This window comes from Pleurodeles waltl, chromosome 3_1, assembly GCF_031143425.1.
Source record: "Pleurodeles waltl isolate 20211129_DDA chromosome 3_1, aPleWal1.hap1.20221129, whole genome shotgun sequence".
Taxonomy (NCBI): domain Eukaryota; kingdom Metazoa; phylum Chordata; class Amphibia; order Caudata; family Salamandridae; genus Pleurodeles; species Pleurodeles waltl.
In genome coordinates this window covers 402271026-402343114 of record NC_090440.1, presented here as the reverse complement: position 1 = coordinate 402343114, position 72089 = coordinate 402271026, and positions in this window count along the sequence as shown.

Sequence of the window (72089 nt, the reverse complement as noted above, 5' to 3'; positions counted from 1 at the left end):
GTAATGGGTGTAATGTATTTCCAACCAGTAATATTTTGTCACATGACTTTGGTCTTACTCATCAAATATGTTGGTCTGGACACAGTGAGTAATGCTCCAACTCATTTGATTCCACAAATAGGTACCCTGGGAGAGGGATGAGGCCATGGAAGAACATGGCGATATTAAGCAGGCCAGTCTGATCCATGTCATGAGTTGGAGCCAGATCTCATGCCTGCAAACACTAATCCAACATGCATATTACCCATTGTGAGACTCATGACAGTATTACACTTCCTGACTACAGGGTCCTTTCAATCAATGGCTATATCTGGTGGTCTGCCACAACCTATGTTCAGTGGTGTTTTAAAACACGTGCTATCAGCAGTGATGAAACACTTTGACAGCGGTATCAGCTTCCCCAGACTTGAGGATTTAGCCAATGTGAAGATTGGCTTCTATGCATTTGGTCACCTCCCACATGTGGTGGAAGCCATTGATGGCACCCATATTGCATTGGTGCCACAGCATGCCAGTGAACAAGTCTATCGAAATGGAAGCACTTCCATTTTATCAACCCGCAAGTTGTCTGCTTGTCAGATCTATACATTTCCAAAATCTATGCCTGGTTCCTAGGTTCAGCCCATGATTCCTTTGTAATGCAGAACAGCACCATACCCCTGATAATGTCACAACTGCAACCAGAAAAGGCCTGGCTTGTTGTAAGTCACACGTCTCCTGATCTTGAGTGTGCAATATCAGGTGCTATAATCAGGAAGTGTGTGACTCATTGTAGCACTTATGTCTCATTCCAAAACAGGAGACTCAGTATATCCCAACTGTCCTTGGTTGTTAACACTGCGGAAGAATCCAACTATGCCAGAAGAAGTCTGCTTCAATGAGGCCCATGGATGAACACATCTGCCAGTGGAGATTCGGGAGACTCAAGTGACGGCGCAGAGGCCTGCGGCAAGATCCGAAGCCGCAGCCTCGCGTAAAGGAGGGCCTGGCCTGGGCGGCGCGCCTCGCAGCGTTGCGCCCGCCGGTAAAGGTGGTTCCCCGGTTCCCCCCCGCTCGCTCCACCTCATTGCTCTCCCCCTCACCCCCCCTTGCTTGAAGGCTTGGGGAGGACCGGGGGGTGACCGGGCGACCCGCGGGAGGCGACGGGAGGGACGAGGACCCCTCCCCCCACCTGGGCAGAAGATCTGGGTCCTCGGTGCCTCCTTTTGAGGACCCAGATGTGGGCTGTTGCCTCCAGGCCAACGGGGGCTTTGCTATAGCCCACACCGGCCCCAACCCGCCACCACAAGCCAGCTGCTGCCATCCCCCTACAAAGAGGGATACAGTGACAAACACGACCGGGGCCTGGAGCATCAGGGAGATCCCACCCGGGAGACCCACCTCACTTTCACCCTGCCAAGGTGGACTACTAAACTGACACCAGGGACAGAGGGGGCTGGAGACTCGCTCTGCCTACTTTCAATTCTCCCCCCCCTCGCTCGGACAGCAGTGTGTTCACGCCCTGGAGGGCACGACGGAGACGCCAAAACGGTCTAGGTGGACCCTCACCCTCTTAACCAACCTGGAGCAGGGACCGAAGGAGCCCCCCCCCCACCTCCCTCCTCTTCTCTTCCCTGTCGGGGAACCAAGGCATGCTACGACCTTCAGGTGGGGGAGGAATGTCGCCGTTGTCAATGATGGGCCCTTCTTGTGCCCCTATGCCAAACGCCAACAGCCACTAGCCAACTGTGCGGACCCTCTCTTTCCCTCTGGAGAACAGGAGGACCGCCTGAGACAACAGCAGCGCCTGGACCCCTGAGCTACCAGAGAGACTGGAGGCCTGTTTCTCGAACCCCTTTTCTGCGTCAGCAAAATACGCACCCGAATTTGGCAACAACCTGTCTCCCCTTCCATCCGCCACCCTCGATAGCCATAATACCTAAACCCGGGAAGGACCCCCTGCTGTGTGGCAGTTACCGATCTATATCCCTTCTAAACGGTGACATCAAAATACTAGCAAGCATCCTAGTAAATAGACTACGCAAAGTTATACCGTCCCTGATCCACAGCACGCAAGTGGGGTTCGTACCGGGCCACACCTACAGCAACCACTTGCGCACCCTCTGCCATACCCTATGGAAATCGAGGGACTTACCGGAGGCGGCGCTAGCCATGTCCTTGGACGCCGACAAGGCGTCCGATCGCATAGAGTGGCCTTACCTGTTTGCGACATTGGAGAGATTTGGTCTGGGAAATGGATTCATATCCATGGTGCGGCTATTGTATGACCAACCGGCAGCGAGAGTTAATTGTGGAGGTTTCCTCTCAGGTCCTTTCCCTATCTGCAGAGGTACGTGACAGGGCTGCCCCCTCTCACCCTTGTTGTTCCTGCTATCCATGGAACCCCTCGCTGCCGCTATCCGATCCTCCCCTTCCATAATAGGCCTCCCACTGCCAGAAGGCACTTCTAAAATCTACTTATATGCCAATGACGTCCTATTAACTCTCACGGATCTAGAACGATCCATCCCAGCGTTGCTGGAGATCATAGATGGGTTTGCAACCCTCTCTGGCTATCGCATCAACTGGGACAAAAGTGAGGCGCTCCCCCTCTCGCGGATGACTACAAAAGCGGCCCTCCTAGGCTTCCCATTCCGATGGACACCGAACCACCTCAAATATCTGGGGGTGCTAGTTAATCCGGGACTGGTGCACATGGTGGCAGAAAACATTGATCCTCTCATCGCACGGATGAAGCTTGACTTCGCAAAATGGAACCAATTAGGCCTTTCGATGTGGGGACGAGTACAGGCGGTCAGGATGGTAACGATTCCCCGCTTCACTTACATTCTGGGACTTCTCCCCCTGCAGGTGCCCCTTCGCACACTACGAAATATAGATACACTCATCAGAGCATTCGTTTGAGGTTCCATGCAGCCACGTCTATCGCCTGCTAAACTCATAGCCCGTCCATCCCACGGGGGTATGGGGCTCCCAACGGTGGAGCGTTATTCACTAGCACTGCACCTGTCCCAGTTGTCTCACGCTCTGTCCAAAGAGCCAGACCTGCCCCAATGGGTTGCCGTGGAAAGGTTGTTGCTAACCACGAACGAGGGGCTCGGAGGACCCTACCGTGATGACATACCATCCGCCAATCCGGTGAACCCTATTCTGAAGGCATTCCGGGCAGCCTGGCGAAGGGCCCACCGCCTGCTTGGGGTCCATCCTCTTCTCCACGCTCAAGCACCCTTATGGGGCAATAGTGGACTCCGGATAGGTGGCGAAGTGCTCAACTGGCCACAGTGGAAGAGGGCTGGCATTCACACTCTCTCCCAGATCCTGGAAAATGATTCACTCAAATCTTTTCATAAACTGCGGGAAGAATACGACCTCCAGCCGAGCCAAGAGTGGAGATACTTGCAGCTCAAACACTGCAATAGGCAGGGGGCCGATGTTGCCCGATGAGGGTCTCAGTCTTCACCCGTGGTAGCCTACCTCCAACAATGGGGGCAACACAGGGGATTTATGGCAGGTCTTTACGACCTACTCACCCGAAAGCTCTACTCTCAGCCTCTCCTAGATAAGCTATGCTTACAGTGGCAAACCCGACTACAACAGACATTTGACCCAGACGACTGGGAGGACATTTTAGAGGCCCTGGACCGAGGCGCCCGGGAGGCGCGCTTAAAGTTTTGCTTTTCAAGGTCCTGCATGATTGGTATTGGTCCCCAGTGAAACTGCATAGAACAGGACTGCTCCCATATGCAACATGCTGGCGGTGCCCAGAGACATGCTGTGACCTAAAGCATATCTTAATTGACTGCCCAACGATCTGACCAATATGGGACGCGATGAGTTCCACTCTAGCCAACTCCATGCTTCTTCCATCACCCCTCCCTCTCTCATACTTTTACAAGACATTACTTCCCTCCCGGATCTCTCTAGACCACGCAAAAGGTTGCTGCACACAGCAATAGCCACTGCAAAAATCTGCATCCTCCGCCATTGGAGGTCGACGACTCCCCCAACTCCGGAAGAATGGATCACAACCATGACCCGCATCGCTATGCATGAAAGAATCATCTATAACTTGCAAGATCAAGCTCAAATATTCAGCCAAGTGTGGGCCCCCTTCCTCACTGAGGTAAGACCGTAGCCTGTAGGACGCCACCTGCCATTCCCTCCCACCCACCCTCCCTCTCCTTTCCCCCTTCCCATCCCTTCCCTGCTCCCCCCCACTCTCTCCTTTCCCCTCCTCCTTCCCTCTCTATCTACTAGACTTTTTTCTCTTTTTTCCTCTCTCTTCCTTCTCTCCTCGCTCTCGTATCAGGACACTGGCCCCGGTCTCGCCTATTTCCTCTAGCATACTCTTCCTCATAGAACCATTTCTCAGAGGAAAGGAGAGGACACTGAGTACTAAGCTTTTCTTATACCAAGCAAGGATAGAAGACCCAGGCTCTAATGTCCCGAAAGACCTGTTACCCTGTTGACTTTTAATCCTGGCATATACCAGTCTTCAGGCGCTATGATGTCCTAATAAACATGCCCGGTCTATAAGTAACGTCCTCCTATGCACATGCGCCACGGCCTGTTCCCAACTGAGATCCCGACATAGCGAGGAGCGAACTCCTTATTTTCACATACATCTTTTCCTGTTTTTTTTTTCAAAATACGATTGGCAGCACCCCTAGGCTTTCTATGTCCCCACTACTCTTTGATCACATTATGTACTATTGTTTGCAAAAATGTGGGGATCGTGTTCCCTCCTTGGTTTATGTATCATTTTGCAGTCCTTACAATAAAAATCTTAAAAAAATTAAATAAAAGTAACATAAACGTAAAGTGAGGAGCCAGTCATGGTGGAATGGGCCCATCAGAAATGGAATGGGGTTCAGGATCAGTCCACAGAGTGAATGTGTGACACACAAAGGAGGGCATTAAGGATGAGGTTTCTTGCTGGCAGTCGTGGGTGTCTTGTCATCTGCACCTCTTGGATTTTTAGATGGATGTCCCTTTTTGTGGGGGCAGGGGGGTTGGTCAGCTGCTGCAGAGGCAGGGGTGTATGAGGGTGGTCGATTCTCTGGCAGGGTCTCCCTCCCTCTGGCTGCCGCAGATGTACTTGGGTTTGATGTAGTTGGTCCACAGGAAGGGGTAGATGGTGGTGGAAAAGCCCTGCTCAGGGTTGTGTGGATGTCCCTCAGCACCACTGATAGGGTGCCCATCTGAGAATTATGGGCCCCCATTTGTTGGTTCATGTCCCTCTGCAGCTGCTTGATTTTCCAGATTTCGGTTAGCACCTGGCCCATCACGTCTTAGGTCTCCTGACAGAACCCCAAGACATGGCTGATGGTATCCTGGTCATGAGTGGCCCCAGTGGCCTCACTCTGCTGGCCCACAGCATCCCTCCAATGGACCCTACCCCACAAACCTCTGCCCTTGGCACAGGGTGCCCTCTCAATTGGGTCCTGGACCCTCAGTGTCAGGATTGTTGATTTCCACCTCAGGATCCAGGACTGGCGGACACAAGATGGTAGCAACTGTGCTAGGTACACAGTTTGGGAGGCACGTTGTTGGCTGTGATGTAGGGGCAACTGGGGTGGGAGGTGTCATTGTGGGGACAGTGATACTAACTGTTGCCATCTGACCAGGCTGCCCAGGTGGGCCAGGACCGTCATCCACGTCCACATGTCCAGGAGTGTTGCTATCACTGAGCGCTTCATGTCTGGCCAGGTGCTGTGCCAGCTCAACCTTTGAGAAATTGAGTACATTGTTATTGGTTGAAGTGTGTAATCTAAGGTTTTGTGTCACTGTAAGTAGAGATCTTGGACAATCGTAAGGGGTAGGTTTGTGGATTGTGCTATGTTACCATGGTATTGAAGTTGCTGATATGAGTGAAGCTTGCAGAAACTAATAGACTCAAGCAGCTCATTAGATGCGCTGATCAGTTGCACTTTAGATGAGAGAACGAACACAACATCTTTCAAACAGTTAAGTCAACACAGTGAAGAGGAAATATGTATTTGACCATTCCAAGGCCTAGTTGTGTGAGATACAGGCAAACACGCAACTTTGTTGTACAAGTAGCTGTAGCTAACCGAGATGAGCAGTGCTGAGTCAATGTGTTCGCTGCCACTACCAATCTGATGAAGCAGCTTAATGCCTTAGGAATATTTGATCACACACACTTGGTAAGGTGTCATTCATGTCCTCAAAAGTTTCATTTTGGGATACCAGGACAAGAGCAAGCTAGGTAGACGTACACATCTCTAAATTGAGCATGATATGTAGATTGCTCACTTCAGTGTGAGGGAACATCATTTGAGAGATGGCACTCAGGTGTATTTGGGCAAGAGCACAAAGGCTTGTTGGTTTGAGTTACAGAAACAGGGCCTCCTGGTAGTTGCACGCATGTCTCTTACTGGCTTCCAACACTACACAAATGCTAAACTCCTAGGTGCATGAACATCAGTTGCAAAATTACAAACAGGTGTATTTGGGCAAGAGCACAAAGGCCTGTTGGTTTGAGTTACAGAAATAGGGCCTCCTGGTAGTTCTAGCATGTTACTTGCTTGCTCCTGACACTATACAAACACTAAACTCCCAGGGGAGGTTACATCATTTGAAAGATGCCACACAGGTGTATTTGGGCTAGTGCAGAATGGACTATTGGTTTGAGTTACAGAAACAGGGCCTTCTGGTGGTTGTAGTCATGTCACTCTCTCTACTTCCCAACATTTGACAAATGTTTAGTCTTACATATCTATTGCCTCACTTAGGCTTTCACCATATATTTCCATGTTGACACATACCATCGTCCCAGGGATGATCTTTTGACATTGAAACACTTACAGACCCCCATTTCAACATATGGAACGTAATGGGGTCTGATACATGTGATGTTATGTACGACAATACAAATTGACAAGCTTACATCCCTGCTACTCTGCGTCTAACATGTTGGGAAAGTAGATGAACAACATAGTGGCTAAAGGTGAGATGTGAGCATTCAGATCATTGAAGATTTGTGTCAGTTTTTGTGTTGTAACTTACCAGACTCCGCTCCTCCAGGTATTCCTGTCAAGCCCTCACGATGCAGGGTGGCCAAGACCTTCTCCTCCCAGGGAAAGAGTTGTAATGGGGCACTGGAAGAACCACCACCAGTCTTATTGGCCTCTGTGTGTTGCCTGGAGGCCAGGGAACACACCTTCCCCTCAGGTCTTTCCACCTCTTCCTAATGTCCTCCTTTGTGCACAGGGTGGTGCCTACAGTATTTACTCTGTCGACTATCCTTTGCCACATTTCCATTTTCCTACTAGGAGGAGTATGCCGGACATGGGCTCCAAACAAATATGGCTCTATTCTTATGATTTCATCCACCATGACTATCAGCTCATATTCAGAAAAACAGGGATTTTTGGGCCCTGACATGGATGTAAATGAAAGTGGGTGACAGGGGCTTACTGAACGATAAAAGTGATATAGGAAGTAAATGGACAAAAGTGTGTGAAAGGTGTTAAAAGGGATGGTGAAAAAAGGGGTGCCTTATCTATCAATATCAATAAAACGGTGGTCTCTGGTCTCTTTCGTGCAGTGCTGCAGTGGAGAGGCAAAGGATTATGGTGTGGGAATGGGTGTGTTTTAAGGTGGGATTTGCAGGTGTGTCCACTGGGCCAATGTATGACAGCTGTGTTGTTTTCAAATCCATCCAATGGGCACTTGTCTGTTGCTTTGCTGAATGCATACCGTGGCAGCCGACCACCATTAGCGTGAGCAGAGTTTATGACTAAATTTTAAGAAAAACAAGTGCAGAATTCCAAAAATGATGGTAATCTATTTATTAGCTTGTATGACACAGAGAGATATAAGTTCTGACAGAGCACAGGTTTTAAAGACGATCTTAAAAATGCAACCTAAATATGTTAAATATGTACTAGTAAATGTGTATTATTATTGAATCAAGATATTGATTGTTATGGATAACATTACATTAACTATACCTATGTGTTTATTGTTAAGATTAATTCATGTGTCAAGAGGAATATTTCTTATAGGATAAATGTATTGATAAGCAAATACATAAATAAATACATAGGCCTTCATTACAAGTCTGGCGGTCCTAGGACCGCCATCTCGCGGTGGCAGTTGGACCGCTGCCAATGCGGCAGTCCAACCTATTATGACCATGGCGAATGCACCATGGTTGGAAAGCCGGCACTGCCACTTTTTCGCCGGCCGACACCCTGGAGGTGCCGGTGGTCTTAATCCGCCAGGGCAGCGCTGCCCTGGGGATTACGAGTCCCCTCTCCACTGGCTTTTATATGGCGGTTGCACTGCCATGTAAATCCCAGCAGAGATGGGGTGCTGGGGGCCCCATGTGGGCCCCTGTACTGCCCATGCACTTGGCATGGGTAGTGCAGGGTCCCCCATGCACAGCCCTGTCGCACTTTTCTCTGTATGCTTAGCAGACAGTGAAAAGTGCGACAGGTGCTGGTGCACCCAACACACTGCAACATTTTCGTCAGCTCATAATAGGGGCTGCGGGATGGCTGCTACATAGGCGGTAACCCAACCGTTGGAGCTTGGCAGACGGGCTTTTCCGCCCGGCAAACTCATAATCGGGGCCATAGTCTAACTATGGGCTCAGGAGGCTCATCACATCAGATTCTTTAAATTAAGTTGCTTTTTAGAACATCGGCTTTTTTTAGATCATCTGATTTTTGCAGCTAATGGATCAGAGTAATTGAACCCACTACTCTCGCCTACCATACTATGTATACAACAATATAATGGATTTTATTTATCGATCTGTACTATACTTGTTTTGCAGTGTGCCTCTTTCAGGCTATCTGTCAAATGTTGTGCTGCTCTTCTGGATCTGGTCTACCCTATATCATGCTACAAATAAAAACATAAATGAATAGATATATAAAAAATACAAAGATCAAAGTAATGTTATAGTTAGGTGTGATGAAAAGGTCTGGTTTTATTTTTAAAAACCTTAGGAATTCACTGAAAAAAACAAATGTAACATTATATTTAGGTGAATTTGTCAGTAACATGGATATTTTGAACTAAAAAAACACAGAAATACATCAGTTACAGTTATCAGTGCTAACTACACTTGTGCCCCGACATGCACTGCTTATGACCTCACATATGACATCACTGATGATATGCTCTATGACATCACTGATGACATTTCAAATGACACCATTGATGACATTACTGATGGCATTACTGATGACATCATACAAGCGTCTTTTGTACATGTTGCGCGATAAATGTGCATTCCATGAGAGATATGAAAGAAAGTGCAAAATAGCTCAAACGAACATGAAGGGTCTTTACTACTATCATACATAAAACCACCATAGGTAAAGAAGCTTGTGTTATTTTCAACATTAACCCTATACCATACACTTTTTGTGTAGCCGAGTTGAATATTAACCACACATGGAAGGGTAACCTATCCTGCACATGGTGTTCAATCTGTAGACAACTGTTCAGGGAAAACCAAGTTTCTCCGGATACTCAGGCCCTGTTACATAACGAATACCCTACTATGAACAGTGTTTACCTGTATCAAACTCCAGGCAGTCACTGAACCTACATTGAGAAATGAAGTTAATATGAGTAGACAAGTGGGTACTGTTAATACTGTTTACTAAATGGTGAGAGTTTACTCTGTACCACACTGTTTGCAGACAGTGAAACTCTCATGAGAAATACACAACAGAGTATTAAAAAGTATCTACTAAGCACAGTGTACACGCTATGCAAAACATGTCAGAGAGTGCCTATTTACCTAAAATAACCAATGTCTGAAGGTAGTAAAGATCATAGTACTTGCACCCTTCATACTATGGTAAAAATGTACAGATAGCCCATCTTCTGAAGCAAAAAAACATATATACATAGGCTAGTACCTGGTGCACACAGACTTCTATGTTAAGTAGAAATTGTCATGCTGAGACAATGCTATCTAATAACTCAAGGCTGCTTGCAATCCTTAGTATGTAGTACATAGAATCTTTGCCCTGCTGCACACCTTTTCTGCAGTACCAAGAAACTTGTGTGGAACATAATGTGAGCCTAACTATAGCGTCCCTGTAACCTTTGTTTTTTTAAGTGGATTTCTATGTTTTTTTTACATTCCATTTCCTAACTATAAACTCCCTGTAACTTTAGTTTTTTTCAGTGAATTTCTCTTTTTTTTAAATGTAAAGTAATTTTCATTACTATACGTTATCCTACTACAATCGTGGCCAGGCCCCATGACAACCCAACCTTGCGCTGTGTGCAGTGTGATGGCCACAGGACCTGGCCAGCAGGCAGTCCCTGTGGCCAACCCCCCTAACCACGCAGCCTTTGAACATTAGCAGCAGGAGTTGGCTGCAAGTCCACGTATCCCCCACCTCTCCCACCAATTTCATCCCGGGACCCCATTCCCCGGGGCCCACTCCAATATCATGGGATGGACCATGCAGCCCCCTTCCTTGGACGATTTCAGCCCCAGGGAGCCCATCCTAAGGGGCCCGGCCTTCTGAAATATTTCCTTTTTCAGGGAGGAGGCCACGCTGCCCCTTCCCTGGATCAATCTTGGCCTAGGGACCCCATCCTGGGCCCATCGTGAGCCCAGCTTAAACACTTTATTTTTTTTCATGGAGGGGGCCCCAGCAGGACCCTCTGCAGACCAATCTCAGCCCCAGGTACCCCATTCCCTGGGGCCCAGCCTAATCATTTAATTTTTTGGGGGGGAAAGGGGTCGCATGGTCCCCCTCTCCAGGCCGAACCCATCCCTCAGGGCCCACCATGTCATCTGGGTGCCCCCCCCCCCAAGGCACCCAGTCAAAATGGTTGGGGATCGCAGGGGGAATAGCATTGCTGTCACAGAGAAGTAGCTACTAAAGAGGCAGCTCCCTCTCTATGAGAGGAATAGTTTCCTCTGCTTCCCTGCCCACATATCTGCAGGCAGGGAAACAGAGGAAACCTCCACTTCCAACAGGCGAGAGCTGTTTGATAGCTCTCACTTGCTGGAACTAGAGTGTTTGCTCTGACTTGGTGGGAGCTGTCAGCGCTCCTGCCAAGTCGGAAAAAACAGCTATGTCTCAGGGGCGGGCACCCCGGGACATAGCAGGAGCCAGTCGTGGGGGTTCATCACCGGCTCCTCGAGCTGGGGTGCGCAGTCCCCCTCCAACTCAAACAGCCCCTGGGAGGTGGTGGTGACCAGGACGGCAGGGGCCACGCTGCCCCCCCTTAATTATTTTTAACGCTCTGGGAGGTGGTGGTTCCCGGGGCTGTGGGTGGGCTATCTAGCCCCCCTTAATTATGATTAAAGCCCCAGGGTGGTGGTGGTCCCCAGGATTATTGGGGGCTGGGAGCCCCCCTGCATTGTATGAAATATTAGCCCCAGGGAGGTGGAGGTCCCTAGGGCAGCAGGGGGGCCAGGAGGCCCCCTGCACTTCATTTATATTTGCCCCAGGGAGGTGGTAGGCTCTGAGGCTGCAGGGGGGCTACCCGCCCCCCCCTGCATTTGATGAGACTTTAGCCTTGGGGAGGTGGCGGTTCTCCAGGCTGCAGTGGGGGCTGGGCAGCCACCCCGCATTTGATGAAACATTACCCCCAGGGAGGTGGCAGTCCCTGGGGCTGCAGGATTCAAAATTTCAATGCCCCCAGGACCAGGTGAACCCGGGGGCTTCAATTAAACTAGCACAGAAGACTGCACTTGTTTTTTTTAATTTTCGCAGTTCTGCCGAGATTCTTTTTTTTTTTTTTAAATGCTTTTTAGCTCTGTGGGGTGGGGGGTCACTCTCAGACCCCAGCACCAGAGCTAAGCGATCAGGGTGTCCCTACGCTGGCCCCTTTTATTTTATTTTTTATTTATTTTTCTGGGACTCGGCTGAAGACGAGCTCCAACACGGCTACCAACACTTCCCTGCTGAAGTATTGGAAGCAAATCAGATCTCAGCACGAGATCAGGAGGGTTCACTGAGACTTCACGTCCCTATATATACAAATTTGGTAGTTATTTAATTACTCAAAAACTACTGAACAGATTTACACTAAATAACAAAAAGGTCACTTTCTGGACGAAGAGCCACTTTTCTGCCAAATATGGTGTAATTCCATCCAGTGGTTCGGGCGCTATTCCTGTTCAAAATCTCTATTGAAAAATGCATGGGACCCCCTTTTTCTCAGCCCCTGCTTGATGGATCACCCCAAAAAATTCCAGACAGATGATAAAGTGAGCGTACTTTTTTTGGAAAAATTTATGACGATTCATCAAACGGAGCCAAAGTTATTAGTAAAACAAAAAACACTTTTTCCATAGAAACTAGGAAACTAGGTCCTTACTATAAATAACTAGCGGCAACCACCACCAGGTTATATATATATATATATATATATATATATATATACACACACAAACATATATATATATATATATATATATATATATATATATATATATATATATATATATATATATATATATATATATATATATATATGTGTATATAGATATATATAGATATATATATATATAGAACAGAAAATTTTAGATATTGTGTCTACTTTTATAAACTTTTAAGAACCTTGAGTTCTCAAGTGCCGGCCTTAGAATCCTGATTCAAAAAGTATTGGCAAAGCCAGTAGGTCTCGCCTATGCAAGATCTATTGGCTTTGTCAATGTTTTTTTTATCCTTGTTGTACAACAGCACAGCTCTTATGCAGCATGGCAGAAAGTGAAAAAATATTATATGATGTGGTCAATTCTGAGTGCAACAAAGTACTTTTTTTTTACATTCAAGCATGTTGCACAGCAGCCACATGGCCGTACAACATGGCTAGTAAACACCCTTGGCAAAGCCAAGTAGCTCTCACACATTTGGCTTTGTCAATGGGCTTTTCTGTGATGTGACAGGGGAAAAGCAATTGGGGTGAGTTGGGAAGGTATGAGGGGGCAAGCAACAGTGCAACTTAGTGCCGCAGGTTAATAAAATATACAAAATGAAGTTAGGGTGGGGGCGTGTCAACACAGAAAGCAGGAGGGAGGGAGGGAGAGAGGGGATAATCAACAAGAGGAACAGCAGGAGGAGAGCGAGAGGACGCAAACAACACTTTTGACAGTGGAAGGAGGGGTTTGAGGGATGGGTAAAGCAACACAGCGTGGAAGAGGGATGAGAGGGACCAGGCAAAAGCAACAATGTAGTAAGAGGCAGGGCAAGCTGCAACAATGGGGTAAGCAAGGGCAACACGCCAAGCAACAATGAGGGCAAGCAACCAAAAGAAACAAAAAAGTAGAAGGACACACATTTGAACAATGAAGTAGTACTTAGGTCACACTCCAGGGTATGGACAAAAATACAAAGAGGAAGTGAAGCTGGCACTTCTGACCAAAGATAAGCAAGGAAATGAAAGTGAAAATGAAGCCAACCTTTTGGTAAGCTACAGGAGGGTTCTAAGCACTCTGTAACCTAACAAAATGTCTTGCAAGCGATAGCACATGCACTGCCACAGGGAGATGAAAACATTAGTCAATTTATAACCAGACCTCACATGCTGTAGATTTGCCCATTTTATTAATTCACATAGGTTTCCTATCCATTTTCACGTGCACAATTGTGCTTGCTGCATAACGGTACTTGAAGAAATGTGATCCCATGTTTGCAATGAATATTTAATTAAAACAATTCCCTCTGGAGGACCCCATAAAGATTTTTTGTCCCAGCAGATAAACCCCTACCACCAAAATCCTCCAGTGAAATTAGGGGCGTTCCCTTGCCCTTCCAACCTTTCCCAGGCTGGGAATAGGTTTCTGGAAGGTTTGGGAATAGCCACTGTAAGGAAACAGTCTGTTTGCAGGTTCACCCCCACATTGTGGCTCCATTTTGACTATTAAATACTGGTGAAATGACTCTAAAATGTCCTAAGCCCTGCTAATCAGTACTCAGTGCATGTTCTCTGACCTTTAAAATGGTGTGAGTTAAATTGGCTTATACACAATTGGCATACACTACCTTGCTTGTAAGTCTCTAGTATATGGTACTAGGAGAACACAGAGACTGTAAGTTAAAGTTTTCCATTCAGGAACTGCAGCACTTGCTATGCCACCCTGAGTTGGACAAGGGCAAACATGGCTCCCAGTCTGCCAATGCAGACTGGAAGGACAGTGTTTAACTGCTAATCAACTTTTCCATTCAAGGTAACGACTAAGCTCAGGCCTCCCTTTTAAATATATGTATGTCACCCCTAGGGTAGGCCCGTCAAGCCCTAAGGCAGGGTGCTTTATATTAAAAGGTGGAACATGCACTTTTACAAGTACCAGCAAGAAAAAATACTAACTTGTAATTTTTACTGTGGAAAGGCTTGTAGCCCCATTGGCAGGAACAGAATTACAGGCTGATATCTCAGCCCTAGTAACTTCTGAAAGTAAATTCCAAGGTTGGTACTTCAAGGTGTCAAACAAACAGTTACATTAAACCTGTCTTGATGCCCAAGTCGAAATTAATGTGACTTGTTGCTACATGAATCTTTTAAGAAGTTACTACGCTGTTGCCCAATCTTTCAGCCGCAATTTGCTGAGTCTGGCCACAAGACAGAGGCCTGCCACTGGAGGAGCTGTTACTTCCTCTATGCAGGAGGCCACACGAGTGTTAGTTCATAAGATAGGCTTCAAAGGAGAAGCCACGTTGGAAGGGCAAATGGGAAACACTTGGGAGAAGGGCTGCTCTATTGTTTAGGCATACAGGCTGGCACTGGAGTAGAGAGGTGAAACCACTTGTCAAACCAGTTTTTAGGGCCATGTAGCCCCCTTGGTAGACACATGTCTGGGCTGGGCTAGGGAGCTTTGTACTCCAAGAGAGGGGTTCTGCTATGTTGGAAGTGGGCACCTAGATGGCACACTTCACAGGAAATGGTCATCAGGAAGTAGGGGACATGGTAGCCTACCAATCACATCATACCCTGAGGGTATTTGAGGAGCAGAAAAAGTGCACCCCTCCCTAGCATCCAGAACTCACATCATGGCTTGACTGGAAGGATGATTGCCCTGCTGTATCAACAACCCGGCGAAGAGAGGCTGCACTGATGTGAACTGCCCCTGCTGAACCTGGTGGCTTGTAAAGTATAAGGGGCTGTGCCTGCTTTGTCCTGCTCATGGAGATGTTGTCTCCAGAGCTCAGCCAAAGCAAGAGACTCCAGGGGTCAGTTGGCTGACCTCCTGTTCACAGCACAGGGCCATAACAGCTGAAGAAGCCAACAGGGCCAAGTTGGAAGCCCAGATCTTTGCATAGCCATCAACTCCTATTATGCAGCACCAGAAACCAGAACCTGGTGCTCAACGTTGCATCCATGTTTTAGGGAACCAGGAGAGCCATTAGAGTGCAGCTTGGTCACTCAGAAGATGAGTAATCGCCCAGGGAAGGATTTGGCTGTAAACACGAAACTGGGTGAATAGTAGCCCAGTGGTGACTGGTCTTCTACCGGGACTGAGAGGACTGAGAGTAGTATCTGCAGAAAGACCCCTGTCACCACATTGCATCCACAGCATCCTTGAGTATCTTCAGCATCCTGAATCCCTTGTATCAGGATCACTTCCATAGGACCCAACAGCAAAGGAATAAACATGCCTGGAACTGACTGAAGGCTGTGTTTACCATTGAGGTACATTGAGGTCCTTGCTGGTCCCCTTGACCGGCTCTGTGCCGGAATTGGTCACCAAAAGTGACTAGAAGTAACCACCTCAATACTAATAAGTTTTCCTTGAAAAAGTTACTCAGTGTCAAATTTGTTGAATTTGACAATGCTTTGTTTGTTCTTAAGTGAAAAAGTTGGTCATAAATCTGACTCCGGCACTGCTCATTATCAAGCCCTCTATCTGCATAATAATGATAATTATATAAATAAATACAACCTTCCCTTAACTTTAAAAGGAAAATGTGATCGTGTGTTCATTTAAAAATAAACTCAAGGCGGTAGGCTATGATCAACTTATTGGAAACACCTGCCCTAGACACTCTAAATGCTATAGAATGCACTGGGAATAATATTCCTAATGACATAATATGTTACATACCAATACTGGTAAACACCACACATCCTGTTTCCCTCATTATGAACGTTGAGCTTTGCAACAAAAATACATACAATAATTAACCTATCAACATTTGAGTATGTCACTTTGGCCCTCATTCCAACATTGGTGGTATTGAGCGCCTACCACCACGGCGACGGGCGCCAACATACCGCCGCCGGCTGTGGCTACCAGCCATCTACCCGTATCATGACCGCCAATGGTATTCCGCCAGAATGCTGGCAGAACATCGCCGACGGTCATGGCGGCGGATGGCGGTAAGGCGGCGCTGATGACAGCAGCACCGCCACGCCAGCAAAACACCACCGACCGTATCAGGAGCAATGATACGGCCTGGCAGTGTTTCGCTGGCAGACGCTGCTGCTGACAGCAGCGCCACGGACCATCTCCAGCCGGAGGACCCCCTGCAAGCAGGTAAGTCGGGTTCTCCGACCAGAGAGGGGAGTGAGGGGGTGTTGTGTGTATGTGGGGGGTATGTGCATGTATTGGTATGCGTGCATGTGGGTGTGAGTCGTGTAGGATACATGCGTGAATGAGTGATTGTGAGTGTTGTGTGTTGTGAATGCATGTGTGTGACAAGGTATGTTGGTGTGTGTTGCTGTGTGTGGGTATATATGTGTGCATGCATGGGTTGTGGTGGGTATGCGTGTGTGCATGTGTGTATATGGGTGCACGTGTGGGTGTGTATATGTGTGGGGGCGGGAAGGGGAGGGTGAAGGTGAGCTCTGGGGAGGGGGCCAGGGGAGTCCCCTCGGGAAGGGGAGGGTGGGGGAGAACACTGGGGAGGGGGAGGGAGCCGGGAAGACCCCTATCAGTGCCAGGGAAGGGATTCCCTGGCACTGATACTGCCTACCGCCATGGTTTTCGTGGCGGTAAGTTTGACACGAAAACCATGGCGGTAGGCCGAGTCGTAATACCGTATAAATTTTCATAACATTACATCACATAACCTTTCATGAACCTCTCAAACATGCACGATTACCCCTGATGTTTTTGCCTTTTCTCTAAACCCTATATTTACTGTCTATGGAACTCTGAGTACTTTACCCCTGCTAATTAGAGATAAAGTACTTAAGCTCCTACTTTCACAAAGGTAAACTTGGTATATGGTACAAAGTACCCAGAGCCTGCAATTAAGTGCTATCAGCAGACTCCATCACTCATTGTGTCATCCACTACAGTGGTACTGTAAATTCTGTATCCATATCTGACATTGTAGCCTGGCTATGCCATTGTAAAACTGCAAATTCAACATGTCAAACGAACCCCTTTAAACATGCCTAAACCTGAATTTTAAATATTAATGTCACCCCTAAAGAAGCCTTATTGTCCATTAGATAAGGTGCATGTTGTTTAAAAGTAGTACATGAGAAAGCTTAATGTCCTTACTTCCTAGGTACAGACACGAGGAAAGCATCGAAAGGGGTTGTAATTTTAACAGGTGATCAGCAACAAGTTATATTTATGAATTGTGATTTGTCGGAAAACGATCTTCAAAGCAATTATGTATATATAATTACTTGTAAGAGATTAGTTTTTTAGAAGTGTAAATATGTACCTATCCACATCACAACAAAAGGCCCAAAAAGCTATCTTCACTATAGAAGGATTGGCTGTTCCCTAGGAAAGCATTGAGATAAAATATTAATTTGATCACATCTTATCTTTTGGTGTGAGAATCCCTTTTAGGTCGAGCGTACCAGACAGCAAAAGCTGTCTGGTTTTGAATAACACAACACACTAACAGGAGCTTGCAGACCGCCCCTGTTTACCACTGTTTGATTTTAGTGTCACTCTCATATACCTGCTTCTTAATTGATGGTTTGCCTTGTCCAAAGCTGTTGTCAGAACTAACATTCTTAACAGACATATACGTCTCTTGGGATGGAATCATTAAAGTAAAGAATGCATATCACCCCAGAAGAGAGAACGAGACTGAGAGAGACAAATTATGATTCTTAACAAGGCACATCACAGAACAGTGAATTAACCTTCCACTGACAAATGACCTTGATATAGCTCATCCAGGTGAGGGAATTCCAATCCCAGAATCCAACTTAGCTAGAAAAATAGTGCTGTTACCAAACTTTTTCAAGTTTGATGTGGTATCACTTTATAGAAAAGGAGGAGGGGAATTATCAGTAGTGGCTGCTGCAAATCTCAAGAGGGGGAGTGGGATGGGTGGGGTGGGAGAGTCAAAAATAATTTTAGAAAATGTATCGCTTCCCGTCACCGCCATCTGCCACCTCGATCCTCTTCTGGTGTCCCAGCATTCACTGGGACACCAGCACAGGCTCCCCAGCAATCCTGGGGCTGCTTACATGCTAAACCTAGCATGAAAGCAGCGTCAGGATTGGTCTGAGTAGCTTGGACTGGCGTCTGTGCAGTTTCTCCAGCCTGGCTGTTCAACACAGTCGGGCTGGAGAAACCTAAGTGCGCATGTGTGTTTGGCCGGCCTGAGATGGCCGGCCAAACACACATGCACACATAGGTGCAACTCTCTCCTCCTCCCTCCTACAACCTCCCGTGGCAAAGCCCGTCCCTCCCTTCACATGCTGTTGGCTGAGCCAGCAGCTGAAAGATAAAATGATAAAGAAATATCACTCCTGGCATAGCCGGGGGGGGGGTGCTCCTTCACCATTGAGAAAGAGCCGCCCCTAGGACTTATTAAATGGCACTGGAAGTGTATCGACTTCAGTACAAATCAGTGAGTAAGGCCAAAGTTTGCTATTCATTTTCAAGATTTGTCGCTCCATAATCATGACATTTTGGAGCTAAATTGTCTTCCCGTTGCAACAAACTGTAAGCTTGTTCACCGTACAGCTGTGTAGCCAGACTGGAAAAGACAGTATCCATCTTGCCCTTTCGATATTTTGCTTAATTTTTCTATTTCCAACTTTCAACTGATTTCCAGCTGTCCTGCATATTTTCTGTGCCCCGCACCTTTGAGGCATTCTACTCCTGAACCAAGGGACACTTCAAGGATGTTTTCTCACCTGTCTCCATGTGTTAACCTAGGACTGTGGGTGCTGCAGAACCTCCGCAAAACATTTCAAGTCTTTCGCAACTTTACTGCTTCTGCCCCGCAGAATGGCGGTGATAGAAATTTGGGTCATGTGGAGGGCATTTTGTTAATTTCCGTATTGCAGTAACAGCATTTATAGATGCACATGGAGCACTAAGCCACAGAGGACTCTTTCTGACTCATATTTCTGATCCCACACATCAGATCACTAACCACAAAACTATACTTCCTCGTCAAAAGCGGAAAATGTTCTCCTGGAGTACATGACATTTAATGTGATAGCCTTGAAATGATGCAGGGCTACAGAAAGGCTGCTTTCATGACTGCAGCAACAAAAGATTTTAACTCTTCTTACAAACAAACCCGGTGGTAGAAAAGCCTGCATCCGGTCTTGCTGCACAGAAGCTAAGCACCAAGATAGAAAACACAGTGCATAATTTGAGCATGTGGTTTCCGGTGCTCAGCACTGTCACACCGGCACTTATGACAGCTGCTACATGGTAGCACTGTTTGTGTGATTTAGAGATGAGCAGAATAACTGTTGCTTATTATTTCAATATAAATTAATAATAACTAATATCTGCCACCCACACCATTTACATAACTTTGGAGGCCTCAACCAGTCTGAACTGTCACCCTTGTAGCATGTGATGATTAATTGTTGTGTAGGTGCTGCCAAAGGCAATGGTCGGTGCAAGCTGCAGTGGCTTCCTGACAAGAGCCCTGGTACTCATGTTTTTTGCAAATTAAGAATTGGGACAGGAGCAGCTCCTCTCTTTCAGCAATCGCTCCTCGTGGCCCTGCATGGACGCATTCAGCCTCTAGATTTATCATCCATAGCACAGCAGAGACTAAAGAAGAGGAGAACTAAAGAGGGGTGACTCAGAAGGAACTAACATCAAGCATTTGCAATGCAGTAGGTCTCGCATTTTCTTGAGTTAGAGCTATTGTTCTTGTAAATGCATAACTGGAGTTTTCTTGCAATAGAAATTGGTCAACCCTGTCACATAATTTGGCCCTCTCTTAAAATGTGCAAACTTTCGAACACTTGCAATTTTTTTTAGATATTTGCATTTAATTTGCGGGTATTTTTCAAAGTTTACGCACACCCTTGCCAAGAGCAAATGCTTTCCCACAGTGGGAGCGGGGAGGAAACAAACCCATATCCACTTAAGTTTAAAGAAGGCTTTAGAGGCAACCATGTAGAATCCTAGTGTGTAGGGACAGAGCAGGCCAGAAGCCAGGCCAGTCTCACAGGCCCGATAACGTGTGTAGACATGCATAGCTTGAGGAACAGATATCAAGACCTGTTACACCGAAGATACTGAAGGCAGGATATACGATTTAAACACCATTTCAGTTTTATTTTGTTTCACGCAGATTAGACGGACATGCAGCAATCAAACGAAAAGAATTTTCAAAGCAGACCCAAGGCACTTGGTCTCTACCACATAGCAAAGCAGGTGTATACCTAGAAGCAAAGAACCAAGCAAGCCAACAGGCAGAAGGGAAGACCAGGGCCCACCCACACAGTTTGTTCAGTGCATCAATGTATTATATTTTATAGCAACTTTTATGATGCTGTTTTGTGTTCTGTTAGGCGGTCAAAGACCGCGGCGCTAAGCCACATTGGTTAACATTGAACCCTATGGGTTTCAGGAGCCAATGACGATGTGCGCCAGCGGTCGCGGTACGCACCGCCGCGGTACGCACCGCCGCGGGCGTGACCGCCATTTTCTATCTGCTTAATCACTAGATACCTGATCTTCGACAGGAGACGACCTACACTGCAAGTGCTGCTGTGACCTCGGTCTGGAAGAGACAATGGCTCATGCGACTGGGGAAAGGGCCCCTGCCTTCACTGCGGAGGAGTTGGAGAAACTTGTGGATGGGGTCCTCCCCCAGTATGCGCTACTCTACGGTCCTCCAGACCATCAGGTAAGTACACTGGGACCATGCTTAGTGGGCAATGCCTGGGTTGAGTGGGGTGGATGAAAGATGGTGGGGAGGGGAGCGATTGAGGCATGCATCAAACGACAGATGAGAGCATGTGACACATGGCAAGGGTGGGGATGGGAGGCCAATCACATCGAGCATGCAGAAGGTGATGACAATTTTTCTCTCCCTGTACATGTCACATAGGTCAGCGCCCACCAGAAAGTCGCGATTTGGCGTGCCATCGCCAAGGACGTCCGGACCCTGGGGGTCCACAACAGACCCACTGCCAGAAGAGGTGGGAGGACATCCGACGCTGGAGCAGGAAGACGGCGGAGGCTCAGCTGGGGATGGCCTCCCAACGTAGGAGGGGTGCCAGTCGTCATTTGACCCCCCTGATGTCCCGAATCCTGGCGGTGGCCTACCCCGATTTGGATGGGCGTGTGAGGACATCACAGCAGACACAAGGGGGTGATTACAAATACATTCTGCTGACTTTGCGCTCAGTGGAGGTGTCTGGGTGGGGGAGGAGGGCTGTGGGTTTCCCTAGGCCAGGGCGATTTCTGTAGGCTAGGCCCCTCCGTAAGGCATGGCCCTGTGCCCCCGCGCCCCACCTCTGTAGGGTGCCAAGTACAGGTATCCATGGCCCTGTGTCATCTATGTGTGCAGTTGTCATCCATAGGCTTGTAGGCCATGTCCCACGGATTGCGTAGTGGACCCCAAGTGCGCGGCGTAGTGCAGGGGGCTTCTGTGTCTGTCTTGTCCGCCAACGGTAGCGGTAATCCATGCACTCAACATGTCTTTATTTCTCCTCCCCCCCTTTTTTGTGGTCTTCCTGTTCATGTGTGCATTAGCATCATCAGGCGGAGGAGAAGTGGCATCGGAGCATGAGGGAGCTGCATCTCACATGGCCATGGCGGGCCAACCAACTGACTCGGATTTCACCAGTGAGACGGAGGGCGAGGGGAGCTCCACAGCGGGGACTCGTGCTGATGTCAGTGACAGCGACTCGTCCTCTGAAGGGAGCTCCCTTGTGGTGGCGGCAACATCCGTGCCCCCCGCAACAACAGGTACAGCCGCCACCCAGCGCACCAGCACCACCCTCCCAGCAGCCCCTCAGCGTTTGCCCCGTGCCCGCTCACCCAGGAAGGTGGGCATCTCCTTCGCCCCAGGCACCTCAGGCCCTGCCCCTGTCACCCTTGCTGCCCTCAGTGAGGAGGTCATTGACCTCCTAAGGACCATCATTGTTGGGCAGTCTACCCTTTTGAATGCCATCCAGGGTGTACAAAGAGAGGTGCACCAGAGTAATGCATACCTGGAGGGCATTCATTCGGGTCAGGCTGCCCATCAGCGATCGTTCAACGCTCTGGCCTCAGCACTGACGGCAGCAATTGTCCCTGTCTCTAGCCTCCCCCCTCCAACTTCCTCCACCCAGACCCAATCCCCTGTACCTCTGCCTATCCCAGACACACCTACAGACCAGCCTGCACACACCTCAACACCCAAGGGAAGCTCATCCAGACATAAGCACCACACATCACACAAGCATTCACACAAGCAACATCCACATGCAGACATACCAACAGCTACTGCCTCCACTGTGTCCCCCTCCTCCTCGTCTCCCTCCTCCCTCCCTGTGACGTCTCCACTCACACTTGCATGCACAACATCTTCAGCCACTACGTCCATCACCAGCACACCCACCAGAACACTCCGCACACGTGCAGTCACCACCCCCACTACCATTTACACGTCCCCTGTGTCCTCTCCAAGTGTGTCTGTCACCCCCTCCTCCAAACTACACAAACGCAGGCAGCCACCCACCCAACAGCCATCCACCTCACGACAGCCTCCAGCCCAAGCACCTGCACCCAAAGATACCAGACTTCACACTCCTACAACCACATCCTCTTCCTCCACTCCCATACCCACTACACCTACCCGTCCCTCTCTTTCCAAATTGCTTTTCTTTTCCAAACTTGACCTCTTTCCTACAACTCCCCCACCCCGTCCATCTCATAAGACTCCAATCAGCACCTCAGCCACCACAAAACCGGGACCTGTGAAGACTGTTGTCCATGGACTGTGGAGTCCCCCACCCTCAAGGGCATCCAGTTCAGCTAGGAGCCAAGGCACGGCCAGCCCACCACCGGAAAAGCATCCTAAGATTGCCAGTGCCCGGCGCGAGCGACCAAAGACCCCAGGGACAAAAATCCCTACATTGGCTCCAGCAGGAAGTCGGGTGCCACCTGGCACACCGCCAAAGGTGGGAAAGGGCCACAAGCGTGCAGGGAAGGGTGGGAAGGGCAGCACGCCCAACAAGTCCGGCAGCAGGCCAGCTGGCCAGGAGGGCCCCATCCCAGGTGTGCAGGAGGACACACACAGGCCCGGTACTGCAGCACAGGAGGGCCCCGCAAGCCACGTCCCAGGTGGGCAGGAGGACACCCACAGGCCGAGAACTGCAGCCCAGGAGGGCCCCGCAAGCCACCAGACAGATGGGCAGGAAGGCCCCGCCAGCCAAATGTCAGGTGGCGAGTGACATCCATGCCTGGGCCGGATCCGCTGACCAGGACACTCATCTCAAGCACTGCTCCGCTGGGCACCGCCGTCTCAAGCACCGCTGAACAGGGCCCTTCATCTCAAGCACCGCTCCGCTGGGCACCGCCGTCTCAAGAACCGCTGAACTGGGCCCTTCATCTCAAGCACCGCTGAACTGGGCCCTTCATCTCAAGCACCGCTGAACAGGGCACCGACCGTCTCAGGAACCGCTGAACTGGGACCTTCATCTCAAGCCCCGCTGAACAGGGCACCGCCGTCTCAAGCACCGCTGAACTGGGCCCTTCATCTCAAGCACAGCTGAACCGGGCACCGCCGTCTCAAGCACCGCTGAACAGGGCCCTTCATCTCAAGCACCGCTGAACAGGGCACCGCCGTCTCAAGCACCGCTGAACTGGGCCCTTCATCTCAAGCACCGCTGAACAGGGCCCTTCATCTCAAGCACCGCTCCGCTGGGCACCGCCGCCTCAGGAACCGCTGAACTGGGCCCTTCATCTCAAGCACCGCTGAACAGGGCACTGCCGTCTCAAGCACCGCTGAACTGGGCCCTTCATCTCAAGCACCGCTAAACAGGGCACCGCCGTCTCAAGCACCGCTGAACAGGGCCCTTCATCTCAAGCACTGCTGAACAGGGCACCGCCGTCTCAAGCACCGCTGAACTGGGCCCTTCATCTCAAGCACCGCTGAACAGGGCACCGCCATCTCAAGCACCGCTGAACAGGGCCCTTCATCTCAAGCACCGCTCCGCTGGGCCCTTCATCTCAAGCACCGCTCCGCTGGGCACCGCCGTCTCAGGAACCGCTGAACTGGGCCCTTCATCTCATGCACCGCTGAACTGGGCACCGCCGTCTCAAGCACCGCTGAACAGGGCCCTTCATCTCAAGCACCGCTCCGCTGGGCCCTTCATCTCAAGCACCGCTGAACTGGGCACCGCCGTCTCAAGCACCGCTGAACAAGGCACCGCCGTCTCAAGCACCGCTGAACAGGGCACCGCCGTCTCAAGCACCGCTGAACAGGGCCCTTCATCTCAAGCACCGCTGAACAGGGCACCGCCGTCTCAAGCACCGCTGAACTGGGCCCTTCATCTCAAGCACCGCTGAACAGGGCACCGCCGTCTCAAGCACCGCTGAACTGGGCCCTTCATCTCAAGCACCGCTGAACAGGGCACCGCCGTCTCAAGCACCGCTGAACAGGGCCCTTCATCTCAAGCACCGCTCCGCTGGGCCCTTCATCTCAAGCACCGCTCCGCTGGGCACCGCCGTCTCAGGAACCGCTGAACTGGGCCCTTCATCTCAAGCACTGCTGAACTGGGCACCGCCGTCTCAAGCACCGCTGAACAGGGCACCGCCGTCTCAAGCACCGCTGAACTGGGCCCTTCATCTCAAGCACCGCTGAACTCGGCCCTTCATCTCAAGCACCGCTGAACAGGGCACCGCCATCTCAAGCACCGCTGAACAGGGCCCTTCATCTCAAGCACCGCTCCGCTGGGCCCTTCATCTCAAGCACAGCTCCGCTGGGCACCGCCGTCTCAGGAACCGCTGAACTGGGCCCTTCATCTCAAGCACCGCTGAACTGGGCACCGCTGTCTCAAGCACCGCTGAACAGGGCCCTTCATCTCAAGCACCGCTCCGCTGGGCCCTTCATCTCAAGCACCGCTGAACTGGGCACCGCCGTCTCAAGCACCGCTGAACAGGGCACCGCCGTCTCAAGCACCGCTGAACAGGGCACCGCCGTCTCAAGCACCGCTGAACAGGGCCCTTCATCTCAAGCACCGCTCCGCTGGGCCGTTCATCTCAAGCACCGCTGAACTGGGCACCGCCGTCTCAAGCACCGCTGAACAGCGCACCGCCGTCTCAAGCACCGCTGAACAGGGCACCGCCGTCTCAAGCACCGCTGAACAGGGCACCGCCGTCTCAAGCACCGCTGAACAGGGCCCTTCATCTCAAGCACCGCTGAACAGGGCACCGCCGTCTCAAGCACCGCTGAACTGGGCCCTTCATCTCAAGCACCGCTGAACAGGGCACCGCCGTCTCAAGCACCGCTGAACTGGGCCCTTCATCTCAAGCACCGCTGAACAGGGCACCGCCGTCTCAAGCACCGCTGAACAGGGCCCTTCATCTCAAGCACCGCTGAACAGGGCACCGCCGTCTCAAGCACCGCTGAACTGGGCCCTTCATCTCAAGCACCGCTGAACAGGGCACTGCCATCTCAAGCACCGCTGAACAGGGCCCTTCATCTCAAGCACCGCTCCGCTGGGCACCGCCGTCTCAGGAACCACTGAACTGGGCCTTTCATCTCAAGCACCGCTGAACTGGGCACCGCCGTCTCAAGCACCTCTGAACAGGGCACCGCCGTCTCAAGCACCGCTGAACTGGGCCCTTCATCTCAAGCACCGCTGAACTGGGCCCTTCATCTCAAGCACTGCTCCGCTGGGCACCGCCGTCTCAAGCACCGCTGAACTGGGCCCTTCATCTCAAGCACCGCTGAACAGGGCACCGCCGTCTCAAGCACCGCTGAACAGGGCCCTTCATCTCAAGCACCGCTCCGCTGGGCCCTTCATCTCAAGCACTGCTCCGCTGGGCACCGCCGTCTCAAGCACCGCTGGCCCATTGACAGAAGGGGCAGGCCCGCATCTGTGTCGGGCAGGGCTGCACGAAGCACTCTGGGCACTAGTCCCCCTCCAGTACCAGTGGAGACTGTTATCCACTTGAGAGACTGTGGCTTTGCACTCCCCAGGATGGCACAGTGGGCAACCCACCCACTGTAGAGACTTGAGAGACTGTGGCTTTGCACTCCCTAGGATATGGCAGTGGGCAAGCCACCCACTGTAGAGACTTGAGAGACTGTGGCTTTGCACACCCCAGGATGGCACAGTGGGCACCCCTACCACTGTAGAGACTTGAGAGACTGTGGCTTTGCACTCCCCAAGATGGCACAGTGGGCAACCCACCCACTGTAGAGACTTGTGAGACGGTGGCTTTGCACTCCCCAGGATGGCACAGTGGCCATGGAGGCCCCTTGTGGATCTGGTGTTGTGGACTCATCTGGCTGAGGTGCCCCCCCTTCCCTTCCCCCTGAGGTGCCTGTAGTTTTCCTATCTGATGCCCCTGCAGTGTTCTCTCCGTTGGAGGCAGGTATCCTGTGTGGGCTTTGCCCATGTGTTTTGGCCCAGTGGCCCACGAACAATGGCTGATAGATATATCGGACTGGACAATTTATGTATATAAAGTTATAGATGTGTGATATATTTTATACTCAGTCTTACAATATAATTCTATATTTATAATCATTTCCTTTTGCCTTTGCATTCTTCCGGGGGGTTTGGGGGTGTAACTGTGATGTGTTGCTATGCATTGATGTGTGTGTTGTAGTGGTTGAGGGTGAGGGTGGGTGTGTCGCATATGTGTGTCCCCGTAATTTTTTGCCTCCCCCTCCCCTGTGTCGTAGGTGCAGTACTCACCGTTGTCTTCTGCGCCGGCGTTCATGCTCCTGGTAGAGGAGCAGGAAGACAATGGCTGGTAGGATGTGTAGTTCGGGTTCCATGCTGTCCAGATTCCTCGTGGGGTGTATGGAGGTGAGCGTTTTCCGTTTGAAATGGCTGTTTCCGCCGTGTTTTTATCGGCGGGGCTACCGCCCCGGAAAAGGTGGCGGATTGGTGGATTGTGATAGGGTGGGCGGTACACTGTCTCCCGCCTGTCTGTTGGCGGTGACCGCCGCGCTGTTTGTTTGTCCCGCCGTGGCGGGCGGTGTGTTAAAGTGGTGGTCTCTGTTGGCGGTTTCCGCCAGGGTCGGAATTGCATTTTTTTTACCGCCAGCCTGTTGGCGGTTTGGCCCCCGCTTTAACACCGACCGCCAGGGTTGGAATGACTCCCAAGGTGTTTATAGCAAATAAAATTCACCATAGTCGTATATATGTTAGAAGGGGTGCACGTCCAAGGGAAATCTGCCAGAGTGAAATGTGCCAAATAGATAGGTTGAAAAGTGAAGCAAGATTAATTAATCTTCTCAGAATGCTTTTTGGATTTCAGCTGTTTCATTTCTAGTTTATCATCATGTTTCATCCTCTGGGGGAGCTTAACCCCACACCAAAGGGTGCCCCTCTGGCTTCAACCACGTTTAGAGGCGTATGGGACCAATAATTTGCTAATCTGTCTGAAATGGATCCATGTAACTTCCTCATCGACATTCACACTACTAATATTTCATCGTCCTTTACTCCACTTCCCTAGTTGTGCCGCTGTTTCGGGGTTATAGGTAACCGCATATTGCAATTCAGCAACGGTTAGGTAGATGGAGTATTTCAAAACAAAATTCTGTTTATGGCTTTCTCTTGAACCACTCAGTGTTACAATCTTAGAAAGATAAAATGACAATTTATTTGTTTCTTCTGGAAATTAATTTACGTGGAGGATATTTAGCATTTTTTAATGGATTTATATTTTTTCTTTTTTGTTGAAGACCATGGCAGCTGAAGTTGAGCCAGAAAAATAAATGCACCAGGGAAATAAAGGAAAATTGAGAGGAATAAAGAGTAAACACAATTGAAATCATGGACACAGAAAATAAATAGATGGAAAAGTGAAAAACAAAGATAGAGAAAAGAAGAAAGAACCAAAAGAAAAGGTAAAGTGTGCGAAGTAGGCAGATTAGAGGGAGACCACCGATGATGGTGTGACAGGATAGAAGGGAAAATGAGAAGGGAAAGAAATCTATAAAAGGTGTAGAAGACAATGTGATCTAAGCTGAGTTCAATTAGATACCTGCACTGGCAGCAGCTTAGCTGTACCAGTGAGAAACTCAGCAAGGTGCTTGTAGGAATCTCTGCAATATGCTTATAGATATCTCAGAATTGAGCTTGTAGATGTAGATGCAGGAGCTTTGTCTTGTGCCTGCAGGAGCTCAGGTAGATTCCTGCAGAATCTGCGATTGGCACCTGCATGATTATGTATGGGTTCATTTCTGAGTGGAGCACCTACAGCAGTTCACTGGGCTGCTATGGAGGTCAGCGGGGTCCCAGCAGCATATTAATGTTGTGCAGGTAGAGACCTACCAGATAAATGTCTATCGAAGCTATGAGGATGCCTACAGGAGCACACTTCTCTGCCTGCAGAGCTCCATGAAATGTCTCGACATGTTCAATCAATGCTTGCAAGAGCTCAAGGGGGATACGCAGGAACGGGGTGACTGCAGGAGTTGATCAGGGTACATGAAAGAGCTCATAGGCCTCCAGGATCTCAGTGTGTGTTCACAGGCAGTCAGCTGGGTGATGGCAGCAGTTTGGCTGGGTGCCTATACTACTTCATTTTTGTGTCTGTATGAGCTTAGTATTTGCTTCTGTGAGCTCAGAGAAGCACTACCGAGGGTTCCACTGAGCCCCCAGGGACATCTTAAGGACTGTGGGGGCCTTGGGCCAACCACATTTTGGAGGTCTCTGTTCGGAATTATGGTTCAATTTCACCTCTTTCATTCCCTCTTTGGTGAGGTCACTGACAGTGTACAGGCAGCTTGATGCAAATTCTAAATGTGTTTACATCCGTGCGTTTTTAATACTGTAACGCAGCAGCAGCTCACTAGTATAATTGCAAATTATATATGTGACCCCTCCCATTTCTCCAATATGAGGTGCTGTTTTGCTGTAAAATATTTTTTTATGTATATTTTATGAAACATCAACCCAATATTTTTCTGCTAAGTGTCTGTAATAGATTCCCACAGATCACCCACATTGAAAATAATTTCAAGGAAAACGGTATTCAAAAATATTGTTGAAGAGTTATAGAATTGTTCAAGGGCATCCAAGATCTGCAGAACAGAGCTGTCTCTATAAGGCAAAAGCCCCCTACGCGCTTCCCCCCACCCCCCTCTTTCCGTACCAAAGCCCCCGGTACCCCCACCCCCCACACCGGAAGAGTTGGGGCCTTGTGCCAGGCCCACTTTGCTCATGGATTAAAACGTCTCTGGTTGCAGGTCATTGCTGCCTGTGACACATTTCTTTGGCTCTGAACCTCCCAAGCAGCTTTTATAAACCGCTTTCCTCGGCTTCCTGGTAATCTTTCAGTTACAGATAAAACACCCACGGCTTTTCCTCCTGGGCGTGTCACGTCGGTGCGTGTAGGTGATTCTCTTCACGTAGCTGCTGACCTTTGGTACAGGCTGCGTGGCAGGAGCTCAACGTCGCCAGCTGGCCTTGTTACTCAGGCGACAGAAGGTGCAGTTTACACCCGTCAGCAGAGACAGCGGAGCAAGGCCACGGATGTACCGGGAAGCTGGCGCTGTCACGGAGAATGATTGCTTCACCAGAGATGAGTTTAGAAAAGCCCAGCCAAGGACTGAGAGCCTGTAACCCTGGATGCCACTGAAGGATGTCAGACTGTACACTCCAGACATGTTTTATACTCACATCACATATTTGGTACTCATTGTTTGGAAGGGCAGATATAAGGAAGCTTTTCAAAGGAGTGTCCGAGATTCACAAAATTACAGTCGCAAATCAGCGATGGACGACAAACTGTTCATCACAGATTCGTTTGCATATGTTCTCTAAAGGTAGTTGGCCATTCCTAAATGGGCTGGACACCGACAGGGTGAAGGCTGAAAACTCAGCACAGGTGCTACACAACCCAGTCACCCTGGCACACTAGCGCAGAGGCCGGTGCGCGCCCGTTGGTTTAGTACGCAGCGCGAGGGTGTGTGGAAATTGGTCACGTCAACTGACCTCAGCCTCTAAACCTCATAATTCAAGGAGCCCATTTTCCCAGCTAGTGGTTAAAAATACTCATCAAGAAGAATGTGCTAATGTTCATTGCTACCCATAATTTACAGACAGAAATTAATGCATGGCATCAACACTAATGGGTTACGCAACACAATTCAGGTAGAGGACATATCTGTTCCTTCTGTACATTGCGCCTTCCCAGTTGTGTAGCTAGGTTGTGGTATTTTGGGCCAGGCATGCTCAGAACTGCTCACCTTCAGACCACTGTCATGCTTTAAAGAGGTGTCAATTTAGCTGGTACAGACAGAGATTAAAATCTGTAGAGAAGAGCATGCTTCCGATGATAGATGCTCACCAGCCTCTTGTCTGAGCTTTATTTATTATATTTTTTGTAGATCACTGCACATGAAATAATTCTGATAACTGTTATTTTCAACATTACACAATAAAACAATTAGTTTTGGTAACAATCTTTCTGGTGGATACTCCTTCTGCTTATTCCTCACCTCTTGAGTCAAACGTGAGTATCCTGTGTAATAGTCCTTATTAAATACCAGATGTCCTAGAATGGGGAGATCAACAGGAGCTGTGAGAAATTTGCAAGTAGAGTATTCACCAAAAACATTGTTATCAAAGGTAAGTCATGTTTTCTATTGATGGGTACTTCTACCTGCAGGTTTCTCAGCTCTTGAATAAATACCACAGCAGTAACAAAGAAGCAAAAATGGCCATTCCTTCTCACATCCAAATACAAGCAGTAATGCTTTGTGAATGTGTTCAGAGATTTGTCGCTGCACAACAAATCTCTGCCACAGGAACTACCCTAGCCAGTGCTGAGGTTGGTGCTTTCGCTATGGTAGAATGATTGCACATTACTCCTAGTGGTTTCTTCTTGGAAGAGTATAACCCTTCTTAATGCAGAGGAAGATCCATCATGACAGGGTCCTTTTCTGGACTCCATTGCCCTTCTCGTTGTCCATATATCCAACGGAGAGCTGAATGTCAGAACTGAACTCTTTTTCGATCTGTATAGAAGCTGACTGCCCCACAAGGATCTAGATGAAGTAAACTTGCATCATCATCTTTTTTGGGATGGGGCAGAATAAAAAATGTCAGAAGTGTAAAAGATCGCCCCTTATAAAATGGTGTAACCACCTTAGGCAGGAAAGCTACTTTTGGTCTCAGAACCAGATTTTCTGGGAAGAAACAGGTAAAAGGTAGACGGACACAGTGTGTGTGAATGAATGAATATATGAGCGCACAGCTACTCCAATGAGTGCAGCAGCCGAACAGAAGGTAGCACTCCAGGCAGCTAGTGTGATGACAATATGTGGGTTTAACGAGCTTTGATAAATTGCTGTTTTCCTACAGTAGGGCAGAGCAAACTGATTCCATTCTTTGCTTGCAAGAACCGAAAAGGCCAGATCTCCCTGTCTGACCAGGCAAAATCTAGGTATAGTGACTAATAAAGTAGACACAGACCTAAGGTTTCACCGATAACGGACAACCCTGTCAATAAGATACCTAGGGCTAAGAGTCTAGAAGGGAATCCATTTTTTAATTGGAAACCATGCATGTTCCGTTTAGAAATGTCCAAAATGAGGTCAGCTGACACATTTGGTACCTCTTGAAGTTTTCTGATCCATTTTTCAGGGATATCGAGACACAGAATGTTAGAAAAATATAACGTTGAGGTTTTCAAAATGTGGACAACCATCCTACGGGCTGCACATAAGAGGAGACTGAGTAACTTTCTTAGTCAGTGCAGCAAGGCAAAACAGGTCCTAACTATAGCAAGAATCAGAGTTGGACAAGTTGATATCCAACTTTATACCTAAGTTCTTAACAATTTTGGTTGGAGCTGGAGGGGAGAGTAGATCACTTGGCCAGCAGTCATTACGCTAGTGGCCTTTTTCTTACCCAAAGAAAATAATCTCTGATTTCTCTGTGTTGCATTGCAGATGGGCCTCACACAATCAATTCAGGACACTAAGGCAAAATTTAAAAGCCACAAAGGCATCTGTAGATGTACTGTCAAAAATGAGGAGCAAATGATTAGAATCTGCATATGAGAATATTTCCATGCTCTATAATTCTATCAGTTTAGCTAAGGGGGACATACATATTGAAAAGTGTAGGGCTCAAGGAGGAACTCTGTGGCACCACACAAGCTAACTGTTTGCTAGTCGAAAAGTAGGAGGGAAGCCAAACCTGTTGCACTACCCCTTCCATGAATGAATACCAGGAAGTGTGGCATATTTGTAGGGGTTCAGATGTAGCCCCCATCAGGAATGTCATAACCATATTAAGGGCCACTTGAGGGATAACAAACAGAGAAGGAGGGAACATGCATACTAATCCCCTTAGAAATATCATAATGATAAGGAACTTCAACAAAGAGACAAATGAATAACAGCAAGGCTGCAGCATAATCTCTAACTGTGCCTACTGCACAACCTTGCACCCGGAAGGCATGGCTTTCAAGCATCCACACTCTCATCTTTATAACCCAACAACAAAACCGTTCCACTGTCTGGTGTAAAATGACTTGGTGGAGGGGAGACAGACTGAAGTTAACCACACAAGTGTTGGGTGAAAGGAACTCAGCTGTTACTTCTCAATTTCCAACCTTGAACATGGAGGCACTGGACATTGGGATAAAGAACATGCCCTACCAGCTGCCACAGGAGGGCCACTCTGCGCAGCAGCCGGATGACGTGGCACAGGCAGAGTCACAGGACGTCCATGTTCCCCACTCTCCTTGGCCAGTCTTGGGCTGTTAGTATGATCCTTGTGCAGTAACCTCATTTCTAAAGGAATCAAGAGTACAACAGAAATGCATAGAGAAGCAGAAAATTCCAGGTCTAGTGAAAGTCATCTCCAAAGCTACCTGCAGTAGAAACTAGAGGGCGTAGAACTTTAGACACTGTGCATTCTTGCTAGTGGTGAAAAGGTCCACCTGAGGAGTGCCGTGCAGGGCAAAGATATCCTGAATTACATGAAGATGGAGATGCCACTCATGGTTGGCAAGATGATGCCAACTCAAGCTGTCAACTCTTATGTTCAGGGATTCGTTTCAGATGGTTGGTGATCAACCAGAATCCATGCACTCTTGCCCAGGTGTAAGTTTCAGCGCTTCTAAGCAGAGAGGATGAAACCCTCTACCCTCTGCTGGTTAACACACTATGTCACGGTTGTGTTGACAGTCAACCAACCATCCATTAATCGTGGGCAGGAAAACCGTCAAGTGAATTGCCCTCAACTTGAGCAAATTCACCTGTAACTTGATCAGCTAGAAATCGGAGGCCTTTGGTATCCAATTCTTCCAGAACTGCACTCTAGCCAAAGGTTGAAGCAACTGTCTCTACTCTGGTATTGTTGGTGGTGTGTTTAAGGGTTTTACAAACAATCAAGAACTGCCATAGTGTCTGGCGCGTGGGGATTCTCATGATGTCTGTCAGATTGCCCTCATGTTGGAGTCACTGCAGATGAAGGCACCACTGAATAGCCCTTATGTGCCAGAGTCCATGGTTGATCAGTAGGATTCAGAAAGCCAGTAGTCCTACCAGGTGAAGAACCATAAGGACTGGAACTTTAGCTCCCTCTCAAAACATCAGAATCATACCCATAATGTCCCTGAGCCCCTGGGGAGGAGGACACACCTGTTTTGGTGATTTGTCTAGAGACATTCTGACCACCCTTGACCACTTCAGCAAAATTGTTTTTCATCTACTCTGGCAGATTGGGCACGCCATCTCCCAGCGGGCACAGGACAGGTGTACTTGGCTAGGAAGCATATGTTGTTCATCAACTGCAGCACCAGGCACCTGTCCTAAAACACTGTTTTTCCCATGGCATCCCGCAACTTAGACTATCTGGATGTGCTGTGGAAAATACTGCAGAGTTCTGCTTGGAGCGAGAAAAGTCTTTCTTTACCAAACTTCTTGTGTAGGGTGGCCATAGCAAAAAACATATATTGATGTGCGATTGGTCTGTTGACTGTCAGAGTTGACATCACTCTATGCCATGTCACTGTGATGCGCTCTATGAGAGATGCATTGAATGAGAGAAGCAGCTGGGAAGCCATCAAGGATGGGTTGCAAAATCTCAGTAATTTCTGTTTGATTTCTAAAATGGGAAAGGCTAATTTAAGTATCACTGCAGCCTTCCTTAAAACCTGCATAATGAGACTACCTCTGGGAGGTGCTGCCCCCCAGACATCACTCAATTTCTAACTTTTGTGAGGTGTCAAGCCTGCTGACATTTTGTAGTGTCAAATCATCTGCAGGGTCTGAGTCTGCAAAAGAGAGCAAGTTGCCTGCCTCAATGCTATTATCCTCATTTTGTGGGCATTTGTATCGGATCAGAGCCTGAAACAACCAACGCTTTTTTCTGCTGACATTCTTTTCTTAGTGCAGGCTCTAGATTGGCTGCCTCCCTAATACCTGATCTCTTCTGCTAAAATCCACAGTGGTATCCACCAGCTCCAACCTGGAGGAGCACTCCTCTGTAGGTGGAGCACATCAAGGAGGCCTACCCCACAAGCAAGAATGATGTCTGGGTGAGGAGTCATCACTTCTTGTGTTTTTTCTCCTTCAAAGACTCTGAGAAGGAAGAAAAACATGACTTTGATCATGATCCAGAATCAACACTGATCCCACCACTCATCATGCACATGCTCCTTAATGTGTTTTGCCTCCCGCTCCTTAATCACCTTAGTGTGGATGAGGCTGGACATGAGCTGGAGACATGCCTCAGCCCCAAGCACCTTAAATAGACCCAGTGGGGGTCTAAAAGGCTCATCTGTCCTGGGTTTAAAGCCTATGTTCTTTAAGAGAGACATCCTTAAGTACCACTGAAAGGATTTTATTAAATTAAAAATAATTCATGGAAAGCAGATATGTGTAAAAGGGTGTGGAAAAAGAGAACCTGACATAGGCATCCTGGGGTGGCGCTAAATGGCTCCAATTACACTACATCTGCACTGCAACGGATGTTGAGAGGAAGCTGATGCCACTTACCAGTGCTGGACAGCTAGTGCATCATTTCCCGATCCAGTCTCGCACTTTGGAATATTCAAGAGTTAAGGAATCTGCCGAATCAATTAATGCCCTTTTGTTTGGCTGCCTGAGTTGAATCTGTGGGTTAACATTACATGTGGAAGAATGGGAGACAGAGGTGAACAGGCTTTTAAATGGCACAGAGTATCGAGTAGCTCAGTGGAACAACGCATCCACCCCAACTGTGGCCTCATAGTCACAGGTTCAAATTCTGGTAGGTCCACTTAGCCTTTCATCCTTCCTTTGGAGGTTGATAAAATCAAGACCATTTTCAAGGTTGATAAAATCAATACCACTGAGTTGTGAACAATAAACATCTGTTGTTAAGCACCTTTCTTGCTCATACTCTAGCCTTCCAGCATACTTTAGGAAGCAGCTAAGGGCAGGGTGAGATCCTTACAATGTGAACAGGGTCAAAATGTGCACTAAGCCAATCCTGATGCCTAGTGATTCAAAATCAGTGGAAAATTATGTACGCTGAAGCATTTTAGCAATGACATGATACTGTTGTACTGCTGGAGAAAGTTCACAGTGCTGTGGCGTTACCGCACTGACAAATCAATGGTGTGAAAACTCTCACTGCTTCTAGGACAATAGCTTTACAGACATCAACAACACGGATAAGGCATAGCTGCAGAAAGCACAAGATACTGGAATCCTTTAGCATTGAAAAGGCACTGGCGGTATCATTTTCACACTTCTAGCCTATACTAACACCACAACTACAGACTATGGGTACTATTATTTTTAATTTAATATGTACTATTACATTTTTACTTTTTCTCGTATTATTTTTTATCGTTTTTTGTGGGTGTTGGAATTTCAGGGTAGTAATGTTGGAAGTGTTTAAAAAATATATATGTTTAATGTTTTAACTGATAAATAATTTCAAATATTATTTTATTTATAATCTTGATTTTTATTGCTGTAAACTTAATTTTGTATTATTTTTATGCATTATATATTTTTAATAATAATACACATTTTTAACATATTCACTGAAGCATATTTAATGTTTCTTTGTTTAGATATTTATTTTGCTTTATTATTAATGGGAATAGTAAATCTGACTCATCCAAAGCCCAAAATGTCCTTACGGTTACTCAGGTTGAAATGGAAAGACTAAATATGACCCCTGAAAAGTCCAACACTTTCCCTATTTCTTTTCAGGTTGTAGTAGGAAAGTGGGAATAGAAATTTTGACTCCTCCAAAGTTCAACACTTTCACTACTGTAGCTTAGTTTGAAGTGTGAATAGTGTATGTGACCACTTGAAATATAAAGATTTGTATTTGTTTTTTTTTTATCTTTATATTTTTTTCACTTTTGTACTTGCTTTTAAAAGTGATTTTGGTTTCAATTTCATTCTTATGTTGTATGTTTTAGAGTAATAATGTGTTCATTAAATAGTTTTTATATGTTTAATAATGTAGTGTATATCTATGTATACATGTTGCATAAATGTTTAATTACTCTTGATTATTATTAATATTTGTTTATTTGTTCATGTTTATTTAATGATCTTATTTTTCCATATAATTAATATTATGTTTGTACATTTATTTTATTCCCTTAACTGCTCAGGCTTTCCCTGCTAGTGTTGAGCCATTTTAGGCTATTTGGTGCACTTTCCACTTAGGCTCCATGACTTTTTTCCAAATAGTATATCCACACCAAATTGGCAGACTTTTTTCAACATCCTGTGGTTTCTAGAAGTACCCAGGGTTTGTGGATTACTCTGAAGGGGATCGAAGAAATTACCAACATTAAGATAAATCTTGAGATTTTGCGGGAAAATAGGAAAAAAGTGTCAGTTTTCCCTAAAAATGGTTCAACAAAAGGTTTGCTGTGCTAAAGTCACAATCTCCCTAGCTTTCCCGGGAACAGGCAGAGCTGAATAAAAAAAATAAAAAAATTCTTACTGCAGTTTTGGTATTTTTCAAAGAGGAGGCCCATTTTTCCTATTTTTGTACTTTCAATGTATTCCCCATTTGTGGTGCAAACCACTGTGAAACCCATGGGTGATCCCGGAGAGCTACAGATGTCTGCAAAGTAAATACAATTCTGAGTTTAGCATGGGGCCATATGCGCAGATCCCTCAAGGTTTTCCCAAAGAAACTTACTGTTGAAATAAAGAATGATTGAGAATGAGTAGGAAATAATAGCCACTTCTTTATCATAACGTTTTGTCACAATGGCTGATTTACAAAATATATAGCAATATACCATTACATCCAGTAGACCCTTATGGTTGAGAGTATATATAGGGTTTTGCAGATTCTCCAAGAACCCGGAGAACCTCGAGCCAATAACTTGAGCAGCACCGTGCAATGTTTTTCATTTTGTAGCGAGTAGAGTCCAATTTATATGGTGAAAAGTGGATATCAAGGAAACCCATGTATTTCTGTAATGGGCACAAGATATGGAGTTTAGATGCAGTGGTTATTTCTCCATCTCTGAATTTGTGTGCACCTATATTAGCATATGATTCAGATGGCGTTTTTCAAAACATCTTCTTCTTACACACTAACTTAAATTTGGAAGGCCCAAATGCAGTTAAATCCAAATGGCAATAATATATGTTTTACCATTCTATATTTTCATGTGTTCCGATAAGAATGGTACCTCAATTGTGTATGTAGGCCTAGTGCCCATGGCAGGAAACGGGCCAAAATGCAACATGGATACATCACATTTTCCACTCAAAACTGACACCTTTTCCCATAGTAACTATGGATTTTGGGCCCTAGCCCAGCTGGCACCTAACGAAACCTAGCAAACGTGGACATTTTTTAAAACTAGACACCTGGGGGATTCTATGATGGGGTGAATTGTGTGGCTCTCAGCAGGTTTCTTTACACAGAATCTCTTGCAAATCTCAAACTTTGTCTAAAAAACAAATTTTCTCACTTTTCTTTGATGGAATGTTCTGGAATCTGATAGGAGCCACAAATTTCCTTTCACCCACGATTCCAGAATGTCTCCTGATAAACATGGTACTTCACTTATGTGGGTAGGCCTAGCGCCTGCAACAGGAAACAGCCCAAAACACAATATGGCTACATCACATTTTCCCCACTCAAAACGGACCCTTTTTTTGCAAAGTGGGTAGCTATGAATTTTGGGCCCTATCTTATCTATTTGAAAACTAGATATCTGGACGAATCCAGAATTGGGTGTCTTGTGTGGCTCTCACAAGGTTTTGTTACCCAGAATCCCTTGTAAACCTCAACTTTTGACAAAAAAAAAAAACACATTTTCCCCACATTTCTATAATGGAAAGTTCTGGAATCTGTGAGGAGCCACCAACTTCCTTCCACCCAGCATCCCCCAAGTTTCCTAATAAAATTGATACCTCACTTATGTGGGTAGGCCTAGCACCTGCAACAGGAAATGGCCCAAAATGCAACATGCATGCACCACATTTGTGCTTTGAAAACAGACGCTTTTTTGTAATGTGGGTAGCTGTGGGTTTTGCACTCTAGCTCAGACAGCACCTGGTGAAATCTAGCAAAACAGCCTGTTTTCGTAAACTAGACAACTAGAGGAGTCCAGGAGTGTGTGACTTGCACAGCTCTCATGAGGTAATTTTACACAAAATCCCTTGTAAATGTCAAACATTGGTGAAACGACATACATTTTCCTCAAAATTTTGTTACAGAAATTTGTGGAATCTGCAGAGAGACATAAATGTCCATCCTGAGTTCTCACATGCCCCTTGGTAAGAACGGTATCCCACTTGTGTGGGTGGGCCAAGAGACCATGACACAAAAGGCGCTAAAGCGATACATTGATAGATAATCAATAGGAGTAGCTGTGGTATTTGGGGCTATCATGTGACACCATCCATGCACACCTCCAAACTGTAGACATTTTTTAAATCTAAATAACCAGGGGCTTGCAGGGTGGTGTGCCCAGAGTAGATCCCATGAGGTTTTCTTGCCCACGGCGCCCTGCATACCTCAAACATTGCCTTAAATCACACATTTTCCTTACAGTTCTGTGATGGCAACTTAATGAATCTGCAGGAATCCACAAAATTCTTCTCACCTATCAGATCAAACTGAAGAGTACTCCCATTGACCTTGGTTTGATCTCTTCCTGTTGCAGGCAAGTGGCTGACTCACACACTGGGGAGGTAGTGCGTGTGTTGGCCATTGGCACCTGCACTGAAAACTTTAAAGTATATATTTTTATGTTATTTTTTAAGTTAGAATGTATTTATATTTTTACATTATATGTGTATATTTTTTATGTGATTTTTTTAAAGGTAATATATTTTTTAAAGTGACTTGAATGTTCAATATTTAAAATTTGATATACTTTTATTTTGGTCAATCATTTTTTTTTGCAGCTGACATTTTTGTATTTACATAAAAAGCATGTAAAGTCAATATGTGTGTCCCCAATATTTTTGGGCAATATTGAGTAACCCAATAAGTATGTCTGCAGTATTATGTCATAGAAGCACGACTTTCTGTTGCACATAAAAGATTGTTGACATAAGTAATAAGCCATACATGCTTAAAAATGTTACCATTGTTACACAACCCCTCGGAACCCATCTGGTTGACAACGTCATAGAACATGGTACTTTTGGAACACATAACATATTCAATCACTGAAATAGTCAATTGAAAGATTAAACCATATGGAGCCCTTGTAGCAATATGGCCATTGAAAACAGAAAACTCTCTTTACCGCTTTGTCTGCGATCTCTTCATCTCTTTTTCAAATGACATTATTTATACTGTAGCCAACTGTGGGTATGGGAGGGGCCATATGGTGGTCAATAGGAAATAGTTAAGTAACAGTTCAATATATAGTGTTACTGTTTATTATACATTAATACTAACATATTAGAAAGAGTCAAATAAAATATTTTCTGTAGGTTCTCGTGGGACAGTGCCCACACATCTGCCCCTGAAGTTGTTTGAAATTGTCTATTAACTGGAACCCATTTCCACGCACTAGCTCACTCTCTCTTTAACTTTCTTGGCTTGCTTAAAATCCCCTTTGCAGGTTTCAGCTAAATACAGGTTAGGCCCACCCAACTAAAAATTCTGGCTGGAACGTTGTACCTTTCCATGCACAAGTTATATGTTAGGTCAGGATTAAGGCATACGGATGCCTGCGGCCGACTAAATGTACAGACTACCAGGTCTCAGTGGCGTAGTTTGGTTGTCATGGGCCGTAATGCAAGCAAGGAAAAAAGGCCCATTCCGCCCTCCCGAGTTAGTAATAGAAAATACAGACATATTTGGGACACAGAGTGGCCTTCGCGCTGTGGACTCCAGTGTCACACCACCTGCTGCATTAATGAGAGCTCTGTCCCTGGTTATGGGTCTCCAAGATCTTTATGCTACCTTTCTTTCCGTCTTTCCTCGTCGTCTCGAGCTCTCTCTCCACTCATTTCCTTCCTGCCTTTTACTCCCTTGTCCTCACCCCCTCCCTCTGTCTCTCTTCCTCTCTTCTGACTCACTGGTCCTCAACTCCCTCCTCACTACTGTCCTTAGTTTTGACTGCTTTCCCTTCCCTCTTTTGTTCATCGTCTCTGCATTCTCTTTCATCATTTTCACCTCTCAAATTTCATTCTGGCATCTATGTCTCGCTGCCTCTCTTTTCCATTTTTGACTCTTTCAGCTCAACCATTTTCCACTTTTCTCCATTTCTCTCTCATTCACGAACTTCCTGGTGCCCCACCCAAATTCCTCAAAGAATAGACACAGAGCCAGGCCCAAGGCGGGTTGTGTCTGTGTTTAAAAAAAAATGGAACGAGCAGCCTCTTGAATAATTGTAAACAGTGGAGAGCAGACTCGGTTCCTTCCCATCTCTGGGTCCTGGTGCCACTGCACCGGCTGCGCCATGATAGCTACACCCCTGCCACGTCTATCCATGAATGACAGATGCACCTACTTCCGAGCCCACCACATCCCAAGTGTTGCTCATGGCTGTTTTCCACATATGGGGTGCAATCATGCTGGGCCTTGTTGGCGTGGCGCCAGTGTCTGTTTTGTGCGCATCCAGGGAATAAAGTGAATTCATTTAATCCAATATTTCTTCGAGTTAGTGCCTTATCTTGAGACAGAATAGCTCGGAAACAGAAAGGGACAAACTTTGCTCACTGTTTCCGAGATGTAATATCTGAAAATAAAGCAGTAACTCGGGGAACTAGCGGGTAAATTGATTCACTTTAAGCTTCGAAGGCGCATAAAACAGGTCTGCTCTGCGTCTGCCAATATGGTACGGCCCATGCAATTCTTTTTGCGCACAAGCAGTGCAGTTTGTGCACATGCTGACAACCTCTGTGAACTCAAGCAAGCAAATAAGTGCATTATTTCTCCCAGTTTGCCACAAACGGACAGTGGAAGGCGATTTGTGAATCTAGCCCTAGATTACTTGCCTTCTTCCAGCTCCATGCCAGTTATTGATTTTTTCATGCTCCTTCCTTTCTATTGCTCCGAGGTATCCTACAATGCTCTGCTGCCAATTGGCTAGGTGTGCACTATTCACATACTACATACACACATATAGGCTGGGTTTTAAATATAAACCTTGTTTTCTTTGTCACCTTTTACATTGTTAAGTACTTTAGAATGGACAGGGTAAACTTCCCTTGCTACTCTGTAATAAATTCATTAATTTTGAGCAGACTGGGCAATTGCTAATACTGAGGTATTCAACCACTAGGGAATAATGGAAAAGTCATGGATTTTAGAACTGGTGAAATATGAAGACCAGCAAAGATACCGTGCAAGATAGAAGTGCAGAAAATGTTTGCTTCTAAGTCCATTTGCGTTTCTACTATTAGAGTAACGTTTAGATTTAGGTACTCTTATTTTGTATTGATTGCCAAATTATTTGGCTTAAAACTCTTCAGAAGCTGTGGGAACAGCACCGCCCTGTGGATGAAAAGAACAAATGTTCCAAAGATTCATGTTGTAGAAGTAAAAAAAAAAAAGCTCCTGTCCTCACCGTCTATAAGCTTTTTATTTCATACAGCCATCGGCCAACCAGAGCTGTTAGGAGACGAGGAAGCCACATGAATACTGACGAGTTATATATTCAGGGACGACGGAAATGCTGTTGTTCTTGTTGTTCTGTTTGTTAGAAACAGCATATGATTTTTAACTGCTGTGGCAAATGCTGTAACGCTAGGGAGTAACTCCCAAATCCTTCATCTGCCACATGATTCACCAGTCTGTACAAAAAAAATATTGTATAGCAAATTAATCAAAAGTTAGAAACTCCAAATACAGAACAAGGTGCTTACCTTCAATAAAGCTCTTTCCAGAGGATGCTATTTCTTGCCAAAGATGATTCTTCATCTTTATAGTTCAAATCTGTTATATTGTTTTTAAGAATAATCAGGCAACTGACAATAAGCTTAGCAAAGCTTATATTAAGGGCCAAAAAACAAAGAAAACAAGTAAGAAACCTCCCTTACACCTCCTTCCCTCCCCTGGGGTACTCACAAGCGTTTGTTATGTGATCTGGTTTTAACTACTTGGAATAGACACCACCTCGGAGTTGATACCTGTTGGTGTAGGTGGGACAGTGTCAGTAAGGCAAAGCAATCTCAAGTATTTAGGGCACATCAGTTCTCTGAACCCCTGGGGCAACAGGGTTATATATGGTTTCCATAGATCTCTGTAAGAGGGTCCTCGGGAAGTCAATACTAGGGATATCTTTTCCATCCCCAGTATATCCCATAGTCGGTGAAGCCAGGACAGATGTGTGTGGATTGTGGTGGTACCTGTAGGAAAGTACCATCTTGCCTGGCATGTTAACCCCATATTTCACTGTATATATGTTGTTTTAGTTGTATGTGTCACTGGGACCCTGCCAGCCAGGGCCCCAGTGCTCATAAGTGTCCCCTGTATGTGTTACCTGTGTTATGACTAACTGTCTCACTGAGGCTCTGCTATCCAGAACCTCAGTGGTTATGCTCTCTCATTTTCTTTCCAAATTGTCACTAACAGGCTAGTGACCAATTTCACCAATTTACATTGGCATACTGGAACACCCTTATAATTCCCTAGTATATGGTACTGAGGTACCCAGGGTATTGGGGTTCCAGGAGATCCCTATGGGCTGCAGCATTTCTTGTGCCACCCATAGGGAGATCTGACAATTCTTACACAGGCCAGCCAGTGCAGCCTGAGTGAAATAACGTCCACGTTATTTCACAGCCATTTACCACTGCACTTAAGTAACTTATAAGTCACCTATATGTCTAACCTTTACCTGGTAAAGGTTGGGTGCTAAGTTACTTAGTGTGTGGGCACCCTGGCACTAGCCAAGGTGCTCCCACATTGTTCAGGGCAAATTCCCCGGACTTTGTGAGTGTGGGAACACCATTACACGCGTGCACTATACATATGTCACGGCATATGTATAGCGTCACAATGGTAACTCCGAAAATGGCCATGTAACATGTCTAAGATCATGGAATTGTGAATGGCATTGGGGAGACAATTCCATGATCCCCGAGTCTCTAGCACAGACCCGGGTACTGCCAAACTACCTTTCCCGGGGTTTCACTGCAGCTGCTATTGCTGCCAACCCATCAGACAGGTTTCTGCCCTCCTGGGGTCCAGCCAGGCTTGGCCCAGGAAGGCAGAACAAAGGACTTCCTCAGAGAGAGGGTGTTACACCCTCTCCCTTTGGAAAAAGGTGTCAGGGCTGGGGAGGAGTAGCCTCCCCAGCCTCTGGAAATGCTTTGATGGGCACAGATGGTGCCCATCTCTGCATAAGCCAGTTTACACCGGTTCAGGGATCCCTCAGCCCTGCTCTGGCGCGAAACTAGACAAAGGAAAGGGGAGTGACCACTCCCCTGACCTGCACCTCCCCTGGGAGGTGCCCAGAGCTCCTCCAGTGTGCTCCAGACCTCTGCCATCTTGGAAACAGAGGTGCTGCTGGCACACTGGACGGCTCTGAGTGGCCAGTGCCAGCAGGTGACGTCAGAGACTCCTTCTGATAGGCTCCTTCAGGTGCTAGCCTATCCTCTCTCCTAAGTAGCCAAACCTCCTTTTCTGGCTATTTAGGGTCTCTGCTTTGGGGAATTCCTTAGATAACGAATGCAAGAGCTCATCAGAGTTCCTCTGCATCTCTCTCTTCACCTTCTGCCAAGGAATCGACTTCTGACCGCGCTGGAAGCCTGCAAAACTGCAACAAAGTAGCAAAGACGACTACTGCGACCTTGTAACGCTGATCCTGCGGCCTTCTCGACTGTTTTCCTGGTGGTGCATTCTGTGGGGGTAGTCTGCCTCCTCTCTGCACTAGAAGCTCCGAAGAAATCTCCTGTGGGTCGACGGAATCTTCCCCCTGCAACCGCAGGCACCAAAGAACTGCATCACCGGTCCTCTGGGTCTCCTCTCAGCACGACGAGCGAGGTCCCTTGAACTCAGCAACTCTGTCCAAGTGACTCCCACAGTCCAGTGACTCTTCAGTCCAAGTTTGGTGGAGGTAAGTCCTTGCCTCCCCACGCTAGACTGCATTGCTGGGAACCGCATGTTTTGCAGCTACTCCGGCTCCTGTGCACTCTTCCAGGATTTCCTTTGTGCACAGCCAAGCCTGGGTCCCCGGCACTCTAACCTGCAGTGCAGGACCTCCTGAGTTGTCCTCCGGCGTCGTGGGACCCTCCTTTGTGACTTCGGGTGAGCTCCAGTTCACTCCACTTTGTAGTGCCTGTTCCAGCACTTCTGCGGGTGCTGCTTGCTTCTGAGTGGGCTCTTTGTCTTGCTGGACGCCCCCTCTGTCTCCTCACGCAATTGGCGACATCCTGGTCCCTCCTGGGCCACAGCAGCATCCAAAAACCCTAACCGTGACCCTTGCAGCTAGCAAGGCTTGTTTGCTGTATTTCTGCACAGAAACACCTCTGCACGACTCTTCACGACGTGGGACATCCATCCTCCAAAGGGGAAGTTTCTAGCCCTTGTCGTTCTTGCAGAATCCACAGCTTCTACCATCCAGTGGCAGCTTCTTTGCACCCACAGCTGGCATTTCCTGGGCATCTGCCCACTCCCGACTTGATCGTGACTCTTGGAGTTGGTCCCCTTGTTCCACAGGTACTCTCGTCAGGAAATCCATCGTTGTTGCATTGCTGGTGTTGGTCTTCCTTGCAGAATTCCCCTATCATGACTTCTGTGCTCTTTGGGGAACTTAGGTGCACTTTGCACCCACTTTCTAGGGTCTTGGGGTGGGCTATTTTTCTAACCCTCACTGTTTCCTTACAGTCCCAGCGACCCTCTACAAGGTCACATAGGTTTGGGGTCCATTCGTGGTTCGCATTCCACTTCTAGAGTATATGGTTTGTGTTGCCCCTATCCCTAAGTGCCCCCATTGCATTCTATTGTGACTATACATTGTTTGCACTGTTTTCTATTGCTATTACTGCATATTTTGGTATTGTGTACATATATCTTGTGTATATTTGCTATCCTCATACTGAGGGTACTCACTGAGATACTTTGGCATATTGTCATAAAAATAAAGTACCTTTATTTTTAGTATATCTGTGTATTGTGTTTTCTTATGATATTGTGCATATGACACTAGTGGTACTGTAGGAGCTTCACTCGTCTCCTAGTTCAGCCTAAGCTGCTCTGCTAAGCTACCTTTTTTATCAGCCTAAGCTGCTAGACACCCCTCTACACTAATAAGGGATACCTGGGCCTGGTGCAAGGTGTAAGTACCTCTTGGTACCCACTACAAGCCAGTCCAGCCTCCTACAGTACCCGAATGTGCAAGAATGGTTTGGTGGGCAGCCCCTAACACTAAGCCAATGTATCAGCCTCTACGGGATTTGAGTGAGAAGGTGAGTGTGTTGGGTAACCCAAGAATTGTGTAGGCCAGAAATCTGGCCAATTGTGTGCCTAGATGCGTGTCTTTGTCATTCAGGACCTGTTCACAAAATTGCATGATTTTTGGGCATTCCCATAGTATGCGTAGTAATGTGCCAAATGGCCCACATTGACCTCAACATTCTGCACTGTACGTAGGATAACATTTCTGCATGGGGGAGGTGTGTGATACCAGTAGGTGATGATCTTACTCGATATACTAGGAGTTGCATACGGTGTGGCGAGCTCTACAATGTATCTCACACCGTTTCTTGTGCATGAAGTGTCTGCCCAGCTCAAGTTCCCAGCGTTTTTGCCCTGATGTTTTAGGTAGTAGAGTGCCATGGAGTCAGATGCGGTAAAGTTCTGCAATCACACCCTTGTCTGCGGTTTTTGTGATGAGCCACTTCTCAAAGGTTATTAGAGATCCTTGGGCTCCCGCCCTCATGCGAGGGTGAGAAAGAAAGTGCTGAACCCGGAGGTAGTGGTGGCACTCTGTCTCTGGGAGCGCAAAGGCTTCCTTCCGCTGATTGGAGGGGAGAATATTGTCTACCCCCAAAAAGTAGCCTACAGATCAATATCCACTTGATTGCCACAATTGGAAGGTGCCATGATCAAGTCACGGCCTGAAATCCATATCACCTATTATACGTGTCAAGGGAGATGGAAATGAGGTCAGGCTTTTATATACTGCCACACTGCCCCATGCCCTCAACACCGACCTGGTAAATGGGGAAGAGTAGAGGCCCCAAGCCGTTGGTCATATCTCCAGGAAGGGGTCCATCCACAAGTGTGTGCCGGTGACTGTTCAGTCCATGAAGAGCCAGTGTTTCTCAGATTCAGCCCTAGACCACTCTACTATGTTGTGGAGTTGAGTGGCATCGTAATAGGCTAAGAGATTTGGGATACCCAGTCCCCCCTCTTTAGAAGGCTGATAGCTTTGTTTGCAATTCATTCGCAGATGTCTGTCTGCCCATACGAAGCGGTGCAGTGCCTATTGTAGAGTTTTGAGTGTTTCTGCTGGGGGTTCAATCGGGCGCATTTGGAATATAAAAAGAATATGTGGGAGAACAGTCATTTTGAGCACAGCAATCTGGCCAAACCATGAAAAGTGGTACAATCGTCATTGAGCTAGGTCATAAGTGACCTGTCTGAGTGAGGTTTGATAGTTTAGTGTTGCGGTGTCTGCCACCGTTGGGTCAGTTGGACCCCCAGATAGGGGATGGAGATCTACGACAATTGCATTGGGAAGCAACAGGAGAGCTGCATCTCTATGCAGGCGGGGGCTGAGAGAATAAGGGCCTGTGATTTGTGGATGTTAATTCAGAAGCCAGCCGCCACTCTGAACAACCTTGCCTCCTCCAGGAATACCAGTGGAGCTGTTAGAGGGTTATCCAGGGCCACAATGACGTAATCCGCATATAAGGAGATGGTGTGGTCTTTCCCACCAAATAAGACGCCAGTGATATTTGGGTGGTTACGTACTCTTTGGGCAAAGGGCTCCATATAAAGCACAAACAACAGAGGTGACAGTGGACACCACTGCTGTGTCCCCCGCAGATGGAAAAGGGGGTTGACATGTGACCGTTTACTCTAACAGTCACTCTTGAAGAGCCATAATTGCTCAGTATCCAATCATGAAACCGCGATCCAAAACCAAAGTGGGCGAGTGTGGTTACTAGGTAGGGCCAGTGGATGTGACTGAACGCCTTTTTCGCGCCTATGATCAGAGGCAGGGTTTCCTGTTTGGATCATATGGCCTTTTCAATTATATGAGAATTCTTTTGTGTGAAAGGATGGTTCTGACTATCTGGTCTGCCCTGATTTTTTGCTTTTGGATCACCTGGTTTTTGACTTTTTACTGTGAGGGAGCCTCATAGTTGGGAACGCACCCACAGTAAACTCATGGTAAAATGGACTGCCTGTGTTTACTGTGGGGGCCATCTTGCTACGGACGGGCTTCTGGGGTGGAGCAAGAGTAGGAGGCCCAATGCTGGCTACACATGATAACATGTGCACATGTATGTTCAACTGCGTGAGGGCTGCCTGGGGAGGATTCCTGGCATGCGCAGCCCAAGAACTGTGCTTAGGCAGCCTGGCACAGAAGGAACTATGCAGAGTGGATGGTGACCTGGAGTAGGCCTTGAGAGATGGGTGTACACATGTGAGGGATAGTCAGTGTACTTACTGTCTTTTCACTGCAGGGACACTCCATTAAATGTCAACGTCAGTGTGCTTACTGTCTTTTCAATGTAGGGACATTCCATTAAATGTCAATGTGGAAGGATGGCTGGGAGCACAACTCCAGTTCCATATGGTCCACCGAGACCAGAGGCACAACACTGTACACTGTAACCTGTATGAAAAGAATAATGCAGTAGGTTATAAAAGCATAGTTGTACAATTTATGGGTCATCTAGGAATGTCATCTTTCTCTGACTCAGCTCAGGGTTAGGGACAGTTACTGCTTTGTCCTGCTGCCTGAGCTGCCTTGCATCTATCCCATGCCAGGAACTAGCAGGAGAAGCCCTGGAAGGAATGTCAGGTTGGAGGGGCTGAGACTTTCAGAGCACATGTGGCAACTAACTCCTTAACTATGCCATTTTGAGCTCTCCCAGAAGACAGGTAGGAGGGAACAGGGGCAGGGACAAGGAAGTCATGTGGCACATTGGCTAGGCCAGAGATGCAGGCCTGCTGGTCACTTCCACCCCCACTTAAAAGCTCTTGCACAGGGGAGGGCTCTCTCTCTTGGCTGTGCTTCACTGCAGGACACTGGGTGGGCGTCATGGACAACTCGAAATAAGAACCCCCTTGACTGCCCCTTGGGTCAGGGACTCTGCCCCTGAATGACTTCAGACCCAGCGAGGCACATGCCAGGGCCAGGTAAGCTGACCCCCTTACCTCCCCTGAGGACTAGCTGGGGGAAAGACTGGGCTTGGGCAAGGAGAGCACACAGCCCTGAATAAAAAGAAGGCACCCAGAGGAAAGTCTGGTGCAGGGAGTCAGTGGGACTGGCTTTCTACAAGTTGAGAATCTTCTAGGCCAGGAGGCCTAAAGAAAGTGCTCCTTGTGGCAAGGGCTCGCCACCAGGAGTGAAATTACACCAAGATTGCCAAAATCGGCCCTTAGGGGCGCGAGATATCATTGAGAGAAGGTCTGTGAGCCAGGGCCTGGTGGCTCCCCAAATAAAGTTCAGCCGGGGGATGCTGTTTCGTCCCCTCCCCCAGAAGACCAGCAGAGGGGCCCCGGACCGCATCCTAGGACCCCACAAAGGAGCTCCCCATGAAGTAATGGGCAGTGCCACAGGCCCGAAGTAAAGCCAGGAGGAGCTGTCACAGGACCCCATGAAGGTGCTGGACGGAGCCCCACCAAGAAGTGAAGCCAGGGGATGCCTTTTCTTCCCCCACGAAAATGGACGCCGGCTGAGGCAGGGGCTGGCGGCCAAACAGAAAGCCAGGGAGCGCCGTCGCACTCCCCGTGAAAATGCCATGAGAGGCCCCAGGCCCCATCACGGGGCCACGCATGTAAGATGAAGTTGGGTTGCATGAAGATTCCGAGAGGTGCCCCGGACCCCATTTCGGGTCCCTTGAAGAGGAGGAAGGCGGGGAGTGCCGTCGTACTCCCCGTGAAGGCAAGGAGGGGCCCTGGAACCTATCCCAGGGCTCCGATGCTGCAGGAGAGGAGGGGGGAGTGCCGCCGCACCCCCCCAGGTGGCCCGCCTGGCCGCAGCAGCTGCACGCATCTGCCCACAGGAGCAGGCATACACCAAATGGCAGCCCAGCTGCCACAGCACCACCTTGAAGTGCTGGCCGAGCAGGGAGCTGGTGGAAGCGGCCAGCAGCAGGCTCCCTATGCTGCTCCCCCACGAGGGAACATGTACCTAGTGTCGGGGTGTCCGGGTGAGACCAGGTACGGGCAAGGCGGCGATCCATACCCGGCAGCTGCATGGCTCTCCCAGCAGAGTGGGAGAGACGCTCACTATATATGCACCCCACCCCACAATGCCTTGCGGGGCACCACAATTTGTTTTGGTTCCTCACCTGCTTGTGGTGGCCCCAGGAAGATGGGGCCACCACCAACAAAGTGCCCATAGACGGGGAAGCTGCAGGAGCAGCGCAGACTCCCCTCAACGCAAAGTTTATGTCCCCACCCTAGGTTGGGTGGGACAGAAGAATTATAATCCCCCAAGGGTTCCAAAGCACCATGAAGCACAAGTTTGTTGAAACTGTTGTTCTTTGCTTGTCAAACTGCACGCTTTAGGGGCAAAAGGCTGTATTTGCAAGTAGTTTTACAGATTTGGTTGAAATGATAATATGCTATACTAAATGTATTCTGGGAATGTGTGGTCCCACTATTGGGGCTAATGGTATGACCTGAGAAAGGTCATCTGACAAAGCACCCTCTAGGGGTGCAGGATGGTATTACACAATGTTAATCAAGAGTAAGCTGAAAGTAATCTGAGAGTAATCATAAGCGCACAAGTCATTCCAGCATGCTACTTTATTGCAAGAATTAGGCGCCTCTCACTCCAACTTACAGTCAAGTATTGCATTGGGATACAAGTAAATGTTTTGCCATGTGAGTTGTTGGATTATATTTCCCCTCAGGGGAGACAAGAAAAATTACACAATGTCATCCAAAAGTAATTCCATCAATTTGTGTATATTTGTAAATTGTTGTATAGTATTGAGTAGTGTCTGAGTGATAAATGTACTTATACTTTATCAAAAGAAAAAGCACAAACTGGACAATTATTTATTGAGTGTTTTTATGTGCTTGTGAATGGGTATTACTAGCCACACCACCTCCCTTGAATAAGCCTTGGACTGCTCTGCAACGCTACCCTATGAGAGTCAGTGGGGTGTTTGGTTCCTAGTGGTGGTTGAGTGCAGACCCATTACTTGTGCAAGCCACACAACTAATGAGCCATCTTCCAACATTTTGGTATTGTCTCTGCATTGTCGATGTGGGATGAATCCTGCTTGATCCAGGGCTGAATGGCCAGACATAATCGGGCTCAGACGTCCTGTCAGGATGCTAGTAAGAAGCTTGGCATCGACGTTAGGAAGGGAAATGGGTCGGTAGGACCCACACTAGTGTTTAACCTTCCCAGCCTTGAGAATAATGCCTATGAATGAGAGCATAATTAGGGGACCGTTGATTCAGTTGAATAGTCAGGTCACTATGGGGCCAGACTAATGCAGAAGGTCTTATAGAACAGAGCAGAGAAGCCATCCAGTCCCAGTGACTTAAGCAGTTTCTGGCAAGCAATGGCCGATATCACTTCTTCTATACTGACTGGGCGGTCTAACTCGTCCACTTGTGTTAATGTGAGTCTCAGTGTGTGTGTGTGTGTTGTGAAGGTAGCTGTCTAAGTTGGCCGAGATTAGGGACTGGCCTGAGTAAAGATCTTCGTAGAAGTCACTGAATTGGGAAACACTGAGTTTGTCACTCCGGACCTCTGAGCTGTCACTCTTCGCCAGAGTCTCAAATTTCTTAGCCTGTCTCTGAGCACGCAACCAATTAGCCAGGAGACACCCACATTTATTTTCCCCCATGTAAAAGGAGTGTGTTAGGTGGAGAATTGATATTTTGCTGTAAGAAGGTCCAACCCTGCGAGGTGTTTCCTAGCTACCTCTAACTGCTTGGGGGCACATGTGCAGTGATGTATGCGCTCTAATTCCCTTGTTGGAGTAACTGCCCTTGCTTATCTCAACGTAGTTTATTGTCTGCCGCAGATATTGCAAGGAATTCCTTTCTGTTTACCGCTTTTGAGGCATCTTGCAAGAGTGAAATAGAGGTGTCTGCAATGTCATCTATTGTCAGATAATTGCCAATGGCCTGCTCTATTTGAATGATCACTTCCAGTCTGTGAAGGAAGGGCTCCCGCAGGTGCCAGGGCTGGTGTGTACGAGTTCTGGTGGGTGTTAAATCGACAATCACTGCCATATTTTCAGATAGAGAGTGAGGTTCTATGTCGATCCTGGTGACCAAGCCCTCTAGTTCTCTGGCCTCTAGGAACTGATCAAGGCATGCACAAGGTGTGTGTGCGTGAGAATAGAAGATGTAGTCTCTGGACTCTCCTCCACAGATCCCACAACCCTATCTCCCACAGCCATTGAGCACGTGCACTCTAGAGCTCCCTTCTTCCCCCGTGTTGAGACGCAGATCGGTTCATGTTACTATGGAAGACAAGATTACGGTCACTTCCCATTAAAGCCAGCTTTTTCTTGGAGGTCATGGTTTCTGCTATCGCCCTACAAATGAAATGCTCTGAATTTTATTTTGTGTACTAAGTAGTCTGATATCTACAAGCATGCCCTCCTCTTCCCCCTAAAGGATTTAGAGACCAGAATGGATACACCTGCGGCCATGTTGGCCGCCAATGAGTGGAATTGCTGTTGGTAGGCCCAGGTCTTAAAGCAAACCAATCCTTTGCTATCAAGTGTGTTTCTTGGAGGAGGCAGATGTCTTCCCTTGTTTGTGCTAGGTATGACTGGATTGTCCGTCTCTTAACTGGATTATTGAGGCCTTTCACATTGAGTTTGACAATCAATAAGCTATTGTGTGTAGAGTTGTGATCATGTGATCACTCTAATGGTCGCTACAGCTACACCTACAGTCCCTCTGAGTGTCCCGTATGCACTGCTGAGGTGTAAAGCCCAGGCTTGTGGAAACAATGTTTGGAAATGATGCGCTTTAAAAAATCGTGAGTACCCCCATTAAACTCCCCTCAACTAGCATCAACAAAAACAATGTCCCTGGATAAGAGTGGGCCCGATCTTGGGCCGTCACTGTTCCAGCGGTCGTCAGTGTTCAGGGTCCATGGGCAGGAGCAGTCCTGCGATCATTCTGCCTGCCCCCCCCCTTTCAACACCCTTGAACCCCCCCCAAGCCATTCAAAACACCCATAGAGGCAGTCCCATCTCAGGTCGTTTCCATTTTGTCTGATTCGCTGGTTAGTGTTTCCAGCACTGCTCACTGTTCTTGTGCAATGGTTTCGGGGTCTGGTCACAAGCCTTTAGTCAGGGGTGAGATTCTCTGCCACTTGCAGCACTCGGGTATGTTGCGGCTCACTGCCATTTCAATTTCCCAACAGTTCACAGGCGGTGGCTAGAGAACAGATATGGTGGAGCCTCCCCTCTTAGCGGAAGATGATTTGGAGCGGGTGATCCCATGAATAGGGGACACCCTTCTCTTGAAGATGAGTGGTTAAGGGGGGGAAAGTCCCGTAATTTTTGGAGCATTATCGCCAGGAGGTCCTGGTATAGTATCAGGTTATGACCTCTGAACTGTAGCAGAAGAAACTCTCTTGCCTTGCGTAGTATCTGTTTTTTTAAGGGAAGCCATGAATACACTCTAAAATAACCGCTGGGTAGGTCGCCAAGTGGGGGAGGGGCACCCTGTGCATTCTATCCTGCCGAAAGTCTGCTTCCAGGGTTTCCAGCATCTGGGCAAAGAGAGCTGTCATGTAGGATCCATTGTCACTCCTTTCTGCCGTGGCTGGGGGCGCCTCTGATGTGGATGTTGACCTGTTTTCAAGGTCTTCTGCAGGTGCTTGGAGGTCGATGTGTTGCTCCTTAAGGTGAATGATCTCCTGTTGGAGTAGTTCGATTTTGTCATCCCTGCTAATCGCATTGTCCTCTTATGTGAAGACTCTGGGCCTGATTTAGATCTTAGCAGAGGAGTTACTCTGTCGAAACGGTGACGGATGTCCTGTTGACCAAAATCTAAATACCATAGAAAACAATGGTATTTAGATGTCAGCAGATGGGCTATCCGTCACCGTTGCAAAGGAGTAACCCCTTCGCCGAGATCCTATCTCGGCCAGGTCTCTTTTGATTGTTTGTAGATCATCTTTTAGAGAAGCGAAGAGAGCTTCCAAAAAGTAGTGAGTCACTGGACCCTCCATGTCGTCACTCCCTGTTGGCGGGTCCTGGCTAGTCTGGGAAGGCCAGTCGCTGGTCATTTGCCCTGCCAGCTCGGTGAGAATCTTCTTGAGAGAGCGGTCCTTCTTGGCACCCGCTGCAGCCACGGTGGTCACTCAGTGCACAGGCAATATCTCTAGAGGAATCACGATTCAGAGACAGGGATGGGTCTTTTCAAGTATGGCGTGGCTCACTAGCACCCCTAGCATGTGGGGTTGAAGAGCAACCTCTCAAAGAGGCCCTGACTAGTAAGTCCCAGGCTTCTCCTTTGTCACTCTCTGTTGACGGTTCCTGTCTAGTTTGGGAAGGACGGTAGATTGTCATTTGTCCTGCCAGCTTCATGAGCATTTCCTGGAGGGGAGCGGTCCTTTTTGGCACCCGCCACAGCCATGGGTGGCCACTCTGTGCACAGGCAATATCTCTAAAGGAGCCATGATTTAGAGACAGGGATGGGTCTTTTCAGGTATGCCCTGGCTAGTGAGTTCCAAGGTTGTCCTTCTGTGGGCTTGTTCAAGATGGGAGCGGGTGAATCCCAAAGTTCGTAATAGCTACACCTCAAGATCCTCCTCTGAGATGTGGCTAGTTCTTGTTTTACACATCTTATGGCCACCGGGACGAACTTTCTTGTTGGGTTGCAACGGGTGTCCGCTGGCCAGCTGCTAGGCTCTTCTAGTGCCTATTAGTTGTGTCCCAACTCCTGCCTTGCGAGGACGCCACAGTCAAGGCAGCAGCAGGGGTTGGGACATCTGGCTCCAAGTAGGTCCATGTGGGGCTGCCCTTATGCCTGGAGTGAAATCCAGCAAATGTTGGTGGCCTTAAGGTCAATTGTGTCGCTGTAGGCCTGCTCCATAGCTGGGATTGTAGTGTGGCTCCCCCTCTCGCTCCCAGACAGTAACTTTAAGTGGCACTACGTGGGTGCGCGTCTGTGTGGCCAGGCCTGATATGGTGGGAGAGTGGGTATCTGTTGGGCCTCAAGAGGGTGAGGATCTCTCTCACTTTTAGGAGGGCTGGGCCCACCACTGCAGGCAGCTGCACAGTGACCTAGCTGCGTATCAGGTGTAGTGTCCAGTTCTCAGGGTTTACAAGGGCCCCCCACTCAGGACCTACCTCGATAAGATGTGCACAGTCCTCATTGTAGTAGTGGAACACGCCAGCATCCCCAGGTGCATTGAGGCTGGTCGGGAGCATGCTGGTGGAAGGCTTGTCAGGCGCGACCCCGGTTGGTCCAGTGCTGCACTGAGTCAGGATGGCGCTGCCTGATGTAGAGGTGCCGTTCCAGTGGCCGAAGGGCATCTTGTGCGGCCATCTCTGCTGCATCATGGGCCAAAGGTGGGGGGCCCAACCACCAGAGCACCCCAGTCTTTACCCATCTTTAAATGCTGTCCACCACCTTTAAAGTGCACTGCTGAGCTTTCCTCTGTCAGCTCTCGGGGGCCGCCAGAGCGCACTGAGGAGCAGAGCAGCAGAGTTGTTGGTGGTGAAGGAGCCCACGTCTAGGGTCCACCACCACAGCCGTCCGTGAGGAGTGGTGCAGGGCTACGCAGGGAGGTTATTTGTGTGACCGTAGGTGGGCTCCTGACACCGGCTTCAGTGTCTATTCCTGGCGCAGTTCAGTGCGCAGCACCTGCCATCCTGGCTCTAGTCTTGGAGCATGGTGTAGGCAGCCGGTTTACTGCTGTCAGCGTTCTCCTTCTTCGTCCGGTTCGTCTGCCTCATATTTGGCTTTAATATTGAGCCCCAGCAGGGGGATGAAGGGGGATTCACAGTCAGCGGGGACGTAGGGCAAGAAAACACATCCTAGCCATCTGCCATCTTGGCCATGCCCCCCAGATTCTTCATCTTTAAAATATTTTGAGGTACCAGAATGAATCCACAATATGTTACAGTAATGCTCTTGTGCATCAGTAGGTGGTGCTATTTGGCTTCCCAGCAACTTTGTACCGCCCTTGAACTGATGGTATGGAGATGCACGTAAGTGCCACTCCTGCATGCTGATGTCATCTTAATCTTTCTCTCTTCCGTACCCTCAGATGCAGAGCACTTCGAACAAGTTTCAGATGACAATCTGCCAAAGTCTAATTTGGAACCTTATTATGATGTGTAGTATCCACTCGACAGAATGGGAAGGTAGGAAGGCAGTGAGAAATATGGGGTTAAAAGAGTATCCACCAAAAGAGTGTTATGAACAATAAGTAACTTCTACTTCTGATGGCTACTTCTAACTGCAGATTCCTCACTCTAGAATAGACACCAAAGCAGTACTGCCAAAAGGTTTGGAATCTGAGAGGTGCCTTCACATGTTTTTTGAATTGTTACAGCCTTGGTCTGGTGGAATGAGTCAAAAGGGCATCAGGGTGCTGCTTCTTAGCCCACATAAAGCAGACTCACAGAGGACTGTACATCTTTTTCGACACTGCCTTCATTCCATTTTTTGGCACCACCTTTTAATGTTGAACCCATGGAGTCTCTTCCCTTCTTTCAAAGGGTGAGGGGGTGCAAAAAATGTTGGGAGAATAACACATTGGCTGATGTGAAAAGGTGTCACAACTTGAACTTATAAGACTGCAAGGGCCTGAGAACCAATTAGTTTGGGAATAAAGTGGTGTAGGGCAGATGGTAAGTGCTTGCAGTTCATCCATGCAGCATGCAGAGGTGATGGCAAGAAGGAAAACAATTTTGAGCATTAGGAGGCACAGTTTGCATTGGCTCAAAGGGCATGCTCATAATGCCTACAGGGTAAAACTCACCATAACAGCTGATTTAAATAAAGAAGCTTGATCATATAAACAGAAAAAGGTAGAAAGGGCTGACAGACAGCTGTATCCAAAGCAAGGCCTTGCTGAGCCAATAATAGAATAAATATTAAAACATCTAAAAGATTTACCTACAAAGGGTCAGTATAACAAATGCTACTGTAGCTGGTAGATCAAATGTATTTAATTGCTGTCACTCAATTTCTATGCATGCAGGTATAAATTGTGGAGACTCAGACGCAGGACCATCTCCTATTGATGAGAAAGGAGGTCATCCCTTATGGATCAGAGGGAAATATTTATGCTCAGGGGCCAGGTACCATACTTTCCTGGCCAGTACAGGGCTATTAAGATGAACTGGGCCTAGTCTGTCCTAACTTTCCTCAGAGCTCAAGGCAAGAGAGGTAGTGGCGGGAATGCCTACAGGATACCTGAGTCCCATCGCAGTTGAAATGCATAACCCAGTGATTTTCTTGAGGAAACTACAGTGCACAGTAGGTATGACACTGCACATTCTCATTAGTAGTAAACAATTCTAACTAGGCATGCCCCACTGATTAAAAATGCCCCTATACACCTCAGGCTCCATAGGCCACTCGTTACCTGTCAGCAGACGTCTGCAGAACCTACCTGCTCTAACATTCAGAGATCCTGCTTGGTAATGTAGGGCCTCCTGGCAAAGGATCCAGAGCTCCACTCTGCTTGTATTGTCTCTGCACTAGTCTCCCTTTTTTGGATGACAATATGGCTTTCAAGGCCATATGGATCACCTAAAGTTCCTGAGGATTCATATATAGCTGACTTTCCATCGAAGATGAGTTCTGCTCCACTATCCCAGGTGACCTAGCCTAAACCCAGTAGTGATGCAACTGCCACAACCATAAAGTCTATGTGGGGAAGAGGTGATGGCATGTTGCAGATTAGTTTGCTGCTTTTCTGCGACCACAGAAGATCCTGAAATGATGCACAATGATTGCATAGGTAATATGAAATGTTTATGCGATACCCAACTTATTCACAAAATTCTCCAACCATTGTAAAAAGATTGCACCTTTTGGTATCGATTGTCAATTAAATCTGAATCATTATAGAGATTATGAACAGGTTATCTTTTCACTTGATGTGACCAATAGAATGAAAGTGTTGTGTCTAAATACTGTTATATTTTCAAGGGCTGTCTTGCTGAAAAATGTACTTGAAAGAATGATTAAAAGTATTGATTGGACTTGACTTAACATATAAGTCTGCCACAACTTTGATTGTGTATGTGTATCATAATGACTTATTCACATTACCACCACTTTTGAGCACTGGGTCTTCTGCACTATTGTAGATGTGTCTGCTATCCATGAGGGGATAGGAATAAAATTCTTTGATTACCAAAAGGCCCGGTGGTCTTGCCTTTTGATTAAGTGTTTTGGATACAAAGATTAGTGTACACAGGTGGAATATTTATAATAAAACTGTGCAAATGAAGGTTATGAAACTGTTGTGCATCATTGCTGTAGCTTGGCATCCAGCGTACACAGGAGAAAATAGTAAAAGAGAGATGTCTCTGCTGGTGCAGTACTATTACAGAATATTGAGAAAAACAATATTGTGACACCAAATTTTGAGTTAAAAATATTGGTTACAAAAATATTGAGTTTACATACTTTGTATGTAAACTACTAAAATATTGTGGAGCAGAATATCGATAAAAAGGTAAGCATATCTAAGTATTCTCTTACATACCATTGTATGCTTTTGATTTAAATATTAAAATACAAAACAATACCATGACTCAAAATAAATACTTTTAATTAGTAATATAAATTAAATACCTAAGTATATGTATTTCTTTAAAAATCTAAAAACAATAATTAAACAATTCTAAAAATCACATTATAAAAATCAATTACTTCAAAATAAAAAGTAATGCAATTAAAAAATGAAAAATATAAAATTTTTGTAATTAATAACATGAACTAAGTTTACAAATATATATGCAAATACAATATGTAAACAATTTTTCAAAAATCACAATAAAAATATTAACAATAACTTAAAAAGTTAAAGTTAACAAAAACATGTTAACAATACATATATCACACTTTATTTGAAAAATAAAATTAATATCGAAAAGCAAAATTTAAGTAAATCAGTTACAATTTTTTAATAAACAAGAATAATTAGAAAAATTACAACAATTGAAAACAAACAGCAATAGTAAAAGTTTTGTACTTCAGGGGAGTCAGATTTAATATTCTAATTTCTAATTTAAGCAAAAGTGGGGAAGGTGTTGGACTTTGGAGGGGTTAGATTTACTATTTCCACTGTAACATAAGCAAAAGCAAAGAAAGTGATGCACAGGATTGGGCCGTTTGTGACAAGAAAAAAGCATTTTGGTACGTGCAGATCCTATTTTGCGATTAGGTAATCTATTAAGAAGCCCAATCAGGTCTTGTAATTTTTTTAACGTATTCCGAGGCGGTAATGTAGAACACTTCTGCAGCAAGTCAGGTCCCTTATAAAGACAGCAGCTTTCCTAGGGAGAAGATACTTTGTCAAACTGCTATGCTTGTCCTGTTGTGTTCTATGATGATAGACTGCTTTCAACTTTGAAGCACTCTGGAATCTATTTTAATCTATTTTATATTCATATTCTATGGAAGGGTGCGATAAATAAAACCATTTATATTGTATAGACTGTACTTGGAAATGTATGTATTGAATTTTCAGTATTATGGATTGGATGTTTTTCTTTGTAATATGTATTTCTCATTTGGGTAATAAATTAGTAGAATCTTGTTTCGTTTCGACTATAAATTGAATTGGAGTTTCTTCACCTGCTTCTCTAGCTTTGGAGACAGTGGACATTGCAATGGGTGCTGCTGCACTATACGCACTACAGCTTTGTTGCAGTCTCTATTATGAGCCAGAGACAATGCTGTAGGACTTTTCCCACTGAGGAAGTCATAATTAGGCCCATTATGTTACTGATGCCCTGTAGTTTAGACCAATCACAATTGGTGGCGGCTTTGTCATTATTAGTGAACACATGAACAAAAATTTTAGACCTAAAACAGAGGGATAACAAAATGATCAATCAATCAATCATTGAATTTATAAAGCGCGCCACGTACCCGTGAGGGTTTCAAGGCGCTGGGGGGGGGGGAGCTGGTGTTACTGGTCGAAGAGCCAGGTCTTGAGGAGTCTTTTGAAGGTGAGTAGGTCTTGAGTCTGTCGCAGGTTGGTGGGGAGGGAGTTCCAGGTTTTGGCGGCGAGGTATGAGAAGGATCTGCCACCAGAGGTCTTTCTTCGGATGCGGGGGACGACGGCGAGGTTAGTGGAGCAGAGCTGACAGGTGGGGGTGTAGAAGCTGAGTCTGTTGTTTAGGTAGGCTGGTCCGGTGTCGTGGAGCGCTTTGTGAGCGTGGGTAAGAAGCTGGAAAGTGATCCTTTTGTCCACGGGGAGCCAGTGAAGGTTTCTCAGGTGGTGGGAGATGTGGCTGTGGCGGAGTACGTTGAGGATCAGCCGGGCGGAGGCGTTTTGGATACGTTGGAGGCGTAGTAGGTCTTTTGCTGTGATGCCTGTATAGAGTGCGTTGCCGTAGTCCAGCCTGCTGCTGACGAGGGCCTGTGTCACTGTTCTTCTTGTTTCTGTCGGGATCCACTTGTAGACTCTGCGGAGCATGCGGAGTGTGTTGTAGCAGGAGGAGGAAACTGCGTTGACCTGTTTAGACAAGGTGAGGGAGGAGTCGAGGATGAAGCCCAGGTTGCGAGCGTGGTCGGATGGTGTCGGCGGGGTTCCTAGTGCAGTGGGCCACCAGGAGTCGTCCCAGGCGGAGGGGGTGGGTCTGAGGATGAGGCCCTCCGTCTTGTCCGAGTTCAGTTTCAGACGGTTGTTTCTCATCCAATCGGCGATGGATTTCATTCCCTCGTGGAGGTTGGTTTTGGCGGTGTGGGGGTCTTTGGTGAGTGAGAGGATGAGCTGGGTGTTGTCGGCGTAGGTGAGGATGTTGAGGTTGTGTTGTCGGGCCACTTGAGCGAGGGGGGCCATGTAGATGTTGAACAGCGTCGGGCTGAGGGATGAGCCTTGGGGGACGCCGCAGATGATGTCGGTGGCTTCGGAGCGGAAGGGGGGGAGGCAGACTCTCTGGGTTCTGCCGGAGAGGAATGAGACGATCCAGTCGAGGGCTTTACCTTGAATTCTTGTTTCGTGGAGGCGTGATTTCAGGGTGCAGTGGCAGACTGTGTCAAAGGCAGCAGACAGGTCCAGGAGGATGAGGGCTGATGTTTTGCTGTTGTCCATTTGGCGTCTGATGTCGTCTGTGGTGGCGAGAAGGGCGGTTTCGGTGCTGTGGTTTCGTCTGAAGCCAGACTGGGAGGGGTCTAGGATGCCGTTGTCTTCGAGGTGGCTAGTTAGTTGTTTGTTGACAATTTTTTCAATCACCTTTGCTGAGAAAGGGAGCAGGGAGATGGGTCGGAAGTTCTTGAGGTCGTTGGGGTCTGCTTTGGGCTTCTTGAGGAGGGCGCGGATTTCGGCGTGTTTCCATTTTTCAGGGAATGTCGCTGTTTCGAAGGAGATGTTGATGACCTTCCGTAGTTGGGGGGCGATGGTGGAGTCAGCTTTGTTGTATACGTGGTGAGGGCAGGGGTCTGACGGAGATCCTGAGTGGATGGAGTTCATGATCTTGCGTGTCTCTGTGTCGTTCATGTTGGTCCAGGAGGTCAGGTGGTTTGCACAGGTGGAGTGTTCGGGGGTGGGGTCTGGCGTGGGAGTGGCGTCAAAGCTGTCGTGGATGTCGGTGATCTTCCGGTGGAAGAAGGTGGACAGTGCGTTGCAGAGTTCTTGGGATGGAGGGATGTCGTTGATGTTGGCGCTGGGGTTGGAGAGTTCTTTCACGATGCTGAAGAGCTCTTTGCTGTCGTGTGTGTTGTTGTCCAGGCGGTCCTTGAAGTGGGATTGATTGGCTTGTCTGATGAGTTGGTGGTGCTTGCGGGTGGCGTCCTTGTGGGCTGTGAGGCTGTCAGGTGTGCGTTTGAGGATCCATTCCTTTTTTAGCTTCCGACAGTCGCGTTTGGAATTTAGGAGCTCGTTGGTGAACCAGGCGGCTTTTCTTCTGGCTTGGTTGTCGGTGGTTTTTTTGAGTGGCGCGAGGGTGTTGGCGCAGTTGTTGATCCACAGGGTGAGGTTGTTGGTGGCGGTGTCTGGGTCGGTGGAGTCGGGGGTGGGTTCTGGGCGAGGGCGTTGGTAAGCTGGACTTCCGTAACTTTGCTCCAGCATCGGCGGGGTGGTTGTTGGGTGCGGTTGTGCTCGGTAGGTTTCTTGTAGGTAAAGTGGATGCAGTGGTGGTCGATCCAGTGGAGTACAGTGGTATGGTTGAAGGTGACGTGGGCCCTTGAGGAGAAGATGGGATCAAGTGTGTGGCCGGCGATGTGGGTTGATGTGTTGACGAGTTGTCTGAGGCCGTGGTTGGTGAGGTTGTCGATCAGGGTAGTGGAGTTGGTGTCGTTGATGTTCTCCAGGTGGAAATTTAGGTCCCCAAGGAGGATGTAATCCGTTGAGGTGAGTGCGTGGGTGCTGGTGAGGTCGGCGAGGGATTCGCTGAATGGTGATCGTGGTCCGGGGGGTCTGTAGATGAGCGTTCCTCTGAGAGTGGTGTTGGGGTCGGTGTGGATGCAGAAGTGTAGGTGTTCGGCGGTCTTGAGGGAGTCGTCAGTGTGGATGTCGACCTTAAGGGAGGATTTGTGGGTGATGGCTATGCCTCCTCCGATTCCGTTTTTGCGGTCCCTACGGATGATCTTGTAGCCGTCCGGGATGGCTATTGCGATGTCGGGCGCCGAGGAGTCGTTCCACCAGGTTTCGGTAAGGAAGGCTACGTCTGGGGCGGTGGAGTCGAGCAGGTCCCAGAGCTCGATGGCATGCTTGCGTGCGGAGCGGGTGTTGAGGAGTATGCAGTGGAGGTGGTTAGTAAAGTTCCTCCTTCTCACCGCTCCTTTAGTTAGTAAAGGAGCGGTGAGAAGGAGGGGCCGCAGGTGATGCAGCGGCGGGAAACTGGCTAAAGGAGCAGTGAGAAGGAGGGGGGAGGGGCCGCAGGGGACGCAGCGGCGGGAAACTGGCTAAAGGAGTGGTGAGAAGGAGGGGGGAGGTGGGAGGGGCCGCAGGGGACGCAGCGGCGGGAAACTGGCTAAAGGAGTGGTGAGAAGGAGGGGGGAGGGTGGAGGCCCCGCAGGGGACGCAGCGGCGGGAAACTGGCTAAAGGAGCGGTGAAAAATCAGGATGGAAAGGTGGAGCGGGGACGACCTGCGTGCAGTAGCAAGGTCAAAGGTTGCTCCCTGTCACCGCACCGCGGCTGGCATAAGAGGAGGGTAGGGTGGGTGTGGCAGCTGGGAGGCGGGAGGGCCTGTCCAATGGGAGGGCTGGGGGGAGGGGCCGGAGGGGACGCAGCTGCGGGAAACTGGCTAAAGGAGCGATGAGAAGGAGGGGGAGGGGCCGCAGGGGACACAGCAGCGGGAAACTGGCTAAAGGAGCGGTGAGAAGGAGGGGGGAGTGGCCTCAGGGGATGCAGCGGTGGGAAAATGGCTAAAGGAGCGGTGAGAAGGAGGGGGGAGGGGCCCCAGGGGATGCAGCGGCGGGAAACTGGCTAAAGGAGCAGTGAAAAAACGGGATGGAGCGTGGAAAGGCGGAGCGGGGAGCGACCGGCCTGCAGGGGTATAATTTTTTAGAAGTCATGTTTGACAAAACAAAAGAAAACAGGTGTTTCCTGTAATCATAATTGAACAAAGATCCAGATAATCCAAGCCCCATGTTGGATGCCAAAACTATACATTTTCGAGAGATCCCCCAAACCCACACAGTCACATGAGTCAGATTTCTAAACCTCTAGTGCAAGGACTTAGCAAATGCACCAATATGAATTAGAACTCCAGTTGGACTGCAACCCATACATAAACCCATGAGCAATACTGTGCAGGAAGTGTTTTCTGGTAACATTCAGTCCAACAAGATAAGTTCAACGACACAGTGGAATGCCAAACCCTCTTTTATCAATGAATAACACACTCAGCAATGGCAAAAGGAAAATTAACTCTATCATTGTATTAAAGTTAATATGGTTCTAACAATCTCAAACTACTTCTAAGTGCTACACTAAGTTTTAGCTGAAGGAGTAAATATCAAGCCTGTTCTCGAGTTTTAGGTATGGTGCACACAGCATACTTTTGTTTTCATAATGAAATAGTCGGCTAGCAAATTCTTATTGCAGCTTGTTCGAGGTTGGAACGCAAGCAAACCCAAGCAAACAGCTAAAGCCCCTTCTCGCTGTCGCCTTTGTAGAAAGTTGATTCTGCAAATTGGAGTGACCTCTGTCTCAACTGCCCCCATACAAAGTCCCTCCTAAGAATGTGTTCAGATAGCTGGGTTGTTATTGTATTGATCTTATTCTATGTTACAATAATAGAACACTAACCCAGCAATAAGACAAAACAATCACGGCAACAAAAGTATCAATTTGATTATCATATTGATAAAAGCAGATGCACAGAGTACAGATATTTTTAGCATTTCTATGCGTATTTCAAATTCACACTTTCTTTGAAAGCAATAAAAGAGTCCGGAGTAGAAATAGTAGAGCCTGACAGGACAGAAAACAATAGACATTGAAAAATCTGTGTTCACAACAGTACTGATTCCAGCAGCCAATAGAATGCTCCTGTCTCAGATCGCTCCAAAATCAAGCCTATTGTATAAACCCTTTTTGATAGTGGACTTGGAGTGATCAAGAGAGAACATATTAACATAATTGGAGATATCAAAAACCTGTGACAGCAATGGAGGAATGCATCACATCTCCTCCATGGCTCAGTAAGTAGCTTATGAGATGCTCTCTTACCAGAGTTTGCGGTAAAAATAATTCAATTGTATCCTGCAAATGCACAAATACTAGACAAGTAATTACAATTGAAAAGACTGTTTTTGGCTTCATGTTTATTCTTCAGAACACATTTACTCAATATATGTGAGAGTGTGCCTCTTTTAATAGTAGTTATATTTAGAGATGTCCTTGACTCACCACAGGGGTCAAACTGGATTCAGACTCATTTCAAATAATTTGGGGTCTAAACACATGATTGACTTCCTACATTCAGCTGATAGGGTGGCATTAGTGGCCCCTACAAGGCATACTGCTTTCTGGGCACACCTCTTTATGGCCAAAAGGTAGGCGATGAGATACCTAGCTTGTGCATCTCAAGAAAAATGACAAGGCGATCTGTGATATCAAGACCATAGTCTTGACAGATATTATGTGTGTGATCAATTCCCTTCCTTGTGTCATGACATGACTGTAGGAGAAAGGACACTGGCTTATGGTCACCTTCAAGGGTATTATAGGATTTGCACTTGAGCTTAAGACTGGGGAATTCAAATTTGATGAAAACTGGGCAACATTTTCCACAGAAAACCATCCTCGACAATTACGAATCTCTCAAGGGTCCAAGAGGATAAAGTATAGACACTGGCATAATGGAATGCAGAATCTTTAAGAGTGAGGGAACTCTGTGGGTAGTTTGTGCTCCATGTTGTAAGTAGCAGGGAATCAACATCAGATTCCATGTCCTACTCACCTCCTCACTCATCTCTTGCAGTGATGAAACTAAGGGCCTCAGAGTTTGGCAACTGGTACATTTTCAAGTACATTAGAATATAATGTAATTGTAATGAGGCCATTTGTGATGGACTGCCTGTCTCCCAGAATACAAATCAGGCTTTAAGACTTCATGCCCAGAAGAGGGATTCAATATGTTCTGTGGGGGTCTGGGAGGCATGAGGAGGAATGGCACTAAACACAGTAAATCACAGAAGGATGTCAGGCAGGGGTAGGGGTAGGGGGAAAGGTGCTATATAGCCTTTCTATAAATATCACTGGATAACTTGCTGGCCATGTCTCATGCTCAACCTGTGATGAATAGCTCATTTGCCTCTAGTGACCCATCAAGAGAGCAGAGGGAGAAGGGATTCCGCCAAGGAAATTGTTGAAATCTGTAATTATCAGAAACTGGAGTGGGTTATTGCATACCTCTGTGGTGATGCTGCAGTTGTCACGTCTCAGAGCCTTTATAATGTTGATTGCTCCTGATACAGCATTATAAAGTGTGAAATAATGACAGCCCCTTGCCCTGTTTTATATACTCCCCATGTGGTAAAAACTATTATGGGCCCATTATATGTGGGCCAAAGCAATATCACCACTCCACCTAATCACAAGTGATCCGGTGTTCCTCCACACTGACTTTCTGGTTGCAAAAACACCAGCCAAACTTTAGTGGCCAGAAAATCCATCAGGTAAAATTATATGCCGATTCGGTTGCAAGTGCAGCCTGGCTCCAGCCATGGACCATCATCTGACTCCTTCCTATGGCCTAGGTGGAGCTTGGAATGTTCTAAATGTTCCCATTTACCACCAGCTTAGTCCAGGGAGTAAATGGTATTGAATGTGTCCCCGGAATTGGGACTCCACATGTGGATCTAGACCCAGTAATTCCAGATCTGCATGTTAATCCTTATTCCTTGGACAAATACTCACAATTAGTTGTTGGAATTCTGACGGAAATCATTATTTCTGGCACATTGTATTCTTGGCACTTAAACACATCCCACTTGTAATCAGAGTCTTTTGTGGATAAAGATGGAGCCCAGAGACTGGAAAGAGGCACAACTGAGGGTGTTTGCATGCAGTGTCCACTAAACTGAAATTAGAAGAAGAGATACCACTATGAGGACCTACATTGGCTGAGATTGAGTCTCTTGATCCTATTGAGAAGGCAGTCAGACCTATATGTTTCTGATTATGTGAAGTGGGCAACTAGGCATGAGGCTCTCTGCATTCACTACACCAAAGTGATAAAATGCTCCTTAAAGTGATGCGTAGCGTTGTGCATTCAAACCTTATGGGTGAAGAGACTGCACATTACTAGTCAGTTTCTATGCCAACCCTGGGGAACTGGTGACTGGAAACATGGTGATGTGGTTCATCAAGTACTTCGGTGGCTAGAGGGTTTCTAGAAGCAAGTGCACACTACACTGTGACTGGGCTGCTAAAAAAAACAACATATATATATATATATATATATATATATATATATATATATATGTAGATAGATAGATAGATAGATAGATAGATAGATAGGTAGATAGATAGATAGATAGATAGATAGATAGATAGATAGATAGATAGATAGATAGATAGATAGATAGATAGATAGATAGATAGATAGATATTCAGATACACAGAACAAACAAACAACAAACAGCTGAAAGCAGTGTTCAGCAGATGCATACCAATGAACCAATCTCTGTCCTGAAATATGGCATGCATTTGGGCATTTGTTTTTGTTTTTGTCTGTATAGGCCATGTACATGAAAAACAATCTTGTCTACACTACTTTGACAAAGCACCTGGAGTAGCAGCTGTGAGTCATGAACTCCACCACAATAAGAATTGTGAAGATTGAGGGATTCAATAAGTTTATTCATTGTCTGGGATGGTTCAGGGAAGCAGTATTTAGGGACCGATGGCAGCCATTCTACAGTGTTGGTATAAATAAGCCTATTGACTACAGGCTGCAGTGTACCAGTGTTCATGAACTTACTTCTGCCTCAGTATGGCATAAGTCAAGTTTTGACCCATTCTGCTTATAGCACTGGTAGCCCTACAAGCTTAGGATGTATAAACAGCTTTATGCTCTGAGCAACTTGTCTTTACAGCTGGGTTAGTAATACTGACTTTTGTGAGCATACCTGTTGTGTGCACTTCTTCTGTACATAAGTACAATAAATGTTCTTTCTAATTACATAGGAGGTCTATTATCCCACCTAGAGGTAGGTGCTGAGTTGTATGTGTATCTGTGATACATTTTCGAGGTAGATCTTCTAATAATTTGCAGTGAATTACAATTTTAAAATGAGTCAGTGTCTTAAACGCCAGCCAGTGGCGTTCTGATGGTATAGTAGTACTGTGGGTCATGTGTATTGCACTGCCAATAAAACTGGCAGAAGAGTTCTAGACTAGTTTTAATCTACAGCACAAGGCTTCTAGAATGCCCATGTGCAGCACTTTGCAGTAGACAATTTGGTCGCTAATGGTTGCATTCACACAAACCTTGCGCTGTAAAAAACGTCTTAACTTTACAATGGAATGGTTTGATATAATAGAAACTTGAACCCCTCTCTGTACTAAAAGGGTTTCAAATACATTTTAAAAGCAACAAATTGAATGTTCCCTGTTTTGTTTCTTAGGGGTACCTGAGCTTTTAAGACTGTGTTGACCTCTTGCTGTCAAATTGATGTCTCCCTTACAATATACTTAGAGAGAGGGCTTTGGGTCCACACTGTTTAAATACTGGTTGTTTTGGGCTATCCTTTATCAGCTGTTAGCTTGAGTCTTTGTCAATTACATCTTAGCTCAAACCAGATGGGTATTTTTCTCTCACCTGACGTTATTGGCTGTTAAGGTGCATCGTCCACCTTGCATTAAACTACTTTACAGTTCTAGGCCTCTCCGTCTACTCCTGCTAGTTCCCTCCTGCTCTCACACTTTCCTTGGTGTCTTGTTCTTTGACTCTTCCATCCATCTCACCATATTTGTCATCCTGACCCTCCCACACATGTGTTCCTCATTAACCTGCCAATTCTTGTTGCTCCCGTCTGCACTTTCTTCTTACTCCTGAGTTCTCCTCATTTCTCCTGCGCACCAACCCCTCTCTTATCCCTCCTTTTGCCTCTCCTTCTTTAATCTGTGTTTTTCTTGTACCTCCCTCCTGTCATCTCTTGTTCCTCTCTCCCATGCCTCTCTCTTTCCTGGCAGATTCTTCTTAGCATTTTTCATTTCATAGATTCCTAGAAATGAAACTTTATCTATACTGAAGGGTCACTTATCTTCAATACAATCCTCTTCTGTTTCTATATCAAATGAAGAGTGGGTGGCAAGGAAACCTTCATTATAATCCTTTCTTCCAGTAATTCTGCTTCACATTACAGAAAAATATGATATCACCTTCAGCTTTTCGCATGTGCTATCTCTGCACAAATAAATATGGAAGAACTCATAAAAACTGTATTTTCACAACGCATTCGACATGTATGTGCACCAAGTGTTAAAACTGCAATTACAGGTGGTGTAACTTAAGTACTGAGGCCATAATTATGAGTTTGGCGGGCAGAAAAGGCTGCCCGCCAAACTCCCATGGTCAGGTTACTATTTATGCAGCAGCCGTCCCGCAACCCCTATTATGAGTTTCCCGCTGGCCCAGCAGGAAACGCAGAACAACATTGATGCCGGATCATAATAGAGCCGGCAGCAATGCTGTTGTGTGTCGGGTGCACCACCACCCGTCGCACAAATCACTGATTTGTGGGACAGGGCTGGCAAGGGGGACGCCCACACTGCCTATGCCCCCAGCGAAGAGAGGGGTTGTATTCCTGAGGGCAGCACTGCATGCAGCGCTGCCATGGTGGATTGAGACGGCCAGTACTGCCAAGTCATTGGCCGGTTTAAACGTGGCAGTGCTGGCGGTCCGACCATGGTGCATTCGCCACTGTCATAATGTCACAGTCGGTCCGCTACTTTGGCGGTGGATCGATCTTGAGGATGATGGTCTGAAGACCGCCAGCCTCGAATGAGGGCCTGAGTCACTACCAGAGGTGTAGCAGACCACTCTAAATGAGGACACATGAGTGCCGAATAATAGCAACAAAGGTTTTCAGGTTTGAATTCTGAAACTTATAGTAGCAATGTACTTTATCATGCTCCTCAGTATCCACAGCCAATCGTAAAAAAAATAGTTATATGCTGGTTAGCAGTATACCTGGGGAAAGTACAATGGGATAAGAAGGAAAAGCAGAAACACTGTCTATCTCCTCAATGAGTCCTCCTTCTGTAGTTAGCTGATGTCTATTCTGTGGGTGCTAATATCTGCTTGCTTACAGTAAATATCTAAAGACAAGATTTATATTTTTAAGACATATCACTGCATAGAGTCACATGTCCTCGCTGTAGCAATGATATACCACCAGAAAATCATCTATATGACTAAGAATTTGTGATAATTGTTGAATCTATAATGCTTCTGGAACAAAAGAACAAATAGATTTTAGTAAATTATATACTTAAGTTTTGTCATATTCTCCCTTCCTTTCATGATAAGGTAAAGGATCTTTTGTTATGTGCATACACAGTTTGGTTCGCCTGTATGCTCATGGTTGGTTCTTTCAATATTCACCAGGATCAAATATTTCTCAATGAATCTGGAATAGCATTTTCTAATTAACAAAAATATTGACTGCAAAATTAAACATGTAGAAATAACATGTATGCCTTAAAAAAAGAAATAAATGAATTTATTTTCCCTTCTGTGCTACTCTAGCAGCTGAAAAGAGCAAGGCAACAATAATCTGTAGGCTTTAGTTGAAAAATGCACCATCAAGCACATATTTTACTTGTTTAATCGTTAGGTACCTAGGTTAAAATGTATTATGAATAACTGTTAAAACTTGTTTAGATACTTTAAAAATAAACCATGCTATGAAATATATATTTCTTTTAACCTTCACACATTCACAAGTTTGTCTAATTAATAAAATGTTAGTAGTGTCACAAAATCTGTTTCTTCATGAATGGACTGGATAGAAAAGAGCAAATAGGAAAGGAAATGTGAATCGCAAATATGCATTACACTAACCATTCATTTTTTCTCTCTTGTTTCTTGAAATGGTGAGAACCGGCATCCAGTAGATAGTTTAGTTGCAACATCAGAACCAAATAAATAAAATATTTCTTAGTTGCTTTGTTATAGAGATTAGTTGACGGAAGCTGTCCCGTTCTCATGAAGACATTGATACTGATTGGTCAAACGAGTGGTGGAGACGAAGAAAGAAGATACACGTTTCAAAATTGTGTGAATCTAAAATGCGTGTTCCTAGATTAGTGTGAGAATGCTTTTCAGGGATTGCTTTTAGGGGGATGCTAATCAAAGAGGTTTTAGCAGAGAAGCGTTAGAAACTTGAGCTCATTCAGAAGCAATTCTCTGCTCAGTTCTGATACCCTGTGATTTCTTGCAGATGCTCACTTTGAGCTGCTTTATTTTTGACACTTACATTCAAATCCAGACTTTTGCCTGAAACTTACTTGCTGTAAACTCTACCGAGTTTGTAAATGCTTTTACATCTTTGATTTATAAATTGTTCATGAGTTACTCTAGCTAATTAATTCTTCCTTTTTATTAAAAGATTCTCTAGATTAGACTAGGATATTAAATTGTATGAAACACGCTTCATTAAGGCCCTCATTACAGGTGTGGCGGTCTTAACACCACCACACTCGACCGCGACATTACGACTGTGGTGGAGCTGCCAGGTTGCCACCAGTCGACAACCTGGCGGTCTCGGCGGTCGTAATCCGCCAGGGCAGTGCTGCAAGCAGCGATGCCCTCTGGATTATGAGTCCCCTTTCTGCCAGCCTTTGCATGGTGGTCAGACTGCCATGCAAAGGCTGGTGGAAAGGGGGTGTCGGGGGCCCTATAGGGCCCCCTGAACTGCCCCTGCACTTGGCATTGGCAATGCAGGGGCTCCCATCAACAGCCCCGTCGTGAATTATGGGCAGTGAAAAGCGTGATGGGTGCTGTCTCACCTGACGCACTGCAACATTGCCACAAGCTCGATTACGAGCCAGCGTCAATGTTGTGGTGAGGTTCTCACTGGTCCAACGGCCCAGTGGGAAACTCGTAATAGGACCCGTGGAGGGACGGCCACATAGGCGGTCACCCTGATGCGGTACTTTGGCAGGCGGCCTCCGCCGCCCACCAAACTCGTAATGAGCCCCTCACTCTTGAAGAAACGTCAAATTTGTGAGGTTTGCCTGAAACTTACTTGCTCTAAACTCTACAGAATCTGTCAATACTTTCATATTTTTTATTTATGAATTCTTTCTAAGTTTCTCTAATTGATTGTTCTCTTTTATAAAACCATTCTCTAGATTAGACTGGGATATTACATTTATGAACACGCTTCATGCATTGTTCTGTTTAACTTGAATTATTGTCCTTTGATTTATTTTTATTTAAATCTATTTATTAACATTTTAGTTTTTCAAGTAAACAATGTGCATATAGCCATGTCCACAGTTTTATATCATCACAAAAAAGTTGCTGTAGAAGAAAAC